At 39.0% G+C, this 51,788-nt stretch overlaps 2 protein-coding genes across 3 annotated transcripts; one reads left to right on the top strand and one right to left on the bottom strand.

Annotated features, from left to right (window-relative positions):
• Positions 1–7,779: 7,779 nt before the first annotated feature.
• Positions 7,780–11,397, bottom strand: LOC122969029 (pre-B-cell leukemia transcription factor 3-like). 2 transcript variants are annotated; one of them, XM_044334601.1, is made up of 3 exons: positions 10,791–11,397; positions 8,963–9,036; positions 7,780–8,294 (listed from the first exon to the last, which is right to left on the bottom strand). In XM_044334601.1, exons 1-3 carry the CDS (start codon positions 10,985–10,987, stop codon positions 8,119–8,121), a joined length of 447 nt encoding a protein of 148 aa, XP_044190536.1. In that variant the 5' UTR covers positions 10,988–11,397; the 3' UTR covers positions 7,780–8,118. The 2 variants fall into 2 exon arrangements, with proteins under 2 accessions (XP_044190536.1, XP_044190537.1); XM_044334602.1 differs by having other exon boundaries at positions 8,186–8,412.
• Positions 11,398–14,428: 3,031 nt separating this feature from the next.
• mapkap1 (MAPK associated protein 1) lies at positions 14,429–39,745 on the top strand. The gene is made up of 12 exons (XM_044333596.1): positions 14,429–14,631; positions 16,597–17,079; positions 20,126–20,215; positions 20,545–20,693; positions 21,548–21,720; positions 21,836–22,012; positions 22,676–22,785; positions 28,789–28,896; positions 29,125–29,265; positions 31,207–31,344; positions 33,861–33,958; positions 34,734–39,745. Exons 2-12 carry the CDS (start codon positions 16,797–16,799, stop codon positions 34,854–34,856), a joined length of 1,590 nt encoding a protein of 529 aa, XP_044189531.1. The 5' UTR covers positions 14,429–14,631; positions 16,597–16,796; the 3' UTR covers positions 34,857–39,745.
• Positions 39,746–51,788: the final 12,043 nt, after the last annotated feature.

A 51,788-nucleotide genomic window follows, 5' to 3' on the forward strand; every position in this document is an offset into this window, starting at 1 on the left:
TTGTACCTTCCCAAAAGTGCTAGAAAATGTGTATTAGGTATAATTAGAAGTATGACAGTTCCAATATCCAACAAGTATCCAAAGTGTCCCAGCAGCAGGATTTTTTCTGGCATTAATTCATGAATTCACTTAAAAGCTATGAGGGGCTGCTGCACATTTTTGATCTTTAGATTTTGTTATGTTTCACATAACAGCTGATGCTGACATGGGTATTTGCCTAACTAGTGACACTGTCATGGTCACAGGTTATTTGTCATGTTGACTGGTTGCCGGTTGTCAAGAAAGTGTGTCTCAACTCATATGAGTTGGTCAGAGGGCATATGTCAGAAAACAAGAGAGTAGAGGAAGAAGAGTAGAGAGCTGCTGGGAGTGTGACTCTTTGTGTTGAAGCAGTGATGGACAGTGAATGAAAACCCTCACCCTTGAAGTATTTTGAAAAAGTATTTTGAGGAAGGCCTGGAACTATCCAGTCGCCTCTCTGTGAATTCCGCTAAATATATGCAAATTTTGTGCTCTTTACCTTTATTTTTACAAAATTAGTTGGACTTTTTGTGAATAATATTGGACAATGATAACATGACAACAAGTCACTCATCACGATAAGAAAAGAAAATCTCTGCGTCAATCTCTGCATCCATCTCAACTTCAGAGGAAACACCAAGGTAAACGTGGAGGGATTAAACACTGGCTGTGATCACAGCCACATAGATCTTCTCTGCCAAGCATCCTGCTAGCTAATGTATAAGCACTGGATAACAAACCGGATGACCTCTGTGCCTGTATCAGTTTCCAGCAGGATATCAGGAAATGTAATGTCCTTTGTTTCACCAAAACTTGGCGAAATCCTGGAATACTGGACAGCGCCATTCAACCAAGTAACTCTTTTTCTGTATAGCGATCTGCCAGAACAGAGGACTCTGGCAAGAAAAAAGGATGAGGCATGTATTTTATGGTGAATAAGGATTGGTGTGACAGTGGGAATATTAAATTACTATGCTGTTCCTCCTCACCTGATCTGGAGTTATTGTCAATCAAATGTAGGCCACACTTTCTACCAAGGTAATTTACATTGGTCATTATCACAGTGGTCTACATCCCACTACAGGCAAGTACAAAGGCTGACCTGTGGGATCTTGAACTGAACTTGAACTGCTCACAGACCGGTAATCCTCATTGTTGCTGGAGACTTCAGTCAGGCTAACCTTAAGATGGTTATGCCTATCTAACGGCTGAAGCCTCACATTAACTAACAGAATATATTCTTACACAGACACATAATCACTGCAGGGGACAATGTATAAGCCACGTGTTATTATGGATCCCACTGCTTTTCTTGGCAAGACCCGCCCTACTCTGCCTCTCAATGCCCTACTCTGCCTCTCATTGGCTTACCCACCCTAACCCTAACCAATCTCAGTCCCCATGCCTAAACTTAACCAACCTAAACAATGAAGGCAATAAGTACTAGCCAATCAGAGGCAGAGTAGGGCAGGTCTTACCAAGAAAAGCAGCCGGATCCATAATAACCTGTTAGCCACTGGTTGTGTGTACTTTTAAATAGCCTCACTGGAAATGAATTAAGTTCTTTGAATTGAGTTGAATTATGAGTGGAAATTCTGAAACCTGTGTTGTCTCTGGCACATGCTCCTTATCATTCACTCCCAAGAAAAACACACAACAGGTCATAATCCACTAACCTTAACCCTGGGATTATTATTGAAGCCATGATGACGAAGGTCACCTAATTTTAAGGAAGTAGTAACTTTAACCCACCCCACATGTTTCTCTTACCTTACCAAAGTGATCATTTTAATCCAAACCATGATCATTCCCTAAATCTAACCAAGTGGTTTTTGTGCCTAAACCCAACCAGACCTTAACAACAGCATTGTCACATCATAAACATCATTATTATTTAACAGTGATGTGTAACATTTTGAAAAGCACAGACAAATGATGTTGTCCTGCCTGTCAATAGGGACTCCATATTAAAAAACACTCCTGTGTGTCGTTCTAGAGTCACATGGTCACACCGCATATTTGGTCATTTTATTTGGAGGACTTGTTGTTTTAATGTACATCCCACACGTAGCTACTGGCTAAAGAGTTAATACTAACAAGACTAGGTCAAAACCTAATATATGGCTGGACTGTGTATGGAACACTTCAGGGCTTTTAATTTGAAACTACAGATACAGGAAGCGGTGACCAAGCCCCCAGGAAGCGCGCCGGGCTTTGACTGAAGCCAATTATTGGGCCTTTCTCAATACTAAGTACGCCAAGGTTGGACTTGTGTATTTGCTAGCTCAGACTTGGCAAGTTGGACTCGGGAATAGAAACCTCTGAGGATGGGAGGATGCAGTGCGATCATTCTGCAATTAGAACAGCAGCATACTTGCTGACAGCAGCAGCTCAGCTTCAACAAAACTACCTGACTGTACTGTGACAAAATAAACTCAACTCAAAGCTCCACTAACACTTTTCTCACAAAAATTAACCTCGTTAACAGAGAGATGCAGTGAATTATGTTATTTAGTCTGTAATGTAGCTGTTCAGACTGTTATGTAGCTTAATAAAAACAAAATGAAATTTAATAGAGACTGATGTGTTCATTTTAATACATTTATATTTATGTAAATGTGGTGATATCTGTACATATAGAGCCCCAGAGGCAGCACTGTTGTTTGGTCCAGTAGAAACATGAAGCTTCACTTTACATTCAGACAAACTAATGTGGCAGCTACAATTGTTAAATTTCATCTTTGTGACCAACATTTATCTTCCAAAAGAAATTATATCATATATCAAAATGCTATGGAGACTTTAGAGCCAGTAGTAAATTACCAAAGAACTGCACAGATCAGTTCATCAGATCATTTTCTCTCCAGGATGACAATGGACATTGACCGACTGATCATTTCAGGAGTCCGGCTGCTAGCAGCTGAGATGAGATTAACAACATTATTGTTTTATTTTACAGAGACCCAAATCACTTGGTCCCCTTCCCAGTGTCTGAGTGAAGCCTTGCACAGGACTATGGATTTTGTCCAAGTATGAATAGGAGAAATTATTATAGCAAGAATAGGAACCTGACAGTTGTTCTGAGACATGCTTTAAAAATTGTGAACCTATCCTTTAACACATTTAAACTTTAAATTTCAGTGTTCTCATTGTGCTATTGTAATTAGTACAGTTATTAGTATAAGTTATGAAAGGACAGAAAGACTTGCTCTTTGATTTGTAAGTGTCATGGTCACAAGTCCTGGTCATTTGTCCTATGGACTGGTTGCCAAGCATCAACAAGACAGTCTTATCTGATATGAGTTTGTCAGTGAGCAGACACCAGAGAGGAAAAGAAGAGAAGAGATATGAATGCAAGAAAGTTGTCAGGCTTCAGATTCAAAAGATCTCTTCACTATCTGAAGGAAGCCAGGAAGCATAGAACTTACTTGTTAAGCTACATGAACTGACACTAACACTGAGCAGAGGGCACAGCTGGTGACATGAGAAGAGGACCAGAGCACACTAGACTATGCGGCGAGTGCAAGAGACGCTGCAGGTGAAGAGCAGAGCGACTGAGCTCCTTGGGGTTCAGGTGAAGCCTGCATCCTTTTTTAGTTTTCTGCAACCAAGACACTCAGTATATGTTGTGCCCTGACAGTTGCTGGTACAGCTGAAAGGCTTTGTGGAAGTCAAATCCCCTAAACCTAACAACAAATCATTTAACCCGCACAGACCAGTATAGGCTAACATTAACCCAAGAACCTAACTCACAATTTGCTGATCCTCCTGTAGATAAGACTTCAGTTGAGACTAACAGTGCAGATATTGGCAGTAAGGTTTAAGGTGCTGATTTAGAAGCATTAGCAATCACCCTTAATGGGGCTGAGGAGATCCTTGAAAATAGGCCATGCCTGGTGGACAACCAGAGGAAATATTCCTCCTTAAAACTCTTTACTCTTTAAAAGTGGCTAGTGGACTATTCTTGTTTAGCACCAAGACATGTTCTCCAACTAAAACTTGACATGCGTCAGGTGGTTCAGCTGAAGTAACTCCTTGATTACTTGAATGACTGTTATTAGTCATATTTTTATTATCACTATTGTTGTTATTGTTATTATTGTTGTTGCTGTGCATCTCTATGCCCCCCTCCCCTCTCTCCCCTCTCCTCCCTCTTTCTCTTTCAACCCAACTGGTCAAGGCAGATGGCTGCACAGGCAGAGCCTGGTTCTGCTTGAGATTTCTTCCCGTTAAAGGGGAGTTTTTCCTTACCACTGTCGCCAAGTGTTTGCTCATTGGGGAATGTTGGGTCTCTGTAAATTAAAGAGCACAGTCTAGACCTGTGCTCTTTAATAACAAAGTGCCCTGAGATAACTTCTGTTGTGATCTCTATATAATCAAAATTGACTTGGCTTTACTCCTCTTGGAGAACAGTCTGTAGGAATGTCGACAGATGTCAGCACCGCCCTTCACATCTGCAGACCTGAGTATGTGTTCAGGCCAAATGTTTTTGGTATAAAAGAATAAAAGCTAGAGGAGTAAATAACATGCTGTCATGTAACACTGCACTAAGCCACCATACTCAGAGGCTGCTGGTTAGAGTATATATCATGATGGCTCATATATATGGCTCAGTCTGTAACAAAGTGGCTAATGCTAGGTTGGCTTGTAGCTTCAGACAGTAAGTGCAGCTGAGATAAATAAAGTCACTATTTGAGAGTGTATGGTATATTGCAAAATATGAAGCATAGCATTAGGCTCAACAGTGTAGTTTAAGCATGGGGAGAGTTGTTGCAGATGAACACAACTCACATTCACATGCCATGTCTAAGCCATCCCATAAACCTTAGTAGAATGGAGAAATGAGAAGGTAACAGGACCTGGGAACTCATTTATAACCGTCATGTACGCTCAAAACATGGCTTGTAAGATATTTATGCCACTTTCCATGAAAAAGTTGTGTTTTATAAAAACAAACTTGATGGGAGAATGTGCACACCTGTACGGTAACTCTGATCCAGGCGAATACAAATACAGTATTTTGGCCACCCATACAGAGAGGTAGTGAACTGAAGCCCGATTTTATAATGGTCTTTCTCACATACATTTCATTTCACCTCATATAAAACATTGATTATATGTCCACTTTATCCTCAACATTCATCCTAGTGGTGTAACATGTGATCTGAAATATAAATGAAATACTCATCATCAGTTATACATCAAATGTCTTTATAGAATCGGAGAACTGAGTACTGGTAGATTTTAAAATAAAATCTTCTAATACTGTATATATTTCACTGAGTAAGATTTAAATTCGTTTAATATTTTTTGTTTTTAAAATCTCTTCCATGAACACATGACATGCTGCAGGTGCACAGAGGTGGAGATGCTGTTGAGGCTGCAACACTCATTCTGTCCTCTCCAGTCACCTCATCTGACATCTCACCAACTGCATTCATATTGACTGTGTAAATTAGAGAAACACTTGTATGCTGGATTTTGGAGTCATAGACAATGTTGTTTTTTAAATATTGCTTGTATGTGTATATGTCCCCGTTTCTCCACTGGTCCATTATCTGACGGTGTGTGACGATGTGCATCCACTACGATGTCTGATCACTTTGTTAAATTTCGGGAATTGTTTTACTTGTTGAACTGACTGCATTAACAGCTCTCTGCCTCGCACACTCTTCTGGGTTTAATCCTGTTGCCATTCTCCACAGGAACAATATGTACGTACATTAATATTCATGAGGGGTTTTGCATTAACCATTTAGGGCTTAATTGTGGGACTGTAGGGGGTAGGATATGAGGTTCGTCCACATGAGTACATTTTCAGGTTGATTGTGATTCATAAAGGGAAACGTGTGCTCTCATAAATCTGATTGTTTTTTGGTGCACATACATTTACGGTATGGATCCTTCGCACTGCTCATGTCTACTCAGCTGAATCCCAACCATAACAAAAAAAGGAGAAGCAGTTCATCCAAAATATCAAGGAGCTACAGAAATCACATCAGGGATTTTACCACTAGTGTTCACACTCTGCTCTATTTTCCAAACCGCTGACTCCTAATGTCGATTGTAACGTGTCAAAGAAGCAGCCGGTGGCTCTAACAGGATGCTTGTTGTTGAGGATTGACAGATCAGCAACATGATGAAAACAACATATCCAATCTATTTTTTTAGCGTTTGTTTGCATACACTTTCTATAATGAACATATGGACAGATTTATTCGTCTCATTAGCTCTCTGTTTGATTGCCCTGAGACTGAACGTCCCCACAGACTTCAGAACTGCTTACCTCCTCAGTCTTGAGTCAGATGGTAAATCAACTTAATGATTTCAATTGCCTTCACTTCCTTTTATTACAATCTAGACTCACAATTGATTTAGTCAAATGCAAGTGCAGATAAATGCAGTTATGATTCTATGTGTTTGGCAAAATGCAAATTTTAGCCCTGCCAGCGGTGGATTTAAAGATGTGGGTTAGCTTTACTCATACTTTGCTCCAGAGCATTACAAGCAATACTACCAACATGACTGTCCTGACATTTGACATGAACATTCATCTTCCCCAGTGGAAGATTCCTAATGGTTCTACTGACCACTGACTGAAGCAAAACTTCTAATAACACATAAGAAATAACAAAATCTAATAAGCAAATTGGCATGAATTTTATTGATGCTCCCCAGAGGATGAACACTCTGTTTTGAGCTTTGAGCTCTCTAGGACAATGTACTGTTCCGTCAGAAACATGTGACACAGACGACTGAAAAACACAGCTGAGAAGCTTTCAGCATAGACATGGTGTAAAGCTGAAGAAAACTTATACAGGGCTACAACATAATAAAAGTAAGCATTAGTCTCAGTTGAATGCACATAACACATTCTGTGCAAATTGTAGCTCTTCAATTAGTAAGGAAGAATCTGAAACTCACAGAGTTGTTGTTCCTACAGTAGCACCACTGTAGTAGTACACTGATGTGAACATTTCCAACAGCTACTGTGCCCAGGTAGAAGTCTGACAACACACAGAACGTTCAACCAGAAGACTGACACCATTTCAATTTGTGAACTAAACCCCAGAAAGAGTTGCAGGGTGATCTGCTGATCTGTGGCTCAGGAGGTAGAGCGGGTCGTCCACTAATCAGAAGATCAGTAGTCAACTGTCCACATGACAAAGTGTCCTTGGGCAAGATACTGAACCCCAAATTGCTCCCGATGGCTGTGCCAGTGGTGTGTGAGTGTGTCTGTGAATGTGCGTTAGATTAGATCCTGATAAGCAGGTTGGCACCTTGCATGGCAGCCTCTGCCATCAGTGTATGACTGTGTGTGTGAATGGGTGCATGTTGACATGTATTGTAAAGCACTTTGAGTAGTTGGAAGACTAGAAAGGTGCTATATAAGTACAGTCCATTCACCATTCCATTTGATCTAGTGGTTACTGGTAAGTCTCTTGATGTCATCATATAGCATGTTTGCAGTGGAAGTACAATGCATAGCATAAGTCGAAGGGTCAACTGTCACTGATTCCCATTCAGCTCTGCAATAAGAAGCTCAGCAGTTTTGACTTGTGTTTCTGCTTGCAACTGGAAAATCTGACTATTTTGTATTTCTCTTTTTTCGCTGAAAAAATACCCAACAAAAAATGTAGTTAATAGCATTTTGATCAAACCGCTGGTTTCTAATTACCAGCATGCACTTACTGTACATTTAATTGATAACACATACCCACTTTAATCATTTCAAAATAAAGTTTTTTTTTTGTGACCAACTTTTTATTTATTTTAACTTAACATAGTCTACAGAGACTTCAGAAGCCCATATAAAGTAAACAAGTAAAAGAAATCCACCAATCAGCAACAATAGGTCCAGGAATAAGCACAATCTCCACAACAGAGAAACAATAATAATAATACTATAGAAGTAATTGACAGCATATTATATCGCCACCAGACAACTCATAACTCTAGGCAGCTCTATGTTCTGGCCTCCATCATTAAAGCCTCTGAGCATTATAGAGTCAGAATAAAAGGAAAAAATAGACAAATGACAAGAAGAAAAAAATCTGCACCCCTCCCTGATGTATTTATTCAGATATGTAGCAGTTGCTAATTCAAGACACAAACACAAATGCTTACACTCAATTTGGTTTTGACATTGAATGGAGGGAGCTTCCATGAGCAGCCTCTGCTGTAAATAATGTATGATTCCATTAATGAACAGATGAGTGAAGAAGTGTCATAGTTCATTAACACAGTGTTCTGAAGTCCTTTACAGAAGCAGGCTTCCATCAGAGCAAGAGGACACGATATGAAGAAAAAAGACAGTGAATGAACTCCATGATGAGAGCTTTGTATTCAGTGCAGAGGAGGCAGGTTGTTTTACTTCAGACTGTGTAAATGCTGTGAATACACAAACACTCTGCTGCATTATGGCTTCTCTCTAGCTCATGCCAGCTCTCAGTAACACACACACACAATGCAAGCTGTGTGTGTTTGCAGCACTCCCTTAACACTTTTTCACATTTGTTTACATGGTTACCAGGCAAACACTTCACAACCAATTCCTGCTGCTTACACTGAGTCCTGCATCAGACGAAGACATGATGAGTGAACCTCTCCTGTCTTAAAGCTTCACTGTCTACACAGTAAACAAACTGCACCGCTCTGAGTTTGCATGCATATTTTTACTGCTTTCTGATGTCACAGTATTATCGACTGCAGAAACTTAACCTGGAGCTTCCTATAGCCTGAACGTTTAAGAACCTGATGAGGCATTGGTACTAAATTCTTTTTTGCATTTCTTTTTCTTTCTTCTTAATTCTTTTTTGTGGGTACTGACTTTCAGACCCCAGCAGGCTGTGTTTTGCTGTGTACCTCAACAGCCTGAGGTTGTGATAAATGGAGAGATGGGAGGAAAGACATAGTATCAGCGCCACAATAAATCACTCACCTGTTTTCTCTTTGATTTCACAGAGGACGCTGAAGAGTGCAGGCTTCATCCGGTGGCAGTTCAATCCATGTTTCCTACCAAACCACAAAGACAATGTAGACTGAAGAGCAATAACACAACATTTTAACAAGACATACTGGACTGATTCACATGCAAATACATATCATACAATATCAATTGTAATGTCAGGCTCATTGGTGGAACAAGTACCTACAGTATGGTCTGAGTCATTTCCATACTTCAGCTTTACATTGACTAGGATGGAGAACTTCTTCATCGTATACCTTTAAAGTCCCTAAACTGTTCATGTTACATTGAGATTGAATTTATACATAATAAGTCAATATTTAATGGGTAAAACAGCTATATTCAATCAAGTGAAGTCCTAAATGTTACTTATATTCCTCAATCTATTTTACACCATCACACTCAGCACCCATTACCATGGACACCAACTTTTTATTGGTCTCAACCAACGGCAATGCATTGTTTTAATATCTGACTTCTGCCTGGTAACTAAGACTTTAACTAGACTACTATACTTTTACTAGACTTTAACTAACGAATAGATGCCAAGTTTTAAGTTGCCATATGAGAGAGTAATGCATGACACAAGACCAGCATGGCAGAAAGGCTAAACAGGAAGAGGAACAAGACACATTTTCCTTATAAAATCATCATATTAAAGACTTGATTTCACTGTGGGGAGCACAAGATTTTTAACAATGAAATGTCCAACCCAGTGGACATTAATCTGATGGTTTATGATGTAAGCATTTATGTTTTGTTTTGCAACTTTTTTTTGTTTTACAAATAAGAGCCATTTTAACTGACACCAAGTTACTTCCATATATATTTACACCATGTACATTTGAGATGCCTTCAAACGAGGTCACTCAACCTATGAAACATATGAGTGTTATGTTATGCGTACTGAGATGTTTTAGCTGATGGCGGACATGGCCAACATATCTGCTCTGTGAGCTCTGAGGTATCAGAACTCTAACTGGCTTTAAAACAGTTGTCCAATGAAATGCAATTACAGGAAAACTACTGAATGATATCAGAATGAGGTTGGTTAAAACAACCAGAACAAGAGAGTCCAGGATCATCAATGTCATCAGGAGACATTTGGCACTGAGTTGACCATTCATGTTGTTGATATTAATAAATAATGACATGAGTTTACATAAAAAAAATATTTTGATTTATCCTCATTTCTACATGGGAGAGCAATTAGACAAACAGTGAAAAAAAAGTTATGAGTGGTAGAAATTCAGGCTTGAAGTGGTGAGTGGGACTTAAGGCTTATAGGTTTGTCCCCTGGTATTTGGAGACAAATATTCCAATCAAACGGTTTTATCAATGCATGGAATCATTAATAGCCTACTGCATAAATTCAGCTGTACCTCATCATCACTCAGTGCTGATGCTGAGCATGCCTGCTAAATATGTTGAAAAGTTTGAACTCTGAACATTTCCTTTCTTTTCTTGAGAAACTAACAAAAATACTAAAAAAAAAAAATCTGTGAGATTTATGCACAAACATATCACGTCTTTGGTAGAGACTTACATAATGTGAAAGGTCAGAACGTGCACTCACCAGCAGGTTTTGTCCACTTCTAACTAGCCTACATTATGAGTGATGCCGTCTTTGGTTAAATTAATATTTCACATTAATGTATAATAATATAGCAGTATTGTCTGATCAGAAAACATAGCCTAACGTTTCAAAAGTTGCCTTAGTTAAACATTGCAAAACCTGAGTAAGGGTGTAGCTGCGTTTAATGGAACTATATTTGCATTCATTTAATAAACCAGGACGAACTTTGCCTGCGCTTCATCCAGACTCTGGTCAGTGATGGTCATGATCTGATGCAGAATACTCCCGATGTCTTGGTTCCTTCCGTCCCCGTCGGTACAGTCGTGGATGTGGGGCAGCTGCAATCCGACGGCTCCCTGCACCGAGTGTCCGGACAGAGTCACGCCGCTCAAAGTCTGTATCATCCGGCTCTGATCCTCCATGTCTGCCGCAGCACAATCGATGCGAGAAAAATAAGGACCGTATTTTCAAAAGCTGCAATTTATATCCAACAGAGAGGAACCAGGTGGAAGCAGAGCAGGAATGATAAGATGCTAGAACGAAATTGAGGTTAATTCCACATGTGCAAAAAATATTCTCCAGGGGGTGTGTTCCGTTGTTTGCACTTATCAACTTGCACACACACAAAGAGGCTGGTGGCTGTTTTCCTGCTCTGTCCAGCATGCACAGCCCTGCTGGCTGCTGAGGTCGCTCACACTGCTCCTCGCTCTTCGCTGCGTCTCATCCACTACTGCTGTGCTGATATTCTTTCCCAATGAGCACGATGTATGCCCGCCCTGACCGGCGGCAAACTTCTCTCCTACTCAACCAGCGGCAGTGTGAGTGTTGATGTTGGCAGCAGCTTACTGCCGCTTATGAACTTGTATCAGAGTCAGCTGATGATGTTGTACACCAACTACTTTTCACAGGTTGAATATAATAATACCACTATGATTAAGATTCCAGGAGAACCATATGAAAATTAGCTCATTTTAAATGTGAAATAAAAGAGACCAGTAATCCACTCAAAGAAATTGGGGTAGGCCTTTTATTATTTTGTTTCCTTAACTTTTTCTTGAAACAGAAGATTTTAAAAGTGTCAGTTGTAAATGAGCATATTCATCCATGGAAGAAAGTAAACTCAATATTCTTACTTTACAAACACAAAGTGGGTTTTTATCTATCAATTTTGTTCTAAATATGGATTTAAAACCTTTTCAAATAGAAGCTGATATGTCAGTAACAAGGTTGATGAAACACACATAGGCATGTTGATTATATGTGGGGGAAAAAAGATAGCCTGAGATAACAAGGCACATTTTTCTGAGAGATAAAGATCTACTTCATCCAAAAAAAAAAAAAAAGGCTTAAAGGCTTTTAAAACAGTAGGCTACTTTGAAAATTGGGAAATGTCACGTTTTCATATAGTGACTCATCAGCAGCTGGCATGTATGTGAGGCAGTGAACACAACACACAACAAGAAGAAATCTGGAAGCTATGATAATGAGCTCTACCTCTTTGAGGAATGGCTGTCATGACGAGGACACCAACAATAACAATGTGTCCCAGGCTGGCTGTGTGTCAGGCATACATCTTAATTTGTAAGAAAAGTCATTAACAGTGGTGGAAGAAGTACTCAGGTCCTTTACTTAAGCAAAAGTGTCAATACTAAGATGTAAAAATACCTCATTACAAGTAAAAATCCTGCATTTAAAATCCTAATTAAGTAGAGGTTTTACCAGCTAAATATACTTAAAGTGCTAACGTAAATAGTTTTTGAGAGAATCGGGTTGTGATATATTAAAAACAGTCAATGTATAAGCAGTATCTTATTGTTGTAGCTGCTTGGTGGAGCTAGTTTGAACTGCTTTGTGAGGGTCACAAGATAAATTTGAGGGGTTTTGAGATGATAGATTGGGTAGGAAAGAAGAAAAACCACTACATGAATTTGGATTAATTTTTCAGAACCTCTTTGTGTTTTTGTAAAATATTCTACTCAGGTAGAGTTCTAACAGTTATTTATTTGAACCCATGTGGGGAGATGTCTCTCTGATGGTGCTGCTAACAACTCATAGACATCTGAAATGAGACACAACTATAGAGTGATTTTTTTGTAAGGGTGCACAAGCCAAAAAGCCTGAATCACTGGTTTAATCTTTAATTTATAAGCTTATTATTGTGTTATTTTATGTAAAATCTTCTTCTGAAAAGTAACTAACTAAAGTTGTTGAATAACTGTGGAGTAGAAGCACCACATAGCATAAAATGAAGTACAAGTACCATAAAACTGTACTGAAGAACAGTACTTGAGTAAATGTACTTAGTTACATTGCACCACTAGTCAAACATTATCAATGCTAGGCAGAGGTGTCACTCAAAATGACAGAAAAGGAAAAAAAAAAGAGAGAAGAAAAGAAAATCCCCAAGTCTCCATATGTTTGCCATGAAATGTGATGTGAATATATATGGTCTCCAGAGGACAAATCTGATGCTTTTGTTGACCCCTGACCTTTCCTTTCCAGCTATCATCAGGGGAAAAAAAATCTCAAAATCTATTGAGCAAATAGACATAAAGCTCACTGAACACATTCTTGCTGCCAGAGGATGAACACTTTCCATTTCACATACTTTACAAGCTTTCCTCTGTGAACACAAGTCATCAGAAATGAATGGCTGGATTTTAATGTGTCTAAACATTTTGACGGCTTCTGTCCTGAATCCTTCCACTTGTACACAAAAAATGTCAAAATTCCCATGACTTTTTCTGTAGCACAAACTTGTTGGAGATCTTCAGGAAAATTACATTTTCAAACCCACTATAGCTCTAATAAGTAGATTGGCAGTATTTGTTTCAGTCAGTGCATTTGTGTTATTTATTATTATTATTATTCCCAATACCCTTTTTTCCTATTGGTTTATACTTATTGAGACTCAGAGTGTTCAATATGAAATAAATAAGACATGATGAAGACATTATGAAATATATAATCAGAGCTGAATTAATTTAAAACACAGCTCACTATAATGAAACATTATTTCATCTCGCTTTGTTTCACCATAACAAAAAATATTGCAGCTCATTTATACATTTATTTTTTTGGCTGTTGCTTGTTAGAATGACAGTCAATCACATAACTGTTTCTGATCGGTTGATTGTCTTGATTAACAAACAAAGACTTTCATATGTAAAGTGGCATTATGAAAAAAAGTCTCATTGGCAAAAATGGCGATGTGAAATAAAAAAAGTCAGTGAAGAAAAGGATATTTTAAATAAAACCTGTTATAATCAAGTTAAAAACGAACTGTCATTGTTGAAAAGTAATCAGAAGAATTCATATTTCATGACATTGAGATGATTAAAAATGTATTTATTTAATACTGAACATTCTCGATCTTACTGACATATAACATAAACATGTTTCAGTACACTCAAAAGAAAGGAAGAAAGAGAAGGAAAATGTTATGATATATAAAGTATATATACATAGATATATATATTTAGAGAGAAATGTATAAAGTTTATAAACTAAATTATAATCTGAAATGAATGGGAGTTCCTGTGTTGTGTAGAGTGAGTTAACATTTTGATGCGAAGTTTTTATCGTTTCACTTTATCTTGTGATTTCATGAGTCTTAATGACGTCACCCGGACTTCTCGCATTAATGCTCAAAGCGGAGGAGAAGCTGGGGGTCCATAGGGGCCAAGGCCCCCCCTAGAGAGTTAATCTGACCCATTTCTGTGATTATAAGTAGAGACATATGTATATAGAGCAAATTTTTTAGCATGTATAGTATTGCATGTGTTGTTTGGCTGCAGTGTGGCTCTGCAAAACTACACAAACTAAATCGTTTTAGTTTGTTTGTCTTTTATTCTGAAAAAAAGGAACCGGAAGCGAAATCGGGCTGCTCCGGTTGGTAGAGTGCAGCAGTAGCCACTGCATTGACTTGCAGTTGTATTATGATTTTCCTACACTGTAATTTACATATATTTCAAATGAAATGAGTTATTGTCAGTGTTTGGAGAGTGCGTAGATGACATGGGGCATTGTGGACATTTCTTTCCCTCATCGGACGTGACTTCTAAAGGTGGGACACCGTCAGAAACTAACTACTGTCGGAGGCTGTGATAGCAGCTGAGCACAGTCAGCTAGCCTAAACATTCATGGTTAAATGTTTTCACAGTTTGAAATGAATATCTAGCCTATACATTGTTTCATCTTTTAACAAGTGAACACTAACTTAATAATGTGAAGGATTTAAGACAGGTAGCAAGGGTCAGAAAAGCTAGGAAACACATAATCTAAGCTAACGTCAACCTAGCTGTCGGAATCACCACTAGCTAACCGGGCAGTTGGGTGAAAGTGTTTGAGAGTATAATTGAATATAAGACACTTCCTTCTTCAGAGGAACCGACCATGAAACTGTTAATATCTATTTTTTTTGTTTCACGTGACAAAGCATAAACTTGCCATCACATTGTTTTGATAGCTTAGCATTAGCTGTAGTAAGCCTCAGTCGAAGAAGCTCTTTTAAGTGAACTTGCTTTTAAACATGTAATCAACCCCACACACAGCGGGAACTACTACATATATTTGTTATAATGTGTGGTTGTTCATGTGGCGTTTGTTCGCTAACATAAATCATTTCCTACCACTGTAGTGTGTTAGAGCATCCTGTAACTCACACACACTATTTCAAGTAGGTGATAGTGTTTTGCCCTTGCTCGCAGTTCTCATCTCCGTGTTGAAATAATCAACAGCTTGTGTTCATAGTGTAAATACTCAGAACAGTCAAACCTATTATTTGTAAGGAGGGTTGTGTTTATCAGTCAATACTAATGTTCAGTGATGGCTGACACCCAGTCTGAGAAGTCACTGAAAAAACGTCAGTATTATGACAACACACAATCACGTTATTCATTTGACTGTTGAATGACTCCAAGCTATTCCTAATAACACATATGGCTGTGACCGCTGACATTATCTATATGTTGAAGTAACATCATGAATGGCAGGAGATATGGATTATAAAGTAACTTGGTGTTTCAGTAATCTACTGTCTCTCAGTCATAAACACACAGTGCTGTGATGCATAAAGGACTAGTATTGTATATTTAGACTCTAGGCTGCCTGTTTACAGGGATGTGTTACCCACATTGGACAAATTCTCTAATAAGATATTGAAAATCTATGGAGACCAGGTCTCCACCAGGCTGTGCTTTACTTCTGTCTCTTGCAGACTGGTGAAAGTAACAAATGAACTATTAGCTTTTGAGTTTCAGATAGATTTTTCATATGTTTTTGCCAAAGTCATCCATGGTGCATACCAGGATTTTGTAAACTTTTAAGGACAGTAGAGCTGCAACAATTAGCCGATTAATCGATTAGTTGCCAACTATTAAATGAATCGCCAAATATTTTGATAATCAATTCATTATTTTGAATCATTTTTAAAGAAAACAATTCTCTGATTCCAGCTTCTCAAATGTGAATATTTTCTGGTTTCTTTAGTCCCCTATGACAGTAAACTGAATATCTTTGGCAGGTGGACTGTTAGTCAGGACAAAACAAGACATTTGAAGACCTTGGGCTCTGGGAAACAGTGATCAACATTTTTTTGACATTTTACTGAACAAACAACTAATCAGTTAATCCAGAAAATAATCGTTAGTTGCAGCCCTAAAGGACAGACATGCAGTTTTCTCTGTGATACACAGATGCTTTCTCCTCGCCTCCTGACAACCCTCGCCAGCTTCTTACCATATTTACTGTTCAAGTTACTATACCATGAATTGTAGGACAGAATACTTTCAGTGAAGTATATAGATTACCATTGACTCCAAAGCTATTAATTAGAAAACATAGTGTGTGATGTATTTATTTTTGCCAAAACAATAGTGAATAGCCCATTTTGAGAAAGACTGATTTTGTGTTGCACATCTTCTCAACCATATCTGTTTAATGTTTACACATTCATTTTCTAATAGTTGTAATTATAATCTCTAAGTTTCCATCCTGCATCATGTAATGACTCTAATCTCTCCCCTAACAGTTACTGGCACCGTTCCTACCTTGGAGCAGAGAGAATAAATACAGATAAGGAGATGGAAACGACATCATCAGACACTGCATTAACAGTCTCAGAGAGAGACTGAAAGGGAGAGAAGGGATCCTCTGGCATATAGGCAAAAAGTTGAAGACAGAAAGAGAAAACATCCAAAGCTCTGAGCTGGACTTTCTAAAGGAGACGAAATGGCTTTCTTGGACAATCCAGCCATCATTCTGGCCCACATTAGACAGTCTCATGTGACCAGTGATGATACAGGAATGTGTGAGATGGTACTAATAGACCAGGATGTGGATCTGGAGAAGTGCCAGCTGGCTCTGGTGCCCGGCAGCAGCTGTGGGTCAACGGGGTCAGGCTCCCTGAGTGAGGGGGGCAGCAGTGTGACAGACAATCACGCCTGTGATCTCTCCCAGTCCATGGACATCACCTCCAGCTGGGACTTTGGTATCCGCCGGCGCTCCAACACAGGTAGGCTCATCTCCTGGTCAGACTAGTTAGCAGGGCAGGCTTTCTGTCAGGCACACCTTCCCCCCTGAGATTATGGTGGGGGGCAGCCAGAAAGCCTGTGCTGCACCTGTTTGGACGGGTTGTGTGTCTAATCTGGGCCAGGGGTTCAGTGAGGCTCAAGTCAAATTGTGTGCTTGAAGGTTGTTGCTTCACAGGTGGAGAGCATGGGATTAGATTCATTAATTGCTATGAGGTTAGTAGCACAGATCATATTTTTATTATGCCATTAAGCAGACATGGGAAAGTGAATATATGTCAGTGGCTGTGGCAAAGGAGTGGGAGTCAAATGTCTTGGTGCTTGTTCTGTGCTCTGGACATTTTTGATTTTATTGGATTGTTTGACAGTAGAGGTATGTGGGGAATGACATGCAACAAATGTCCCCAGCTGGAATCAAACCAGGGATGCTGTGAAAGCACAATATGCACCTTAGAGCAGTAGGCCACAGGGACTAAGTGCTGACAGAGTGCACTTACACATAACATTGTACTCACCAAAGCAATAGCTGAGATCTCACAGCAACATGATTTAAATTAGGTTGGGTCACGAAACACGAGCAGTCAGACAGTTTGGAAGCGTGTCATAAACATCCATCAGTTTACAGACCAACTTCCTTCTTCAACTTTTAACTTCCATACTCACTCAGGTGCATCCGCTTTTAAGTTTGACCTCCAAATAAAGTGGTTTAGATAATCTGGATAAACTATCGGTTTGTTTCCAACCTGTCTGATCATCTGACTAGACCTTGTGATGTCACTGTGTCCCCACATCTCTTTGGTGAGTACGAAAATTAAATCCAAGTTTTAATAAACTGGAGTTTTCCTTTTCCTTTCACTTTCCGCAAGAAATAGTCAAATTGGAAGGTGGCTTGCAAATTCTATCTAGGGATTCCTGCATTATTTTATTGTGGTGGCACTCTGCCTCGCCTGAAATAAAGAGTGCCTGCACCATGAAAATTATTATATTTTATGAAATATAATATCAGGCGTATTAAGCTGCAGGGAGAACAAGCAGTGGTGCTGATATAAGCAGTACTGCAGGTCAGACCCCAGACTGAAGTTAGTTTGATAATTATTAGCTATGTAGTAAGAGTGGCCAACCACTCCAACAAACCAAATCTGCAGCCCAAAAAGCATTTTCCCCATAGACCACCATTATAAAAGAGACATATGTAAATCTGCACCTGCAAACAAAGTGAATTATTACTGCCTGTGCTATGAATTTTAAATCCATGAGGATTTAATATCTGTACTTTCTCAGAGCCTAGTAAACACTGTTGGGAGGTGAATTTGCTACATTCATATCCTGAAGCACAGAGTATGTCTGCTGTTTCTGTTTAATCTGCTGTGCCCTCCAAACTTTGATTCACTTTCTTACTTCTCTTCCATTCACTTTTTGGCTGTGTCAGTTTTGGTGCTGATCTTATTGGTTGTCCTCAGTGTGTCAGCAGCACTCTCACTTCTGTAGACAGACAATTCTACACTAGAGGAGAGAGATGCAGTGATTAGGTGTGTTTCCATCCATCTGTTTTTATTCGCATTTTTTTTAACATAAATAACGAAACGCTGAAAATTTGAAAAAAAAAAAAACCCTGAAACATCACAAAAAAGTTGTTATGCTTGGCTGAGGTGTAAAAGTTGTATAAGCAAAATGTGACAAAGTGCAATGGAAACAGACTTTGTCGTACATGAAGCATGTGTCTTTAACATCCACTGAAGAGACAAAAACAACAGATCTGTGTGAAAGCGACAAGGAGAAGGTATCATTCCTCAAATTAATACATGAAACAAACAGAAATGCCATATTTCCATCATGTTTTCTACATTGTTATTCACCGTTTGAGGACATAATCTTGTTGTGTCCTCTTCTTCTACACTGGTTTAATGGCACTGACGTGACGATTAGCACCACCAGCTGTTGGTAGCAGCTATCTCGTCAACCCGACTCCAAAAATTTGCATAGCAGCAGTGGCTGGTGCTGAATTTCTATAAATTTTGTTGAAATTTGCGCTATATTTGGATGGAAACCAAGCTATTGTTTATTTTTCCCACCACAGAAAAAGTGGTTGCCAATAGAAGCAACCAAATTACAGCAAATATGCAGAGATGTAACATGTTTGTATGAAAGACAAAGTAAGTAAATGCAGTTACTTTGCTTATGATTTGATTAATGTGAAAATATCCAGCACCTGATAACCACCTTTATGAGACATTCTTTATACTAGACAGCAACTATTGGTCTGTTTTCATTTCAAGGACCATGTCAGAATACAAGGTTTGGTGTCATAATCAAGCTTGGATCAACAAATGAGTACACTGTTTGTAAGGCTGGGATGTGGGTGTAAAAACTGAGTATAGTGAGTCTGAATCAAATGAAAAGAGTGTTTTATTTGGAAGGTCAATGTGGTTTGGTTTGGTGTTAGAGGGAGTCCAAAGGCAGACAGCATGTCTCCTTTTGGCTTCCTTGATTCTTGTAATAAGTTTGGTGGAGTGCTGGTCATGGTTCTGGGTTCTGGGTAGAAAGCTGCAATCCTTTCAGATTGACTGAGATTTTGAGATTGAGAACTGACCTGTGGTGGCTGTCTCATCAGGACTCCAACAAGATAACCGTGAGAAACCCGGGGCTGCTGGTAAGATAAGAGGGATGAACAAGAATGTTTTACACAGTAGACAAGTTTTATTTAATATAAATATCTGTGTACTTGACTGTCTTTATTAGGTGGGTCATGTCAGTCAATATCACATGGCAGACAGTCTCCCTGTGTTACCTTTTGCTTTGTGTACATCCTGTTTACCTGCATTAAATGTTCCTTTCTCTTCTTTTTGCTCTCACAAACCCAAAGAAAGATATGAACGTGTTTGAACCAAAGTGTACACTAAACTGGTATTTTAATGGTTTGGTTTACCTAATGCTGACTTTTTTCACCATCACCAGTCACCAGGTTTTCAGAGAATATCTTTTGCCTGTTTGAGTGTGACTGAAATATAACAATTGTTCTCTTTTTTGCAGCCCAAAGACTTGAAAGGCTAAGGAAAGAGCGGCAGAACCAAATCAAATGTAAAAATATTCAGTGGAAAGAGAGGTCATCCTCCCAATCAGGTAGTGTTCCTAGCTCATTTTAAATACATACTGCATTGCATACTGCATACTTCTGAATAAGAAGGCTGATGAGACATTATTTCCTACGATATTATATTAAATAGTAATGATACTTTGAAACCACTAATAGTCCACTTGATCCATAGCTAAGGCTAGTGGTTACCTACCTGGGGTCAGGACCTTCTATGATAAGTCAAAGTATTTGCAATGGAAAAAGGCCTGTACTCACCCCTTCCATCTATGTGTATAGATTACAGCATCAAGAACAGTTGTAGTAATAAATGAAACTCATTGTTTGCTGCATTTTTGCTCTTATGCTTCCTGTTTAGTGGAGGATCTGGGTTCTTTGTTTGAAAAACGAGACTTTAAAGACAGGCCTCGGACAACAGGTACCAAATCTACCCTTTCACTGCGGCTGGAGCAGTGTCCCCAGCAGCTCAACAACCCCTTCAATGAATACTCCAAATTTGATGGCAAGGTGAGGTTTTCCACATCTCGCTCCTATTTATTTGAATCTTCTTTAAAGGAAACTTATATTTAAATGATCATTAAAATCATTTTGTAGACAAGGGAAAATAGGCAGATTGGTTTATTTTGCTGTATATCTGTTTGATTAAATGAACCTAATACTCCAAACCTTCATTCTAATGAGCAATCACAGTTGAGATTTACAAATTTACAAAAACATCGATTGTGATTTTAAAGTTTCATAGTGAAAGTAGCAGTTTTCTGTCAATTTAAAATGACAATTTTGTTCCTAAATAAATATCAATGGTAAATGTGATTTAATGAAGACTTAACTGCAACTGATAATCAAAGAAGTCTACATTAATTCATCATATTACCATATATCCCCATAGTTACTGATCTGAACTGATTTAGTTGTCTGGATTAATAGGAAATTATACTAATGATGATGATGATAACAATGGGAGTCTGGAGGTGGTTCAGAGGTGGGAAGAGGGTGTTGCCCTCAGCTGTTCAACCTCCTCCTAAGAGCCTTTTTCTTTACTTTTGTCTCTTTGTTTTTGATTTTTATCCATTCATTGTTTTACTGATACAGATACATTTGCCTCATATACATACACAAACAAACCCTCTTGCACTCTACCCTCTGCCTGTCTGAAAATCTTTGTAATGTAATGCCTGTATGTTCCGTCATGTCTGTGTTCAATCAGCTGTTGTGTTTTGTCTTGCTTGATCAATTAAAAAATGGAACCAAACAGAGCAGTGCAGCATTTTGACATTTTTATCTCTTTACTGTCTGTAATCAGGGTTTTTCTCTGCATGATGTACTCACTGTCTCTCCTCCATCACTTCCTCACCTCTTAGGGTCACATCGGCACAACGGCTACAAAAAAGATAGACGTCTACCTCTCAATGCAAATAGCTCAGGAGAAAGTTCATCCAATGACTGTTGTAACCATCGCCAACGCCCGCGTCCATGACCTCATTGGGCTCATCTGTTGGCAGTACACAAGTGAGGGACGAGAACCCAAACTCAAGTGAGTACAAACACATTTCAGTGCCAGTTTCCTAGAAAGTCCTTTTCTGTGTGACACACTCTTCTTCTGTCTGGCTCTGTACTTGTCTGTCTGTCCCCCTCTTGTCTATATACAGTGAGAATGTGAATGCCTACTGCCTCCACATTGCGGAGGATGATGGCGAGGTGGACACTGACTTCCCTCCACTGGACTCCAATGAGCCAATCCACAAGTTTGGCTTTAGCACTCTGGCCTTGGTGGAGAAATACTCCTCACCTGGCCTCGCTTCCAGACAGTCACTGTTTGTCAGAATGTAAGTAAGAAATAATCCACAAATTTATGCAAATAATTAATATGTACATGAATATGTAGATGTTATCCTGCTCCTGATTACAGGACTAATTTGCAGCATCATGCTGTTTGTACTGTCTGTACCAGGACTGTAAAAATTCACAGATATCCAACTGAACAAAATACTATTTTACAGGCTCTGAAGGTTTCTGTGGTGTTTCCAAACAAATATTTGAAAATATGCATCATGCAGCATCTCTCACTATAAACAGACTCACTTGCAAGCTTAGCAACATTAAGGCTACTGCAACACTCTCTGTTTGAGCCGGTGTCACAGCAGTACTCTGTCATTTAAAAAAGGTTGTGAACATGGAATTGCCTAGTCCTTGAATATAAGACCCCCACTTTGTCAAATGTAAATTTCAGAATAAAACATTGTCTTATATTCGGGCCAATTTCACCAAATGAGAGATACTTACTACCAGTGTATAGCTGTGAAACTAGGGTGGGAGGTCCGTATGTCTATGAAGTCAGAATTTAAGAAGCCATTGGTATGAACAGTCAGGTGTCTGCAGTTGTACTGTTACAGGCCCAGTGCAGTGATGTTTATTACACTTTTCTGTCTGGATGATTGAGATAAATCTACAGAGTCATCTTTAACCTTTCCTGCTTTTTTCCCTTTTAGAAATGCTGCTCATGGTTTCTCTCTAATCCCTGTGGACAGTCTAAAGGTAACCATGAAGGAAATTCTCCAGAAAGCCCTCAAGAAGAGGAAAGGCTCACAGAAAGGCTCAGGTAATGACACCTTGTAGCGTTAACACAGAGCATCTCTTTTTAGTGTCACTGTGGAAGCTATAGACAGACCAGATAGGAGTGCATTCTGTCTTTATGTATCTTCACTTCCCTCACCTCAGTTTGAGACATAAAATTGGAGTTGCATTTAAAACCATGCGTCCCCCTCTGTAAAGCCTTGTCTGAAGGTGAGTCCGTGTATGAGAGATGGTGATCAGGTTGTTGACCATTATCAGTGGCATACCGCCCAGATGGTAACTCAACCCTCCCACTATCTCCATACACACACATACTCTTATGTGTGTACACCCTCACACATACACAGTCAAGAGAGAGCTATTGTCTCATTTACATTTAGATGAGTATTGATCATTTACTGTATTTACTCACAAGACTCAGATTCTTCCTCTTCTCTCTCCCGTACACACATTCTCTTTTTAAAAGGACAACCCAAGGTCCTGCACTGTTGCTGTGTTGGAATAATTATGTATGTCTTCTCACTGGCATAGTGATCATGTGATTAACTTACAGAATGTGATCAGCCGTCTTAAATGTCACTCCATACAGTAATACGTAGTTGCTGATACAATGCTACAATGTGTTGTTCAATTTACCTTCAATTAAGTACCTGATTTATCCAAGGTTATTTTTATCTCCAAATCTTTGTATTATTTATGGATATGTACATTTTATATATTTATAGATAAGACTTAATTAATCACCAGGGGAATTCTAACATTACAGCAGCACGACAGACAGTCTTAAGAAGAAGGAAACATAGAAAGAACTACAGTACCAGTCAAAAGTTTAGTCCTCTATGACAGTAAACTGAATATCTTTGAGTTGTGGACTGGTGGTCAGAACAAAGGCACTTGAGGGCATCACCTTGGGCTTTGGGAAACAGTTTTTCACCATTTTCTGACATTTTATGGACCAAACAACTAATTGATTAATTGAGAAAATAATCATTAGTTGCAGCTTTAACTGGGTTGGTAAGGTATTGTAGTCTGAAGAGTTAAGCGCTTAAACTTAGTATCAGCCTGTGTGTACTTGTTTAACTGTCAAATGATTGTGCTTGCTGTAGATAGCTCTGTAGCTTTCACATGGAGAGTATAGTAAGTTTATGGTGATAACCTCTTTTTCCTGAGTCACAGTCTACTTTCCTCTCTCTCCTCCTTTAAATGCCTTCCTAATCAGATGGTTAATTAAGGATAACACTCGAAAGCACACAAAAATAGAATTCTAAAATTCTCAAGCCAACACCATAAAGAAATAGTGCTAAATTAGCGTCAGGTCCTGGCAGAAACGGGGATGAGCACGACTGACTAGAAGAGGCTGTGAAATATGATGTGCTGGAAAGCTGCAGTGGAATATAAAACAATGTGGCCTGTGCCAGTAGATATGAGAGTATTGAATGGTGCTTGTGCACATTATCAGGCAAACTGTGGTGACATTTGGGTAGGTGGTGACGGCAGGGGCCTCAGATGATGGGCTGTGTTTGAACTACAAATGAGCTGCCAGAGCTCCGGGGAAGTGAGTGTGTGTGCTTGATGTTTGTACAGTATATTTTCTTTTTATTCCTCTACTGGGTAGATTATGTTGTGCAGACGTGGACTATGGGATGTTGAAAGGACTAAGAAATTTGTTAAGTCAAAAAGAAGGATTCGTATGTTGTATAAGTTATTTCCTTCAACAGAGCACATGTCCTCTGGTCATTAAGGTGGCTGTGTTCAAAACAGTTTAAATGTCCATGCAATTGGAATTGTGTTCCTACAGGGCAATAATGACAATGATTACATTTGACAAAACTTAATACAGACTAAATGATTTTAATGGATTTGCACAGTTCAAGCAAGCTTCAGTAGTCTTCTAATTGATTTGATTTTATTACAGAAGGGAAATGAATGGAAAGCAAAGGCTGACTGGAACAGTGGGGAATAATACATCCATTTTTATAAACAGCACCATTTGCTAAATGGTTTGCTGTGATGCTGAGGAATAGTTTGACATTTTGGGAAGTACACTGAGGGTTAGAGGAGACGATTGACTCTTATCTCTGCTCAGTAAATATGAAGTTGGAGCCTGCAGCTTAGCATAAAGAATACATTTTTATTTCTATTTAATCTAAAGAATGGAAGCAGGAGGAAACAGCTAGCCTTGCTTTGTGGAGGGTTAACGAAATCCACCTACTCACACCTCTAATGCTCACTAATTAACACATCATATGTGGTTTGTTGCAAGATATTGTAACTATTGTATTGTTTGGGGGGACTATCTTGTCTGGAAGCAGTAACTTCCTGTAGTCTCTGCTGGTTGCATGGCAACTGTTCCCAACCAAGAAATAGTCCAGAACATAACCACTGTAAAAAAAAGACAATAGGCCTTTTCCCAAAATATCAAACTATTCCTTTGAGAGTATGTGATTAGTTGAAAATGTGTGAAAACATGCCAAACCACTGGTATGGTCTTGTAATCACGGTAGAAGATGTGCAGTGTTTCCTCGAGGTTAAGTGGTTTGGCCTGGCGGGTGGGGGGGAGTGATTAGCAGCCACACATTTCTCTGTTCTCTATTTCTCTGTTAGCGTCTTCAGGTTATGCTAACCCATTGTTGCTAACTTTGGAGCTAACCCCCTTCACTTTTCCAGCAGTTGGGGAAACAACAGATGTCACTTTTCTTGGTCTTGACAAGTTGCAGCATTTATTAACTGACACACTGTAGTCTGTACTGTACATTTACTGCCAGACTGACAACTTACTGCTAACCTTTTCCTCTGCCCCGCTCGCATTCACCGTCACTTTTCTGACGCTCGCTCTGTCGTTTAACCACTCACTTGCCTAAACACTGCCCTATTCCTTAAAAGACCTAGAGTTTCCCAGACACAGATGTCGACTCACATTTCGAAACAGCGCTGCTCAGAGGCTCCAAAACGCTATTGATTTCTGAATGAGTGGATATTTGGCGTTATTTTTTGCATTTAAAAAAAATATTTTTTGCTCTGGCGGGGGTACTCGTTGGCCTGTACTGTTATAGGGGAAACACTGACGTGAATCTTTCCATTCATTGACTGAAGGTGCCATTACGTCAGATTGTTGAAGCTAATGATAGCTCAAGCAGCTAACATGCAAACACTGTCAGACATGAATTAGTCAATACTCTTAGCAGAAAACTAGCAATTTGTCATTATTACCATAACTGGCCATGGATTTAGCTGTTTTCAATAAGTTTAACATTGCTTTTGATGACTATACTTACTTAATGATATTCTGTATACCGCTGACATAATATCTTAATAAATGTGAGCCAAGTCTATTTAGCATTTGACTTTTCTCTGACTGTCTTGTTTGAACCCTGGACCTCAACACTAAGCAACTGCATCATTTTATCTGTGCCTGTTTATGTAAAAACAAGGTCAGTTTTTGATGATGCTTTGGATAAATGTATCTTATTTAATACTAGGTAGACCACAAATGAAGGCATGGATTTTAATTTCCAGAAAATGATAGCAATTTCATTTGCAGTATTGGTCAGAAAATGTACAATTAAAGGATAAATGTTTGACTGGTTGCTTTCATGTATGTGTTGCCCTTTGTGATGGGAAAAGGAAAGGATTGAAATGTTCCATTCCAGCCTAGCTCACCCTTTTTTGACCCTGTTGGGTCTACTTCCATGCAATTTTACAAAACTACAACATTGTCATTCATGGGAGAGCAAATACAGTAAGTAGTACTATCCCTTCATAGTGTCTCAGTCTTAGATATATTTATTCAATCAGAGAGACAAGTTCTTTAAGTCTCTTATGGATTTCCTAAGGCTGCATCATCTTCTCCTGAGCTAGTGGCTTCTGCAGCAGTGCCCATAGCAGTCAACAAGAGTAAAACCATCTCTCTGATAAGAAGCAGAATGATGGTTACTGCTTGGACCTACTCTTTAGGCAGTCCATTGTATTTATTTTATGTTTGTATTTCATTACTGAGGGCAGGTAATTGTATCTTGCTTTATCTGACCCGAAGAGGTCAAACAAAAGTGGGTCCACATTACAGGAAAGACTAGGAATCTAATAATGGACAGAGGGAGAGAGAAACAGACTGAATACAAGCTTTTGTTGGTTTGCCAAAAGAGGCTGGAGCTGAGGTGGAGTAGAACTACAGTGACCAAGGTAACATTGGTCTTTGATGAATGTGACAGGAGCCAGAAAACTGGAATCACAGAAGAGGTCAAACCTTTTCACTTTGCACTCTTCTGATGAAATATCAATTTGTAAGACATATAAATGATATTTACAGTTATAGAGAATAAAATACATAATGAAAAAATGTAGGGGCTTAGTATGCTTCAAACAAAATGCTTGTTGGATGGTATTACAGTGTCTGAAACCTCCCTCCCTCGCACCTTCCAACATTGCAATTTGGTGGGTGCATCCAACATTTTTGGCAACTTTTTGACACAGACAATCCAACATGCCCCCTTTATGAAGTGGTTGGGACTTCTCTCAAGCTGTTTCAGGGTTCCTATGGATCCTTAAAAAGTCTATGAATGTCTTAAATTAGATTTTCTGAATTTAAGGTCATAAAATGTCTTAAAAAGTCTTATTTTTTAATTATGGTTGGTCTGAAATTGTAGGTGATGCCTGGTTGGATGAGAAATATAGCCTACACTGTGAGTGCAAGAACTTATTGTTTTACAGAGTGTTGTTGAAATCAACAATTCCAAGCAAATTATAATTAAAAATTTTCAAATTAAAATGTTTTTTTAACACAAAGAGTTTTATCTAATGTAAAGTGTAACAGTGGGACACAGTTCATCGCATTAGCCATTAATTTGATTACGTTATGTGATTTTACATCTATTGATATATGGAGATACAAAAATATCCCTATTAATATTGTCAGATTGATTTCACACATAAAGCTTAGCCCAAATGTGCATTTGTTTTGCTGTGGAAAGGGTATTACATTTTTTTCTGTCAAGGTCTTGAAAAGGTCTTAAAATTTTAGCTTTAAATTTGATTTCAAAAAGTGTGCAGCAACCCTGTCTTTTTGAGACTACAGAGTTACACAAAAGACACCAAGTTGTTGGAGAGCAGTTAGGGGGGCAGTGGGATGCAGCCAGGAGGAGGCTATCACAGTAGGCTTTCAACTTGCCTACAAGTGTGGCTGTTTGCAACAGATATAAACACACAGCATTCAGACATGGTCAGACAACACATCAGACAAACTGTTTGTATGAAGCATACTGAACTCCTGAAATCGCCAGTGTTAGTAGATCATAGAGGGTTATGGGTAATGGACATTTGCATTTGCAGTTTTTTGTGAGGAGGCAGTCTTAGGGGAATGCAACACTCTCTGGGACAGACTGGATCTTTTTCCTTACTCAAATTGACATGATAACACAAAAACTAATAACTGGAAATTTGGGGACTGAAAAAAGGGATCACAGGTCAAAAACAGTTGAAGAAACTGTCTTTGACACAACAGTTATTAGAAACATCAATTTATCCAATATGTGTGCTTGTTGCATGTTGTTTACATGGAGATGTCTTGTGTTTAATCTACTGTATCTGTTCAGTTTACAAGTGTAAGTTGTTTATAACACTTTGAGTGTTTGTGTATCTATCATTCCTATTGGTTATCATCACCATTCCTGTTAGCTATGGTAAGATTGTACTCAGCAAAGTCAATGGAACACCTTGACACCACTAAAAAGAAGTCAAGAAACATGAGCAGTCAGTCTGGAAACAAACCAACAGTTTTTTCAAATGATCATATCCACTTTATTTGGAGTTAGTTCACTTTAACCCAAACCCTACCCCTAACCAGTTTAGGTTTGTGAGTACAATCTTATTATTATCCACAGGACTTATGGCCACAAACTGAACTGAAATAACAGAATTATCCCTTGAGATGGAGCATCAATAAGAATTACAGTTGTCCCCGACCAACCTCAAAACTTTGAACAACGAAAAATTTGGTGTGTTGCTGTGTTCTGACTGCATCATTCGCCAACAGGGCCCATGTATCGTCTGGAGAAGCAGACAGAGCCCAATGTTGCAGTGGATCTGGACTCTACACTGGAGAGCCAGAACACCCTGGAGTTTTGCCTGGTCAGGGAAAACAGTAAGTAATTCAAGTATGTCAGTTGTGTTCCTGTACTGCCTTGTGTCCTCAGCTGGTTACTCTCTACCAGCTTCACTTCACCTCTAACCTGACAGGAGGTGTAGATTTAATTGTTTGAGTAGGGATTTCTCTTCTCAGGATAGTTTGGGTCCTAAATGAGTCACTCTCAAGTTATACTGTAGATCAAAATCAAGACTAAGGTTTTTGTTTTTTTTCTTCTTTCTCCAGGCTCTAGGGGTGAGGAGAGCTCAGAGGAAGACCCCCCTATTGACATCACCACAGTCCAAGACATGCTGAGCAGTCACCACTATAAGTCCTTCAAGATCAGTATGATCCACAAGCTGCGCTTCACCACAGATGTTCAGCTAGGTACATACTGCTTACTACAGGCTAACCCCAACACGCAGAACCATCTTTCTCCTGGTCTAACTCTAAAGTTACACAAAATAACCTTTGGTCTAGGAAATATTCAATATAATGGATTGCAGTTTACAATGACACTGTTGGTAGATGTACAGCTCCAAACAGCGGGTCCTTGATTCTGGCCAGAAAAAGACAAAAGAAGCTTCTAATTTTTGGCATTAGACTTCTGGCAACCGTCAAACACCAGCTGTAATGACAACTAGTGCTAGCAGATTTTATCAGCTGTAGTTGGCTAGCAAATTAACCTGATAAGTTGGTTGGAATCTCAGGTTGGCATTTTAATGGCTGACTCATTTAAAAATGAAAAACAGCCTAAGTGTTCTAAATATGCATTTGATGGCTTCATACATGATATCATGTTAAGTGTTGTTTAATGACAGGCAAAAAGTCAGCATCCTCATCAGCTGATGATCCATGTAGAACATAAAGGAGCACTGTTCTTGTATTGCAGGGTAGAGCTAGTTAGTGCTAGTATTATAGTACAGTACTATGTACATTATTATGTAAGCTTTTTCTAACAGAACTCAAAAGATAGTGTAGTTAGCTAATGATATGCTAATTCTTGACCTTAGAAGTCTTAGGTCACTACTGTAGCTTGTAATTTAGGTAGCCAGGCATGCTAACAGTAGCCACTTACATTAGAACAGACAAACATACTGTTCACAGTTACTATTAGGTTTCATCATTTCCCAGACCTCCATGAGGATGAACAGCCCAGTTTGATTCCCAGTGGAACACTGATGCCTGTCTTTTGATTGACAACTGGGTTTATCTCTTGTCTCTTTATTTCCAATTCCTCACATTCAACGATGTGATTGGCAGCTGACAAACCTGTCATACAGCAGTAGCTGTGTGTCTGTGTTTGGCTCTGTAATCCATAACTCTGCGACTTTAATAAAGATCATGGAAGTGTGCTCAATACAAAGCCTATAACCAGATTCACACAGAGAGATGCTCTATAATGTAAATACACAGCTGTCACCACTGGTGGCTTTGATGAGCTTGAGGTGTCCCCATTCTGTCGAGTTTCCCTGTTTCACAGGCCTTCACATGCTGTTTTAGTTTCCTGTTTTGTTGTTTTAAATGGTAATAAACTGGGACTGTCAAATGAAACTTGGCTTTTCAAAGAATTTACAAGTGCACATCAGCTTCACAATGGATGTGGCATGAGCATGGTGTACATACAATATTTAACTATTAACTGCTTTATCATGTTCCTATAAAACAACACAATGCGAAATAAAAACAGTGGAAAACAGTCAGTAAGAGTCTACAGCCATGTTAGCAGCTCTGTGAGGATGTACTGAGGCACAGCAGTGCTTTGATTTAAATGCTAACATTAGCATGCTAACATGCTCACAATGACATTGCTAACATGCTGATGTTTAGATATAATGTTTACCATGTTTAGTGTGTTAGAAGGCTAACATCTGCTAATTAGCACTAAACACAAAGTACATCTGAAACTGAAGGAATGTTATTAGGTTTTCAGGTCTGAAGTCACAAACCAAAGTATTGGAAAAATTTAAATTTTGACCTGATAATGGCGCTAGATGAAAAGTCAGTGAACCTCCAATGGTATTACAGTTTTAGTTTGTCCTGAGGGGAAAACAGATGTCTACACTAAATTTCATGGAAATCCATCCACTAGTTGTTGAGATATTTCATTCAGAAATGTCAAACTCATGGTGGTGCTAGAGGAAAAGTCAGACCAAAATCAGTAGTATTCATCTGCTGTGGACCATGAATGTCTGTATAAAATTTAATGGTAATTCATCCCATAGTAGTCTGGTCCAATATATTGCAAGTCAGCTGTCCAATAATGAGTGATTATCATATGTATGAATGTATTTCCATTCACAAACTGACATGTAGCTTCCTCTTCAGGCATTTCAGGAGAGAAAGTTGAGATTGATCCTGTCACCAATCAGAAGGCCAGTACAAAGTTCTGGATTCGGCAGAAACCCATTTCTATCGACTCAGACCACCTCTGTGCCTGTGACCTTGTAGAGGAGAGAAGCCCCAGTAAGTGGACATTGGAAACAGTCGCTCATTTATCATATCTGTACACAATTCACTAGAGAAACCACCTCCTAGAAGCAGCACCTTTTCTACCTCACTGTATGTTTGCACACATCCAGATACATGCTCAGCACAGCGTAGCAGTCACCGCTTTAATATAACTTTTTTACCGAAAACACTCGGTAAAACATACATTTACAGATTTTTATCTTTTGCATTTCCTACTAAACTGAACACAATACGACATTTCATGATCCTTTCCTATTTCAGATTTACAGAACCAAATACAGTAATGTCAGGCCCGGAAATCATTCTGTTTAGGTTTTAGGATTAGTAGCTGTTCTGTAGCTTTCCATTATATTGCATGATCTTCATGCTGCAGATGGAGTTTGCTTAGGTGTCATGGAACTGTAGATGTTGACATTTCCATTCTTTTTTTGCCTTAACTATTTAACAATCAGCAGGCTGAAGAAGGGCTCGGCCTGAAATGTCTGTACATTAATAAAAAGTCACAGTGTGCCATTCAAGCACCCATGCATGACATTTCATGGAAATAGAAGAAGTGACTCGGGCCCTGTCTTTATGTTTACATTCTTTTCTGAGCACCACAAGGACTTCTCGTCCATACTTACTTACAAGTTCACCTTGTAAGAAGCAGTTGACCATAATAATCTCACATCTAGGTTCATATAGTAGCTGTTCTGGAGCTTTTTATAGCATCTCATATCTTATTCAACAAATGGAGTTTCTCCATGATCAACTCTCACTGAACACAAGCTTTTTGGCCCTGGTCCTGATCCTAGTCCTTCAATACTTAAGTGTTGAGGCTATTTGGCATATTAAATAACAGCTGTAGACAACGAAATTGTATTTTTCACAAGCTATTTGATCCTGCTCCTGTTCAAAACGATCAAACTATCAAGTTTAACTGGAAGAAATGTGGCTCCTGAAATTGATGTGACACAATCAGCTAGACAGAAGCTTGTATCACTGCTGCAGAGAGCACTTAAACCAGACAATAGACATGATTAATTTTTGCCCACCATCAAGTTGCTCACAGAATTAACGTTGGTTAGCGACAGCTGATATGATCAGCCTTTGTTGATGCTTGTCATTTTCACCAATGAAAGTGGCGGTTGGAGCCAGCTAAAAATGAGAAGCTGCTTTCTGAATGTTTTTTACACTGATACTCTTCACCAATGAGAAAGAAAGAGGTAAGATGACAGACTTGTTAGCATCTGAACTCAATGAATCTGTGTATTTCGCCAAATTTGTGTCAGAACTCACTCGCACCTATGCACCTAAATAATTTTACACATTCACGCACTCTAAGATCCCATTTATACCTTGCATTTACAGTACACCTTGTATCTAGATATCCTATCTGGACAAGGAAAATTGCCTGTTAATGCAGATGTAAATGCACTAAGAATGTGATAGGAATGCAGTCAGATAGGCCAGACCCCATCTGAAGGTTTGCTAACATTGTGATCAGATCTCAGCAGGTGTAAATGCAGTGCATATGGTGTGGCCACATTCTGAAGAAGAAAATCCACCCAGCAAGTTGAAACGTCACCTAACTCCACCTTTTCCTGCTATCTTAAGCAAGCGGGGCAAAAGATACAAGTAGCAGCATCACATCCCTTGATCTAGGATGTGCCGTGTTTGTTGCGCCATGCATATTAAGATCCGATCACAATGTAGGTAGAATCAAGATAACACAAGCGCTTATGAATATCAGGTTTAAATGCAAAGGCTTATGGAACCAGATTTATATACCAGGTGTAAATGGGGCCTAATTTTCACTCAGTAGGGAAATGCTGTACTGTAGAACCTAGCTGTCGTAAAAGAGAGCAGGCTGAGGTGGACAGCAGAGTAAAGAAAGGATCTACATTTGATCGGGTTTAGTCGATACAGATCCTTTAAAATATGCCTGGATCCTTAGATGGGCTCAGGTCATCTCTAGTCTTAAATATTTGCAGTGACATTTTCTGTTGCATGATCAGTGTGTAACAGGCTGAACAGGATCTGTTTTAGGTAACTGGATTACATTTTATCACATTAGAGCTGACAGATCCAGTGAAGGAATAAATACAGTCACATACTGTAAATATTTACTTTGCCTTTTTTGTCATGTAAAGATATTTTCATATTAAGTATCATGCCAGTCTCTGGCTTATTTTAGCACCTTCATCTCCCACGATAATCCATAAAATTCAGCCTGCCAATCAATTTGACAATTTACAAAATCTTGTTAACAAATTTGTGTCCCATGAAGAATCTGAAGGTTTTTCCCTCTGGATTATTTACTTTTTTTATCCTGCATACATTCCACAGCCAGTCCTCTTCCTCAGCTCTGAGGAGATATGACACTTCCATGGTGTACCACTCAGATCACACAAAGACACGACTGAAGATGTGCAGACAGGGAGAGAAGGGATGATGGGTAAAGCGATCTGTGCATCATTTTTCATCGTCCATTTCTGTATCATTAGGCATGTTTCCTCTGTGTGTTACAGGTCACGCAATATTTAAGGTCACCTATCTCAGCAACCATGACTACAAGCCTCTCTACTTTGAGTCTGATGCTGCTACTGTCAATGAAATAGTGCTAAAGGTGAGTTATGGCTGGATGTCTGTGCTGTGCTCTGTATCCGTTTTTGCAAGGACACAGGTTTAACAGTTAGAGTTAGTCTGGACATAAAAAACTCTTCTAGCCCATAATTCTGCTTTTTATGAGCTAATTCAGGGTGCCATGATTGCCATTTGTTCCCATTCAAATATCATTCAGTGACATCTACTGGATATGACAAAGCAAGTGGCAGCAGAGACTGAAAGAGATGGAAGACCAGTCTGTACAATGGTGGAAGATATAAAGTACATATTGTACTAAAGTAAAATTTGATACCAGTATTTAGTAAAAGTAAAATAAAGTAAATTTATACCGGTACTTCACTGGTAACCCTGTGTTGGCAAATTTTTCATGGTTGTAACCCGCATACTCAGCTCTGCTGCTCATCCCACAAATGCATGTTCCTTACAAATGTGGCACCATTTAAAAGGGAAATAAACAGGCTTTCCAACTGTATAAGATTTATTGCAAAGAAGCATCATTACAACAAAGAAATAATCTACCAAACACAAATTTCCTTACTTTTTGTGCTAAGTTTAGTCTTGGTTCAGGAGTTGTAGTTGTTGGTACATTAATAGACACTTAAAAATGTCCTTTATACCTACTTACAATGTTACCATGATGGAGATCATTTTGATAATGTAATGTAATGATATTTCATTATATCTATGGTGAAGGCCTGTGAATGTCAAAGATAAAGTTGAATGTTTCAAATGAAAATTTTAGAACTTTTCATGAATGAAACACTATCCATCAACAGGTGAACTATATCCTGGAGTCGCGGGCTAGCACCTCAAGGGCCGATTACTTTGCCCAGAAGCAGCGGAAACTGAGCCGCCGGACCAGCTTCAGTTTCCAGAAGGATAAGAAGACTGGCCAGTAGAGAGACTGAAGCTGCTCAGCCACCTGTCTATCACAGACAGACACACAAACAAGGCCTGACAGTCTTATGCAGAGACAGTCTCGGGCTTGAAATGAAAAGGAGAGTGACAAAGGAAAGTCACTTTTCACAGGGACAGAGGAAGAGAGCGACGGACAGAAGACGGTCGGGGACATGTGTCTCAGGCATCAGCTGATCAAGGTGGTAGCCTCTGAGGCTACGCACTAGAAAGGAGTCCACAAGCAAAAACATTTCTCATTCTTTTTCTAAAAAAGAAAAAGACAAGAACAGAGGGTTTTGGATGTCATGTTGCCGTCATTTATTTGTTCATTCACTGCCTCTGAATTTAAGCTCCGTCCTCTAGGATGGATTTGTACAGCTTCAAGTTGGTTATATACACCCAACAAACATGAATCAAAGCTACAAACTAAATCTTTGCTTCTGTCTTTTATCTTTAACAGATCTAATACAACAGCGTCAAAAGAAACCATCACATTTTAATGTCATTTAATTGCAATTAATTTTAAGGCATTTTGCATTCAGGATTTGAAATTATGACAAAAATGAAATAGTCCTGCCTGGATTTTTAAACATAATTTCCCTTCTGCCCTGAATCCAGATAGCAAATTCTTGGAAATGATCTATTAATAGTGTTGATTCAGGGTGTTTTGGAAGGCTCTTATCATCATGAAATATTTTTAGGTTTTTGAACAAAAATATTCATCATATGAAAGCTTTGAAGACACAGCTACAGCTAGGAGAAATGGTCAAATTAGTCTTAGTGGATAAGTCATGAAGGGTCACCCAGCACACAGGGAGTGACACCAGGAGACATTTGAATGCTGCTGTTGTTCTTTATCCCTGTTCACAGATTGTACTTGCTCTGCAGTGACTGTAGCATACAGTGTCATCACTCACTGGGAGTTTGGGTTCACACTTCACACTTTTTGAAGCTAGAAACTCTGCAAACGGCAAGCACCATGGCTGAGTGTAATAGGTGGATACACCTTTCAATCAAGCCAACACGCCCACAAACACAAGCCTCTTTAAAGGGACAGTTTGCATTTTTTGTGGGAATGTATGAGATAGTTATCCATAGTCAGTGTATTACCTGCGGTAGATTTGTACCAGCATGCTCCCAGTTTGGAAAAGCAGACAGAAGTACCGGCACGGAAGCTAAGTAATGTACTGCTGTGGACGAGGCCAGCAGCAAAACGTATTTTAGCCACCTAAAAAAAATCAATATCAGTTGTAATAAGTGTACATTGTATTTAGAATATTTTCACCACTTAACCTTGCTGTCAAACAGCTCTTTCCTTTGGTACTACATCTTCTCAACCATAGACCTTCCATATTTCTATGCATGCTGCTCACTGTATTACACCGCAACAGCACTTTCTGACCCAAACAGAGCCTGGCATGTGTAGGAATACGGAAGTTCTACAGTTGAGAAAATGTAGTGCCAAAGGAAAGGGCTGCCTGACAGCAAGGTAAAGCAGTGATTCTAAATATAGTTGATATTGATTTGTTTTAGGTTTTTATCTACTGCAGGTAATACACTGACTATGGATAACTACCTCATACACTTCAAAAAAATGCACTGTCCCTTTAAGCTTTAAAGGAACCCTGTGGAGTTTTTGACCACTAGTGGTGTTCCAAAGCAGTCAGAAGCACACATCTGGCACAATACACCTTCCTGCTGACACTCTCACTCTGTTCCATTGACAGACAGTTGGTGGCAGTGTTCCACCATGGAATGTAACAATGCTCCAGCAAAAGGCAGTGAAGAAGACTGCTAGGCAGTTTAACAATGCAGGTTTTAAAATATTTTAAAAATAGAATAAAAATGTTTGTTGCAGTGCATTCACACATACAGATACAAAGTGGCAGACTCGCTTGGCTTTCATGAGCCTGAAGCTTGTAAGTGTATGTGCGTGGAGCGTATAATCTGTGTAATCAGCTCCTGTTTTATTTTGTTGCCGCCATACTGGCACATGACCAAGCAGTTCATTTCCTGAATGATGTTTTCTGTTAAGAAGTTTCCTCATTCAATTCCCAGTAGCTTGTTGAAGTTGTATCAGAGACAGCTCTGATCGATAATTGGGAGAAATGACTCGAACCTTCCTCAGCTTCCCCACATCACAGACACTTTTTAGTCTTTGAGTAGTAAAGCCACCTTGTTTTTCAGGGTTCTTCACAATGAGTGGCGTCCTGTCACATCTCCAGTGTGTGGGTGCATATGTGTGGATAGGGTTTTAGACCTCAAGGACGCACTAAATGTGGACAGAAGTGTTTGGTTGTAATAAAACTCCACAGGGCGATTATTTTTAGTAAATTCAAATCCATCTCAATACAACAGAACACACACATGCCACATGTACGTTGGAAGAGTTATTGGTCGCTGTACTCATTCCTGCTGTCCATGCTGGTTGTGATGCAACCTCATTATATGGGTATCCCAATAAGTATGTATGGGATTGGGGGACAGAATCCACAGTTGTAGTTCCGTGAAAAAATGCATTGTTAAGTGCAGCTAAAGCTCTTCTGAGGGTTCAGCGTTCTGATTCATGCGGGTCCTTGCAGCTTTGTGGATGCGGTAAATAGAATTTGAGCTTTAGTCAAGTCTAAAGGGTCTCTTAGGCCTGGAAGTGCATGTAGGTTTACTGCCATCCTGGCAACAAATCTTCGTGTGACTAAGCTGAACTTAGTCGCTTAGATCACTTTGTTTGTTTTTGTTTTTTTGTTGGTTTTTTTGTGTTCTGCACCCATATATGATTGCTGTGGTCAGATCTGCCCGGGGTCTCATTCAACCAGACTTAACAGTGCAGGTCTGAAAATGCCCTAAGAATGCATTTTTGGACGTGAACTGCAGATTATTTCCTGTATTTTACAGTGTAATTGCAACAGGGAGAGATAACTTCACAGCCAGTTAAAATGTAACCTACCCTTAAACATCATATTGAAACAAGAGAAAAGACTGACTTATTACTCTTTAAGTTTCTCATTCACTTCAATGTAATCAGTCATCTTAAAGGTGTCTAGAGGCCAGTGGGTTAAGTGCAGGTCCAGGCACACTGATAGATGTCAGCATTCAGCTGTCTCTGCTCTCTGTGGACAAAAGAACAGTTTCTTTGTGAAAAACGGGATTACTGATTGATCACGTGTTTCACTGCTTTACACACTGTGCCAGTGTGTACATTTCTCTGCTGCTAAGGCCATGAACTCGCCTAATGTTACTTGAATTTGAACCTTAATTCCTGTGTATCTACACATAGCAGCCAGCAGGTAAAGAACAAAGCAAAAATAGGATCCACTGTACAAGTGACTGAGCAAGGGTTACACTGAACCTGTGCAACTGCTCTTTGGTGAATGTTTCACACAGTACTGCCATAACTCTCTACACACCAGTAGCTTTACAAACTAACAGAGTGGCATATATCCATGGGAGTTCAATGCCTTCATAATAAAAATCAGATAGTTTCTCTCAATTTTGACTTTCATATCTCATAATTATGACGTAGCACATCTTGTAACAATGGAAGAAGAACCTCATGTTAGGAAATGTTTCAGAAATATTAGAGTAACACTTTATTTAATGATTGCCAATATTTCTAATATTTAAATTTCCTGGAAACTAACCTAACTAATTCCTTGGGTATGGCTTCAGTATGAAATTTGGTTTTGGGTATAGGGAAAATGAAGTGTCAAATTGCTATATTGACAATTAATCACATTTAATTGATTGGGAATAATTAGTGGATTATTTAGATTAATAGCAATTATCTGCTAGTGTAACCTTCTTATTAGTCAGGTCAGCTGACTAAAATTTGAGCATGAAAGTTCATTTTGACCTTGCAAATAGTCTGACAAAAAAAAAAACTTTCACTCAAGGTCCAGTTACTAGTTTTCAGGTCATGTTGTGGGAGTTGGTTGATTATGTGTATCAATCAAGCAAACATCATGAAGACCACAAGTTGCAATTGAAACTATTACTTCTTTCTGAAAAACTTAAAATAAATCAGTTGGTACTTCATATATGTATGTATCGATATTTCTTGTAATTGGTACCAAATTGAATAGTTCTGTCCAGGAACCGTCCTGTGTAATTATTAAGAAATAACAGGACCCATAAGAGTAAGTGTTATCATTTTCCTCACAATGTACAGACTAATTTTATCATAATTAAAAGGTCAATACATAATTATGTCATAATTATGATATCTGAAATTCATAATTATGTGGAAACATCTTTTTTTGTGTTGAATACAATGTGTTTCTGTATATTTCTGTGTAAAATGTATATCAGTTATTTTGGCCTGTATAAAGTATCATTGTCATGTAGATTTTTATTAGTTTTATCTTTTGTCGGGCAGCCAGTGGCGCCTGAGCCAAAATATTAGTTTTGGACGCTGGTTTGTGCATACTGCCTCATGGTAAGCATGGCTATGTTCAGAGCTGTGGCTGAAGGTCTCAGTATGCTTCAGACAAACTCGTTTGTACAACCTGTCTACCTGTCGTCTGAATAGAAAGGTGTTTCTATCTGTTCGGAATGTCCACACTCAAGGGCAGGATGAAACACCTGAAATGATAGCCTCCTGATCTCTCTCCAACAACTCTGTCTTTTCTGCGACTCTTTGTTGTCTTGACGCCATGAAACACACAAATGGGGAGAACCTCCCAATTCCACCTGTGTTTGATGAGTGCTTTGTTTGAAGCATACTGAGACCGTAAGGCTCCTTCTGCATACAGAAAGTTCATGTTCTGGGTTCATATCCAGCCTTGAGATCATGAAGACCTCCAGTTCAGTATGTATACTTCTCTGTCTCCCTCAGTTTTCCACTGTCAACTATTAAATAAAGAAGACATTTAATGAGGATGCACAGATACTGGAATTAGGACTTTTGTATGTTTGCTCTGTTGTAGTTTTTCTTCAGTTTGTGTCATGTGCATGATATCAATGATGAAGAGGTTTTGAAAGTTTGGCTTTTAAAAAAGTAGCTTTTATTTTATTTATTTTTCATTTCATTCACTTATTTAATTGTTTTTTGATTAGAAATTTGCAGTATATGAAAAAAAGGTCATCTGTTCAATTTTAAAACAAACATTACAATCTAGATTTGTGTTTCTACACCTTCGAAAATATTTTTTGACATTTATATCGATTCTGTGGTATTCATTTTGTCAATCGTGTTAATCTGGATCTCGGTGTCATTAGTGTACACCTTGGTCAGGAGTGTATTATTCTTTTGCTTTGCCACTGTATGATATATCAGATGCCCATCATGAATGTGACATATATTATTGATATTATTCAAACTTTCTTGTTTCTAACACCAGATGCAGTGTCAATACAGTGGCTGTGGAGCCCTGTAAATGTTGCCATGGGAACAGGCATGCAGGTTTTTAAACAAGTAGTAATACTGCCATCTAGTGGTCAGATACCTGGTAATACATCTTCTACTGGCAAAAATATTATGTATCTCACACCATGCCTGTTAACAGCTCCTGATCCATAATGTTCCTGTCATTATTCTGTCAGCTCCATCAAAGAATTTGTTTTTAGAGTCGGACTCTCCTTACTTCTCCCTGGGCCTTTTAAACACTTTGTTATATGTGAGTTTTTACATCCACCGGTGTTTCCAGATATTATAAGGCAGTTTTTACCTGTTGATGTAGGTGTCTCGGGCTGCTATATCCACTTACCCACTCACCAACTTACCTCATTTTTAACCACACTATCAGCACAGGTCTAGGGATGGCAGTGACAGTAAGTCCACCACTTTTCTCTAGACCAAATTGTCTCTGCTTCTAACAAATACTAGCATGCATTACATACAAAACTAAGATGGTGAACATGGTAAACATTAGCACGTCTACCCTAACCCTAACATTAGCACTTAGCTCAAAGCATTGCTGTACCTAAATAAAGCCTCACAGAGTGCTTCAGCACGGCTGTAGACTCTTTTTACTAACAGTGTGTACAAAATCAGCCTGAAAAATGTATGACTCAATCTAACCGGTGAATTTTATATTCATTTGTCGAAATGTATATGTAATGAAGATAAATTCCTAATGAGAACACAAGTGCAACCATTGAAACTTTGGTAATGCTTTAAATTACAGCCCACAACATACAGCATGGTTCTTCCCAATGTACAGTGTAAGTACAGTACATACTGATACATACATGTGGGTAGGAGGTAACAAGAACTAATGGGTGCAGATTCTAATGTTACGGGGTACAGTTTGACCATTTCTGAGCAACAAAGCTGGAAGTTCATGAAAGTTACAGTGACAAAAAAATGCCTTATTGGCTGTTAGATGGACAGTCTTGGTTTTCAGTTCAACTGTATTTACTATAGAAAAAAGCTTTTCTATATACTGTACCCCATAACAACGACTGTAACAACAGCCTCAATCCACATAAACCTGAACCACCACAGGCTTCTCAAGCCCCCGGTAAGTACAGTGTTTGCTCCATAAGGCCTACTTTACAACATACACAGTCACATATAGGCTAGCCTACAGTGTGTTCCTAACAGTAAAAACAAAGTAAAAACACAAATGTACCCAGTAGTTATTTAGTAAGTAAGAATCATTCTGTTTATTAGCCAAGTATGCAGCATACGAAGAATGTGTCTTGGTGTTTGCTCCCACAAACACAACATGGAAGAGTAAAAATATAACAAGGGTAAAGTAATAATAGATAATAAAGAAAGTAATACTAAAATTAAATTTGAAATCTATACTAATACTTTTGAAATGGGATATAAAACTTGATATGAAATATTGACAGTACAGAGCAACAGCTTCCGGAAAGAAGATGTTTCTGTGTCTGCTGATGGAGGATTTTATGGATCTCAGTCTCTTTCCTGAGGGAAGAAGTTCAAAGAGTCTGTTTCCAGGGTGGAGGGGTCGGAGATGATCTTGCTTGCACACCACCTGGCCCTTGAGGTGTACAGCTGATCAATGGGGGGATCAATTCTCGGCTGAGCAAATGATGCACTGCAGCCACTGAATATCCTGTTTGGTTGCTGCACTGTACCAAACAGTGATGGATGATGTGAGGATGGACTGGACAATGGCAGTGTAGAACTGGATCCATCCAAATTGCATCCATCAGGAACAATTTGGGGTTCAGTATCTTGCTCAAGGACACTTCGACATGTGGACTGGAGGAGCCGGGGATCAAACCACCACCCCGCACAACAAGCTCTATCTCCTGAACCACAGCTGCCCTTATGCAGCTTATGTTGATGTCCCATTCAAGATCCTTAAAAATAGTTGTGCTAAGGAACTTAATTGACTCCACAGCAGCGACTGTGGTATTGTTGATGGTGGGTGGAGGGAGGGGTGGAGGGACTCTCCTGAAGTCTATTGACAACTCTACTGTCTTGACGGTGTTTTGCTCAAGGCTTTTATGGCTGCACCAGGATGTTAACCACGCCACTTCCTGGTTGTAAGCAGACTCGTCCCCATCCTGGATCAGAACAGTGACGGTTGTGTCATCTGCAAGCTTGTGGAGGTGCACTCATTTGTATACAGACAATAGAGGAGATGGGTGAGCATGCAGCCCTGTGGTGGTCTGTTGCTGATGGTCAGAGGGATGGAGGTGTGCTTTCTCAGCCTCACACGCTGCCTCCTGTCTGTCAGGAAGTTAGTGATCCAGAGACACTCAGGCACAGTCAGGAGCTCTGGCACAATAGCATTAAATGCAGAGCTGAAGTCTACGAACAGGATCCTGGCAGAGTATCCCTGGCTGTCCAAATGCTGGAGGATGAAGTGCAAACCTGTAGATTTTCAGTGCCCCCCCTTTTCCATCTTTTCACAGTTCTCACCATAGGCTTGGCACATTTAAGCTTCTGCCTGTAGGTCAGGATTAGGTGAATTAAACAGTGATCAGAGGGACCCAGTGCTGCACAGGAAGCAGAGCGATATGAATTCTTAATAGTTGAGTAGCAGTGGTCCAGTGTACTCTATCTGGTCTCTGGTGGGGCAGGTAACATGCAGTCTGACTTTAGGGAGCTCATGGCTGAGGTTTGCCTTGTTAAAGTTTCCTAAAACAACAACCATGGAGTCTGGAAAGTTTTTTTCTTTGCAGTTATTTGTTCAGCAAAGTGTGTTTATGCTGTGCACACGTATGTGGGATAGCTATACACTCCCATGAGAATGGATGAGCTTCCCTCGTGGAGTGAAACGGTTTACAGTGCATGAAGAAGTACCCCAAACCTACAAAAAAGGAACTGTGTAGTTTGCCTATTTTCTTTTTGTTATTGTCAGTACCCCTTCCTTGTTGGTATAGTAATTTTGAAATAAATCACAGCAGATTTATAAAGTTCTCATTGGCCAATCTTCCCCCAAACTTCCAGCTTTGTTGTTCAGTAATGGTCAAACTGTACATTGTAATAGTTACCCATTAGTTCAATAATACTTACAGTATAAATTATTTTTAAGTTCACGTCTTATTCCCTTTTACCTACAGTATATGTATGTATCTGTACATTCTGTATTTGTACATTTTAGTACTAAAAATGACACTGTCAATTGGGAATAATTATGCTATATGTTGTGGTTCATAAGTGTTATTGAAACTTTAACTATTGAAACCCATTCTGGGGAAATATCAACTTTGATAGCAAAGTAGTAAAACACAGTACATCAGATCAATTCTAGACCAATCACATCAAATTAAAGTCCTTCTACTGCTTTAATTGAAAGCCTCTTTGTCCAAAGACATCTATTTCTACATCTATTTATCTACAGGTTAACATATGTGAATTGTTCTAGTCTTTTATCAGAGCCTCAGTTTGTCCCAGTTCATTGTCAAATTCAAGGCTGTCAAACAATTCCACTGTTGGTTTTAGGGTTATATAAGGACTGGAAGCACATGCTGCATAATGAAGCACAGTTGGAGGATTATGCAAATGAAGGGCTTATAATGAGCTGCTGTTCAGAGACCACCCAGGTGTCTTGGTCCACGTTGATGACTGGCTCATTAGCTGGTTCCACTTATTGAGAACTGTAAAACTTTTTACTGGACTCAGCCTGAAACAGGAGCAACCTATAGAAACTATGATCCTTCACAAACACCACTGGGTGTTTGGGCACCATTCATACTGACTGAGGTTTGGGGTCACAATTGGATGGGTTCACAATTTTTCAAGTCTGTCTTAAAATAACAGTCAGGAGCCCAAATGATCACTGAAATACATTTTTCTTGCCATAATCATTCTTCCTGTTCATACTGACCATTAGAATATCCCTTCATATTGCACTTGCACAATGTAAGTGATGGGGGACAAAATCCACAGTCCTCCCTCTGTGCAAAAATGTATTTAAAAGTTTATCATCCAAATGAGTCAAATCAAGTAGATATCGTTCAACGTTACAGTCTTTTTAGTGCCAAAGTCTCTCTTTTTGTCACTATACTTCCACCACAGCTCAACAGGGAAACACTGTCCAAGGAAACACAAAGAGGGGATTTGATGCTAAAAAGACTGTAAATATGGCAGATATCCACTTGATATGACTAACTCAGACTGATGAAGGCTCATATTCCCCAGTTCCCCACTCAAAGTTCAAGACTAGCAAGCTTTTGCATGTTTCATGAAAAAGCAATTTGCAAGCTCAGTTTACTCGCAAATGGTGCCAAAGACATGTTTCACGAATGAATGTCACTTGCAAAATACAGATACATTCTGGAGTCCTAAAGTCCTCTCACATGCTAATACATGGGCAGCAAGTACAGTATGAGGTTTTTTTTGATCAGTTTAATCTGTCAAAATCAGTAGGAGAGGAAATTATCTCTTGAAAATCACAGCTTGCATGTTGCAACTTTAGTGAAATGGGCCCCCGGTATGGGTCATGGACAGCTAATGCTGGGTTTTAAATGTCATCCCAAGACTTATGCTCCATTTCCCTGCTTCCCTGCTTACCCTCCATGCTTTCAACAATCTTGCATGTCTTTGATTGATTTTTTAATTTTTTAATTTTTTTTGTCTATAGTATGTACTTATTTCATTTGTATCCAAGGTTTCAAAAAGTGTTATTTAAATAACTTTAAAGTCCCCCTCTACTCAAAAAAGTGTTTTGTTTGTTGTTACTTCAGTTGGTTGTCATTCTTGTCACTTTGCAGAATGATTTATGTGTAGACTTTGTTTTCACATTCATCTGCTGAAGGAGGAAGGTTTCTCTGTTCAATACACCTATGTGCAGCCTGAGAAGCATAATTCCAGCCTTGGCAGCTACACCAGCATGTTTAGGTTCGAGCTGACCATCAGACAACAAGACAACTATACATTGAAGTAAGGAAAGAAGAGGCCACAGGACTGGAAACAAGGTTTTAGCATCCAAGTCAAGGTGGTTAGATTGCTTGATGGGTCTTGAGAACTACAAATGTATTAAACTACATTTCCCACACATGTGTGTTATATGAAAGCACAGCTGTGCCCTAATAAAACTCTAGAAACTGAGAACTTAGCTTCTTTATTAAATGTATGGAGTGAATGTAGATGTGCAGTTTTCTTCTCTTTTAAAATAACTGAATGATGTTTTGTAACCAATGAAAGTTGTGTCCCTTTAAGGCTTTAAGGCTACTGGCTTCTCACCTCATTTCCACTCCACAGAGTGTGAAGGAGACTCTTCAAGCAGCAGCCCCAGGTACAGTCTGTTGCAAAGTGGACTGTCAACCTGTGCACGGCTGATGGAGACACTAAGATTCCGCAGGCGACATGTTACTGTGCAGCCCCGTGAACGTGAGCCATATTGTGTGAGCATGTGTTGTTCTGCACAATAAAGCACAGTGGATTGGCCTCCATTTGTCCCCAGACATTCGCATCACTGACCCTGATCCACACTCCTCATGCTATCATTCCTGAGCTGTACATGTGCGGATGTGACAAGTTAAGCTGAAACCATGATTATAGAATTTCAACAAAAAGTGGTACCACAACTGAAGCATAAATATCTCATCAACAACTTCTCAGAACATGTTCACTATTTCTAGTTAAATTTTTAGTTTATGGAATTAAAAATCCACACTTTGACAGACATTTACTTATGCACTCAAAGCCAGATTACCAACCAGGCAAAGCAAGCTACTGCCCCAAGGACCAAGACCCTTAGGGGGCCAAGTGTCAAGTAAAGTGTCCAAGTTCATGGCTGGTAATTTGATAAATCGCGTGCTTCTGTGCATGTATATACACAAGTAGCCGGGATGTTAGCCATTGCTTTTGCTGGAAATCCACTGCATGTGAGTCCAAGGCTCTCTGCTCACATACACAGGAGGAAATTAGAATGCGTGAATGTGAAGCATTATTTGGACACACTGGTGCGAGTGACTGAGCTCTGACACGAGGTTGGCAAAATACCAACCTCGTATTTCATCAAGTTAATATCATTGTTCCCCAACCCCTGCTGTGCTGAGCTTGATGTTTCCTTGTGGGGAGTGATGAGGTCAAAGCCTTGATACTAAACATAAATGCTGTATTCTACATTCACATAATAATCTATTCCGTGTGAGTTGGTTGACTGAAATGCAGTGAGGCCTCTGAGCTAGGTCAAGCAGCCCTACTTGAGTCAGCCACTACACTTACATTACATACTCCCCTCACTGTCCAAAGCACTCTTTTAATCATGGCAATGTGCCTCTCTGTTCACTTTTTGCAGCATGCCTGTTGCCACAATGCTCACCTGAAAGCTACACTGTCACTTGCTGCCACCACCACCACTGCTGTTAATTCAGCATTTTCAAAAGCCCCACGTCCCTCCTATCATTCACCTGAAGGTAGACTTTCCCTGCTGTGCTGAGCTCCGTGCTTCCATGTGGGGAGTGTTTGTACATGTCCTACATTCACATAAAATCCATTCCACGAGAGTTGGCTGACTGAACTAAGTACTGATTATTAATGAATGCACACACAATGCAAAAAGAGAAAAATGGGGGGAGGGTTTTTTTTGCCTTGGGGGCCAATAGCGGTTTAATCTGGCCTTGAATGTGCTCATAACTTGAAATGCTGATATATCCAACAGATATTTGAACCAACTGGTTAATTTAGCTTAGCATAAAGATTGGAATCAGGGGGAAACAGTTAGCCTGCCTCTGTTCAAACTTGCAAAATACACTTACCAACACCTCTAAAGCTCACTTATTTACATGCTGTTATCTCGTTGTTTTAACCTGTATACCGAAATCTAAAAACAATCATTTCTGTTTTCAGGAGTTTAGGGGTTATTTCTTCACAAACAACAATGCACTTCTGTACAGTGGTTCTGGCTATGGTGCTGGTTGTCAGATAGGGTCAGTGAGCACAGGTTTTGGTTTTGGTCTCTGTAGAGGCTTTATGGTACCAAACCTAGTAACCTCACTGTGATGACAAGACTTCAGGAAGTCACTGCACCCACCGTTGCTCTCATATAAATAGTTTAGCATATAACTCCCCCTAAAAACACACATTGCCAATTTTACATTTTTGTGTACAGATTAAACAAATAACATACAAAGTGTTGATTATGGAACTTTAGCGCTGTTGGTAGGCTCTTTTTTTTTTTTTTTTTTACCTCCATCTTGATTCCAACTCCATACTTAAAACACAGATGTGAGATTTATATCCTTTTTCTCATCTCACTTGGCCAGAAAGTGAATAACATTTCTATGACAACATTTCCCAAAATATTGTTATAGAAATGTTATTCATTGGCTTCACATGACCACTAGAGATCGTTTGTCAGTTTAAAGTAAATATAGGTTGTATGTAGTGTTTGAATAAATGACTGTTGATATTATCTTTCTTGTGAGTGTAACATCTGCCTCTTGCATGTTACATTAAATACATTAGTTGTGCTTTAAATGATCACTATGTCTAACAGCAAAATCTTTTAATATAGAATATAATTTTGTCAGTAATTTTACCTTTATTTAATAGTTGTAAGGTTTACATATTTGTGTTATTTTCATTATTTTATGCTGTTATCTTATATTTAATATTTAATACTTGGCTACATAGTATCCAAGGTAACGATGCAGCTATAAAGCCCATCACCGGGGGAACAAGTTAGACCAGGTGAGTGTGTGACTATTAAATGGAAACCTGTAAATAATAATGTATAGTTGACCTGAGATAGACTTTATTACTAATTATAGTTATATTGACATTCAGAGTGATTATCTATGTGAACTGATTCATCTGTATCAATAGTGTCTTTGTGTAATCTGTAATATAGTGAGTTAGTAGTAAGGTTAGACTGTTGGCCCTGTAATTTGTTATTTAACGGTTATTAAGCTTCGTCACAGAAATAATTTATTAGTATTGTAAGTTTCCTTTGATTATGATTTTATTTATGTTAAATAGTTTTACTGAGACTGGGCTTGTATCCCCCAGATCCCAAAGTGCTTGTAAGCAATAAACAGACATCGTTGAATCGACATCGGCGCTGTCTGGGCGTCGTTGGAGTCAACTGACATTACTAACTGTCAGCTGTTAGTCCACCATCATCATCACAACACAATGCAGAGACTGTAGGCTGTCACTATTATCAGCCATATAAACTGTGAGGCTAATATAGTCCCCCGTTACATGAGCACACTCTCCAACCACTCAAATCACACATTTAATGTCATATTCTTTAGTTGAGTCCCCTCAGTCAGTAAATTTGGTCATTTCCAGTCTCAGTCCACTCTAAAGAGAGCAGCTTGATATCCAGCCAGAAGACTACTTTGCCCATTTCCCCTCAGATTCTTTCACTCACATGGCCTACATTCTGTGTGAACACACTCACACATACACATTCACTGGTGGGTTTCAGAGCTCTTGTATTGACTGGGCCTACAGTTGAGTTGGTCTCTTGAATGAACTGCAGTGCACTAATGTGCTGCACTTATCTGAGGCTCCACAGTCCTGTCAGACTGCCAGCAGTCACAAAAGATGCTGAGCCGAGCGGCTTGATGCCCAGCCAGAGGGATGAGGCCTGTTCTATTTTACCCTTACTGCTTTACATTCTTGCACTGCCCTGGCCTACATTCAATGTCAACACACACACACACACACACACACACACATACACACAGCTGTAACAAAGACCATGCCTGAGGAAGTTCAATGATTTATCGATTGTGAAACTGAAGGTGGAGCAAGCAGGAATGTAGGACTGATGGAGGTCAGTGCCCGGAACAGTTACAGTGGGGGTCATCTCATCTTCAGAGTCTGAGGCTCCATTGAGTCCCACCCAGGTCCCTGAAGAAAGTGACATAGAAATAAGACACAACAGACAGGAAAGGGGACAGAGGGGAGGGGGCTCAAAAATAAAGCTGGAGACTCAATGGACCTGCAACATGAAGGCAGTGGTGGAAAAAGTATTCAGATCCTTTACTTAAGTAAAAGTACCAGTACAGCAATGTAAAAATACCCTGTTACAAGTCCTGCATGAAAAATCCTACTACAGTAAAAGTACTATAAGTACTAAGTAAAAGTAAAAGTAAAAGTACTAAGTATTATGAGCTTGATGTACCTAAAGTAATGCAGTAAAAGTAGTGGTTTGATCCCTCTGACTGATATATTATTATATATGACATCATTAGATGGAGGTGGAGCTAGTTTTAAAAAAGTAACTACTTTATATACAGTTAGCTAGTTTAGTCCAGTGATTCCCAACCTAGGGGTCAGGTCCCACCGAAGGGTCAGCAGATAAATCTGAGGGATGGTGAGATGATTAATGGGAGAGGAAAGAAGAAAAAACAAAGTTCTGATACACAAATCTGTTTTCAGTTTTTGGACTTTTTCTCTAATCTTTGATTTTTGCTGAAATATTGGATCATTTGAACATTTATTGAAATGAAAGCATGTGAGAAGTTTAGAGGGAAAAATCACTATTTGGTGGAGCTGTTAACAACTCATAGACATGTGAAATGTGACCCTGACTACACACTGCTTTTTGTAGCCAAAAATGTTGGAAACCACTGGTTTCATCTTTAACAATGTGTTGTATTTTAAAAGCTTGTTATATTATCCATTATGTCAAATCTTCATCTAAAAAGTAACTAAAGCTGTCAAATAAATGTAGTGGAGTAGAAAGTACAATATTTCCCTCTGAAATGTAGTGAAGTGGAAGTATAAAGGAACATCACATGGAAATACTGCTGTAAGTACCTCAAAATTGTACTTAAGTACAGTACTTGAGTAAATGTACTTAGTTTCCGACACTGGGTGAGGGTGACGGGAGTAGCCAAGCTATCACTACTAGTAACATGTTAACTAGCCGCTGACTATTATCGGCTATACGATCTGTTACAATATTATTGCGTAACTACATACAGACGTGTGTTTTGGGCTCTGAGCGCTACGAAAACGCGGGTGACCTACACTCCACACTGTACCTGAACGCCTCCTGTGTAGACACGAGGAAATTACGCTGAATCTCTGCAGCGTTTTGCTGTCATTTATAGTCCCACTAGCTTCTCTGTCCTGTCCTCTACTCTGTTTGTCGGTGTTTGTGTTTAGCTTAGTTTGTCTTCTCCTCTCCTCCTCCTCTCAACCAGCAGCAGAGCGAGGAAGAGGAGGACAGGATGAAGATACTAACTGATGTCTTTGTTCTTCATTCTTTCTAAACTTCACTCAGTATTTCGATGTCATGAATATTATTTATTTTACTGACAATTTTGATATCTTCCCAGTGAGATATTATTGAATTTATATAGTGACTCTGCTGGTGGAAACACTACTGTTGCTGCTGTAAGAATCGATATTCTGTCATATTTGAAATATAAATCTATTCTAATCCTGTTCTGAATTCAATTTTTTTCTTTAAATAATAATTCAAAACCCCCAAATTCTTTAGTAATGAAAAAGAACTGATAAGAGTGTAGATAAATACTCTTATTTCTTTCTACCAATGCAGTCAACAAAGCAACATAAGCCATCACTATAGCTACCATTTCCACTGTTATCAGATCATTTTAACACCTGCAGACACAAACATGGTGAAAACTGCTGGTTACCTTTAGATGCTGAAAATAATCTGAATCAATATTTATTCCAACAAGGAAATAAAAAGTGCTGAGATGTATATTAATATACATCTCAGCACAATAAGATATTAATGCAGTCTGTTGTATCTCTGTGATATGTGCAAAACGGGACAAATAAGTTGTTTGTGGATAAGATAAAGATAAAATTGAAACCATAGTCCTCCCTGCAGCTGGTTAGTGGCTGCAGCCTGACTACGGGAAGATGAGAAAATCGCTGTTCAAATCCATTCACTATAAGCCTGTTTTACAAATGTTTTGTGATTATTATTATTTATGGCACACAGTGCATTTCTTAATAAATATTGTTATGATAATAGCCCAAAATTGTGTGAAAATGCATAGTGTTTAGTCAAATAACATCAAATTTTCTTTGGACCACCCCTCATCAGTTAAAATGTAGGCTAACTGTCTCCCCTTAATATTAATGTTGACTATTATTTTGTGTTATATCATTAAAAAGCATGTCACTGGATGCCAAATAACAGATTTGTTTAACTGGACAGTTGGAATATCATTATCATTAGTTTCCCAGGGAGCAAAAAAGCCATGTGAATAGAAATTATATTTATGAGTGTTTAACAAATGCAGCAGTTAGAAATTTGACAGTCAAACTTTAATTAGGTCTGGTTATTGATCACAAACAAACCCCCTGACCAAAACCCCAGTGGGCCCTTGACTTGATTATTTTATTTAACCACAGCAGGTCTGATTGTTTAATCAACTGGACAGCATCATAAAACAACAACAATTATATCAGCAAAATGGTGCAGAACAAGAAAAAATGCCCCTGGTATTCTATTGAACATCTTTGCTATGGATACATATCCTTCTGCTTTTTTCCAGTAGCCTCAGACTTTTTCCTCGATAGGCTGCTCTTGTTTTCCATTGGAACAATTAATAAGAATGCTTCTTGT

This window comes from Thunnus albacares, chromosome 18, assembly GCF_914725855.1.
Source record: "Thunnus albacares chromosome 18, fThuAlb1.1, whole genome shotgun sequence".
Lineage (NCBI taxonomy): Eukaryota > Metazoa > Chordata > Actinopteri > Scombriformes > Scombridae > Thunnus > Thunnus albacares.

What these genes read in the sequence shown, in the direction of transcription:
- LOC122969029 (XM_044334601.1), bottom strand. Translation starts at nt 10,987, where the DNA reads ATGGAGGATCAGAGCCGGATGATACAGACTTTGAGCGGCGTGACTCTG. An exon ending in CTGGATGAAGCGCAGGCAAA is followed by an intron (nt 9,037 to 10,790) that starts GTTCGTCCTGGT and finishes GTGGTTTGGTAG; the next exon opens with GAAACATGGATTGAACTGCC. An exon ending in TGAAATCAAAGAGAAAACAG is followed by an intron (nt 8,295 to 8,962) that starts GTGAGTGATTTA and finishes CTCTGATGGAAG; the next exon opens with CCTGCTTCTGTAAAGGACTT.
- mapkap1 (XM_044333596.1), top strand. Translation starts at nt 16,797, where the DNA reads ATGGCTTTCTTGGACAATCCAGCCATCATTCTGGCCCACATTAGACAG. An exon ending in GAGGTCATCCTCCCAATCAG is followed by an intron (nt 20,216 to 20,544) that starts GTAGTGTTCCTA and finishes CTTCCTGTTTAG; the next exon opens with TGGAGGATCTGGGTTCTTTG. An exon ending in CACCACAGATGTTCAGCTAG is followed by an intron (nt 29,266 to 31,206) that starts GTACATACTGCT and finishes CTTCCTCTTCAG; the next exon opens with GCATTTCAGGAGAGAAAGTT.